This window comes from Zingiber officinale, chromosome 11B (genome assembly GCF_018446385.1).
Source record: "Zingiber officinale cultivar Zhangliang chromosome 11B, Zo_v1.1, whole genome shotgun sequence".
Lineage (NCBI taxonomy): Eukaryota > Viridiplantae > Streptophyta > Magnoliopsida > Zingiberales > Zingiberaceae > Zingiber > Zingiber officinale.
The window spans coordinates 10,952,576-11,019,906 of NC_056007.1; the positions used below are offsets into that span (position 1 = coordinate 10,952,576).

The 67,331-nt window shown below is 39.2% G+C and overlaps 3 protein-coding genes and 1 long non-coding RNA gene across 6 annotated transcripts; 1 reads left to right on the forward strand and 3 right to left on the reverse strand.

Annotated features, from left to right (window-relative positions):
• Nucleotides 1–7,542: 7,542 nt before the first annotated feature.
• Nucleotides 7,543–17,698, reverse strand: LOC122034579 (ASC1-like protein 1). Of its 2 annotated transcripts, none has more exons than XM_042593886.1 (6): nt 17,404–17,698; nt 13,267–13,481; nt 13,020–13,175; nt 8,711–8,896; nt 8,060–8,244; nt 7,543–7,949 (listed from the first exon to the last, which is right to left on the reverse strand). In XM_042593886.1, the coding sequence occupies exons 1-6, from the start codon at nt 17,539–17,541 to the stop codon at nt 7,918–7,920; spliced, it is 912 nt and encodes a 303-aa protein (XP_042449820.1). In that variant the 5' UTR covers nt 17,542–17,698; the 3' UTR covers nt 7,543–7,917. The 2 variants fall into 2 exon arrangements, with proteins under 2 accessions (XP_042449820.1, XP_042449821.1); XM_042593887.1 differs by having other exon boundaries at nt 17,417–17,552.
• Nucleotides 17,699–28,902: 11,204 nt separating this feature from the next.
• Nucleotides 28,903–42,436, reverse strand: LOC122035040. Its single transcript, XR_006126871.1, has 3 exons — nt 42,144–42,436; nt 29,526–29,651; nt 28,903–29,204 (listed from the first exon to the last, which is right to left on the reverse strand). It is a non-coding gene; the product is annotated as an uncharacterized LOC122035040 (long non-coding RNA).
• A 2,693-nt stretch (nt 42,437–45,129) lies between these two features.
• On the forward strand, nt 45,130–46,095 carry LOC122033612. 2 transcript variants are annotated; one of them, XM_042592671.1, is made up of 3 exons: nt 45,130–45,472; nt 45,548–45,707; nt 45,787–46,095. In XM_042592671.1, the coding sequence occupies exons 1-3, from the start codon at nt 45,217–45,219 to the stop codon at nt 45,887–45,889; spliced, it is 519 nt and encodes a 172-aa protein (XP_042448605.1). In that variant the 5' UTR covers nt 45,130–45,216; the 3' UTR covers nt 45,890–46,095. The 2 variants fall into 2 exon arrangements, with proteins under 2 accessions (XP_042448605.1, XP_042448606.1); XM_042592672.1 differs by having other exon boundaries at nt 45,559–45,707.
• Nucleotides 46,096–46,255: 160 nt separating this feature from the next.
• LOC122033611 (pyrroline-5-carboxylate reductase-like) lies at nt 46,256–55,025 on the reverse strand. Its single transcript, XM_042592670.1, has 7 exons — nt 54,633–55,025; nt 51,280–51,328; nt 49,900–49,991; nt 48,575–48,647; nt 48,229–48,349; nt 47,983–48,088; nt 46,256–46,646 (listed from the first exon to the last, which is right to left on the reverse strand). The coding sequence occupies exons 1-7, from the start codon at nt 54,960–54,962 to the stop codon at nt 46,458–46,460; spliced, it is 960 nt and encodes a 319-aa protein (XP_042448604.1). The 5' UTR covers nt 54,963–55,025; the 3' UTR covers nt 46,256–46,457.
• Between the last annotated feature and the right edge of the window lie 12,306 nt (nt 55,026–67,331).

Here is a 67,331-nt window from a genome sequence, read left to right on the forward strand (position 1 = left end):
ACGGCTCATAATTTCAGTTACTGAAAATTATATCAGACACTGATCGGTCCAAGGACCGATCAGGATGATGCCTGATCGGTCTCCACGACCGATCAGGAGATTTGATGATACCTGATCGGTCTCCACGACCGATCAGGACATTCCTGACCACAGAAGGTTCACTGATCGATCCAGGGATCGATCAGGAGACACCGGCACACATCGACCCTACTGATCCACATCTGATCGGTCCCCACGATCGATCAGGACGATCCCTGACCGATCAGGACGTTCCCTGATCGGTCAGGATTGCTCCTGTTCGGACAGCCGTCCGATCATTTCATCACTGTTTACCCATCAGTAAACCATTAAAAACATCCCGATCTCTTCTTTTCCTTTTTCACGCGGAACCCTAGCCGACTTCTTCCCTCACCTCACTCCTTCTCTTCTCGTTGCACGCGGACCACTAGCCGAACCCTAGCCGAAGCTCTAGCTCGGAAGTCCTAGCCTAAAATTCAATGGCACCAAGGTAACTTCTAACTTCTCTAGAACCTGCATTTTATTTTCATTTCTCACTGAATCTGAATCTTCCTTTGTCACGGTTCTTGATTGTTGGTGGCTCCGGTGCTCACTCATTGCCCCATTTTACCACATTGTTAACTCTTATAAAGAAAGTAGTGGGTGAAGGGACCTCTAAATCTAAGTCACCTGAGAAATCGAACCCTAGGGCTACTTCCCGACCTCAACCATCTGTCTCGGCTAGATTTCCAAACCAACATTATGAGGATGCCTTCAACCAAAGAACATTCAAATTACTCCCTTGTAGGTCCGTGGATTGAAAATTCATGGACGAATTTTGCCCACAAGTGTCAGAAGTCATAGTCTACTACAAACTCGATTCACTAGTCTACTTGGAACGGGATATCAACTATGACTTGGTCTCTGAGTTCTATAATAACCTTCATCAGACTAATGATCTAGGTTATAAAACAAGAGTTGCTAAGCGGACTCTTGATTTCAGTGTCTCATCCTTCTTTGAGTATCTCGATTGTCGGAGGAGTACCGGTAATGTCTCTTCGATATTTCCTGACTTACCAGATCCTTTACTTCCACCTTTTGATATCTCACCTGACGATATTTATGAGTACTTCTTCAGACAGCCTAGACAAGGGCTAGATGAGCTAGATGTTGACTTCCCTACTTTTGCAGCCTTGAGATTATCTCCTCAAGACTACATTCTTTTTAAGATTATCACAAACTGCCTTCTACCTATCACATCTAAACCATTATCTGAGATCCGATCATATCATTGTCTTATGCTTTATGGTTTGCGTCGGTGTCTCGATTTTGAAATCATGCCGAGCATCTACTCCTCGATCATATCATATTCTAAGCCTAGCAGCTCCACTATTTATATGCCTTATGGGCATATAATTACTGATTGGCTCGAGACCCTTCAGGTTGATGTCTCTAAGGGTAGAATAGTCAAAATGGTCAGGCAGGATTGCCGACTTGGGAAACGGACATTTTCCAAGTCTGGCATCATAGGGCAAAATGGGGATGTTCGGTGGAAGGATGGGAGAGCACTAGGTGAGTTACCACGGGGACCTCCACGACAGGTTGCTCCTGTTGCTGCTCCTCCTGCTGCTGACGATGGAGAGGACGATCCTGATCTGCGCTGGCAGATCGCCGAGCTGGAGAGTCGCTTTGATCGACACGATGAACTACTGGCTGCTGAGCTCCATGGACTGCGTGTTCGGATCGACCAGCGCTACGATGACTTGCGCAGTCAGCAGCTGGTGACGCAGCAGCTACTTCTGGGCTGGATGGCCAACTACCCACCTCCGCAGCGATTCTCGGGCCATCCATCTTCGAGCTCCAGCATGCCGCCTCAGGATTACGTGCCTCCCATAGATGATGATGATGTTCCTCATGTTGAGGACATTGATTGATACATTCATTTTGACTGTCTATGTTTTTGGATGCTGCTTGTTGGAGATTTTATGTCTGACCTGGATGCTTGTTCATTTCATCTATGTATGATATTTATTTTCTTTCTTTATATCTTGCTCCTTATTGGTTTTTTTTTTAATATGCTACTTATATGCCTTGTTTTGTATGTCTCTTATTCATTTATCACTGTCTCATAATACACTTAGAGGGAATTCTAGGTGCATTAAGAAAACGACAGTATGGGTTAAGGGGGAGTCTTTTGAGTCTTATCACCCCATTCGCACCTTTTCGGTGTTTGACAAAGGGGGAGAGGATATCGAAGTTTAGAGATGTATGAAGGTTTGATTTTAGGGGAGAAGATAACGGGGAGGATCTTGATTCCCCTAAAATTATGAAAATAAGAACATTTCTGATCTAAACTTAAATCGTGTTGTCAAACAACAAAAAGGGGGAGATTGTTGATACAGTCTGACCTGGCTGTTGTTTTGATGTTGACACTGATTTAAGTTTGTATCAGATGTTAATTTAACTCAGATTAATTACTAATCTAGGTTAACTTGGTTGACCTGATTGAGAAAGTCCTAACTGGGATGTTAGGCAGTTGGAAAGTCCTGGTGAGTGAAGCCAGGCAGATTGGAAATCCTGGTGAGTGAAGCTAGGTGAAACCCTAGTGAGTGAAGCTAGGTGCAAGTCCTGGTGAGTGAAGCCAGGCAAGGGAAAATCCAGATGGATCAAGGGTGATCGGACATCTGGTGTTGAAAAGTCCAAGAAGGGAGCTTGGCACGGGAAAAGTCCAAGTATGGTGACTTGGCACGGAATGGTCAGAGAGGGCTCGGTAGCTCGTTCTCTGGACCGGACAAAGTCAGAGAGAGCTCGGTAGCTCATTCTCAGGACCAATCCTAGTATCACATAGGCGTTGGATCGGTCAACAGACCGATCCAGTGAGATTTTGATTGCTTGATCGGTGCATAGACCGATCTGATGAAACTAGGCTTGCTTATCGGTCTGGTGACCGATCAGGAAACACTCAGTAGCACACTGAGTGTAATCTGATCGGTCTGTAGACCGATCAGGAAACACTCAGTAGCCTACTGAGTGTAATCTGATCGGTCTGTAGATCGATCAGGAGATGATGTCGCGAGAAGGAAAAAGGCAGGGGATCGGTCTGTGGACCGATCCATATGCACTCTGATCGGTCTGTAGGACCGATCAGGCCATATCCTGATCGGTCTTGGGACCGATCAGGTGACGATCTTAGGAGTGCGAGGAACCGCACTCATTAAGCCTCGATCGGTCCGGCATCGATCAAAGATACTCTGATCGGCCGTGCGACCGATCGACATCAATTCAAAGGTGTGATCGGTCCGCCGACCGATCCACCACACCGCCTCGCACACACCGCCGTGTTACCGGTTTCGATTCGCTTTGAACTAATCAACCTGTGAGCTTTATGTGGTGCGGGTTGCAGTTTCATTCCGTGCTTAATTTCAAATTAAGCCTCATCAAAGGAATAAGACAGAGCTTACTTTCTTCATGTATCACTGCGATGAGGGAAGATTGAGCATCAACGGATACTGATGCTAACAGAATCTCTGTTCACGATCGGCTTGACTCCTGTGGGTTGGTTGGAGCTCAGAAGACACCAGCAAGACCAAGGATGGTATTGGTGTGAGTTCAGAGAACTAGCTGAGGAGGAAGAGTGATTGGCGATGCTTGTGTTTACAGCAGAGATTCGACGCAGAGTTTCTGCAGCGAAAGAGCAGAGGCATAAGAAGAGAGACGAGGAAGCAAGGAATAGAGCTCTCGGTTGATTGTGTGAAACAAGCTGTGCTGTGCTTTGTGCTTGAAGAGAGGCTGTATTCTTGTATTCCTGCTTGTGCTTATTCTTCGCTGATTGTGGTTGTGAGCTTCCTTTGATCATTTCACTTGAGCCACTACTGTAAGTCTTGTGCTTAATTTCTTACTGCTGTTAAAGACTTTGTGGAGTGGTTACTCCACCGAGAAGGAGAATCTTTTAGCCGGATAGCTTCCGGGGTGTGATCTACCTGAAGATCAAGGGATCGTTCACCTTACGGACACGCCGAGGAGTAGGGGCAAGTTATCCCCGAACCTCGTAAATTTCTGAGTTAGTGTGCTGTGTTCTCTCTTTGTTTTAGTTTTCTAATTCCGCTGTGCTAACAAAGTTCTTGAAGAAATTTGTGTTTAGTATTTTTCAAAGAGGCTATTCACCCCCCCCCCCCTCTAGCCATCTAAGATCCCAACACATCGCTGATTTCCTCTGAAGTAACTCTCCCTTCATCGACTCTCTCCTTTTGGTGACTCACCATTAGTGCTAGTCTAGCATACTCCTCTAGTTCAGACTCTTCTGATGATGACTCATCTTATGTTGCTTTGAGGTTCTTTTGTTTGTGCTTTCTTGACCCTTTGTCTTTGACTTTTAATTTTGGACCGTTCTCTTTTTTTTTTGTCCTTTCTCATCGCACTTATAGCATCGTACTTTTCTTTTTATTCCATGGAAGCTTGTTATGATGAAATTTATTGAATTTGTTAGTTTTAAAGAACTTTAAAAATGTTCTTACGATATAAGCTTTTTCACCTTCGTTGAGAGATGTGTCGGAATCTGATTTGACCTTTCTCATGTTCAGTTCGACATTGTTGTTTGGCTCCTTCTCCTTTCTTATGTCTGCACATCTAGATTCATGTAATTCAAAGGTAGAAAATAAATTTTCTAAACTACTTACCTCGAGATCCTTGGAAATGTAGTAGGTGTCTACTATTGCGGTCCTTTTGGGTGTTCTAAGAAAAGTGTTGAGAGCATATCAGATTGTATCTCGGTTTGTTACTAGTTTTTCGAGGTTCGTCAGTCTGATGATAATCTCCTTGATCTTTTCGTATAATTGAGCTATCATTTCTCCTTTTTGCATCTAGAGGTTTGTCGGTTGATTTCTGAACAAGTCATGTCTTGCTAGCTTGACTTTCGATGTCCTTTGTACAGCTCTAGGAATTTCTCCTATAGTTCTTTGGTGGAGTCGTAAGCGTCAATCCGGTTGACTTCTTAAGGTGGTAGAACGTTTAGTAGATGGAACTCTACTTTGCCGTTTGCCACAGAATTGACTTGCTCTTTCTTGCTCCATAATTGTTATTCTTTTTCGGCTCCTTGCTGATCTCTAGGAGCTGCAAAATCATATTTAATTGTAAGTAATATGTCAAAATTCATTTTAAAAAATATCTCCATCTTCTTCTTCCATGTAACGAAGTCTCCCTTGAACTTTGGTGGATGAATGCTCGCTCCGGCCATTTGTTCTTTAGACGGTGATTAGTCCTTCTGAAGCAACCTTTCTCTGATACTAATTGTAAGTCCACGTTAGGTCGGCTATAGGGGAGTGAATTGCCTGAAAAGAAAGTTAACAAAATCTCTTTTTTTGCTTAGCAAGGATAATGAAATTAATTAAGCAATTAATATAAAAAAAATAAATAGAAATAAAGGTAAGAGGCACAGCAGTTACTTGGTTACAACCTTGGTAGTTGTTAATCTAAGGCAATGAAAAAGCTTAGTAAAAATCTTCTTCGTTGAAGGCGGAAAAACCGCTTATAGTTATTGAATGCTCAGAAACAGTTACAAATTGAAAACAAGAAGTATTGCTTTATTCCTAGCACCTAAGGGCATTTTATAGCCTCCTGGGATAAAGTAGTCATTGGTATTCATCTCTTAAAGGTGACATTCAAAGAGGTCTAGGGCGTCTCCAAGATAATATAATTTATCCTCATCATAATAGAGTTTTATCCTCTTCAAACGGTAGCTTAACTGCTACTGGAGGTGTCTCCAATTATATTGAGGGCGCCTTCCATCACCTTGAGAGTGTCTTCCATGAAAATGCCCGAGGGTGCCTTCCATCACCTTGAGCGTGCCTTCCACCAGGCGTGAGGGTGCCTTCCATCAGCCAGCTCAACCAGTTAACCTTCAAAACTGGTTAACTCTTCTTCGTTCTTCTTTGGGTGTTACTCTAGCCGTCCGGAGTTAAGCTCACCCAAATCCAACTCCGATATTCTTCTCGAGCAAGCTTCCTGCCCAACTTATCATCTCTCGAACGTCGCACATGTTCTTCTCATCCACCACTGTATTCTTCCGCAACATCTCATCCCTCGGATGCACCGAGCCCGTCGACTCGCTTCCCGTGTCATCATTCTCGTCCGCTACGTCTTCCGCTTGACTTCTTATGTTCTTAAGTTCTTACACACTTAGACACAAGGTATCAAAGTCACAGAATTTAACTTAACCCGATTGCCCATATCAAAACTAACCTAGGGTACTTACACCCGATTGACCTATCAAAAAATATATATATATCTTTATGATTTAGGGATTAGATTATAGTATTAAACTTAAAAATTTTCAAAACGAATAAAATTTTAAGTGTGCATGGGATCTGCGACGTAAGATATCATCTCTCTTTCTCTCTCTCTCTCTCTCTCTCTCTATATATATATATAAAATTATTATCCTACTATTTTATGGTACTCACCTTGTGAGTATCATGTGTAATTTTTTTTAACTTAAATACTATAATCTAAATCTTAAATCCTAAATATATGACCCCTATAACATATGGAGAAAATATCAATTCAACTAGAATGGATTCAAAATTATATTACTAAATGGATCGGGATTATAAATCTTCCTATTTTCATCTATTAAACAATATTTAAGTACTTGAAACACTTGGAATGTCTCTTGAAAATTATCAAGTAGCAAATATTTCTTTAACAAAATCTAATTATAAGTTATTAAATGTAAAATGAATATAAATTTATCATTTTAGGGGCAATAGTCCCCAAAGGTCACAACAAATTCTTTATTAGGATTATAAGATCCGATTCTTTTATCATATTATATATAAGCGTGCTATCTTGCACACCTCCCGTCCGTGCCTCCGTACATGACTGAAAGAGTTTGTCCATATAGCAAATGCGATTAAAGCTATCATGCAAATAACTCCTCTCAGTCACATACGGAGACACTGATAAAGATGTATATATATATATATATATATATATATATAATTTTTATTTTATAATTTAAGTATTCGAATTTCATCCCATTAATGTTAGAGATAGACTATCTTCCTCCTACTTCACCTATTAGATAAATTCGAAGCACAACTTATACATAAAAAAAAAAAATCAATCTCTAAAATATTTCTCATTTAGAATTCAAATTTTGATTTGCTTATTGCTCTTCTAAATATTTTATCAACTACGACAACTCGTGAAAAGACATCTTGCACCTTTGTAGATACACATTATTGGACTCCATCTCTATAATACAAAGATTTCCTTTCAACTCTTCAATTCACTTAAAAAAATAATAAGCATCCCTTTGAGTTTTTCTCTTCTATAAGTTAGCCAAAGCGTTAAAAATTCACTAAGTTTTAAAATTTAAAGTGCTTCTATTTTAAAATAAAAATTTATGATATAGTAGTCAATTTTGATCAAATTGCTTCAACTTAGATCAAAATTACTACTCAAAGAACTTTTATATCAAAATACTCTTTACAAATTTGCTAAACTTGCTCAAACTAAATTAAAATTACTCCGACTTAATCGAAATCATTTAAACAATATTGTGACAATTATGAGTTGTATTTAATTATGATTAATAACCGCTACAATACTACTTAGGTAATTTGAATTAACCTGAAGCAATTTTAATTCGATTTTGCATACAATCAACATCGAATTCCTTCTAATGGAGATAATTGAATCTCCAATGGCAACCACTCACCATGAGATGAAGATGTTCTTTTCCGTCTAGAGAAGCTTAATGCCAGGTCAACCTAAAAATAAAAATGGCTGATCTTTCTTGAGAATTTGCGAATCGCAAGCCGCCTTTATGAATAATCACTAGCACAATAGCACAAAGTAGTCATCGATGCGCAAAAAGAATGCTGCCGAATCACATCAACACGAACCCGAAGATATTCCCAATCAATCTTCATGTTCCTCTTCACTTTCTGAATCTAAAAGCCAAAAAGGGCCAACAAAAATCATACATTATGATAGATGCTATTAGAAAGACACTATCAAAACCATGAAGTTTGAAGAGTAGTTACTGCAGAAGAGGACTTGCCTGATCGGACATCATCACCAACTCGGCCTCTGGCCTGGATTTGTTTCACAAGCATTCGATACATCAAAACCCACCAGTATATGTTAAGAACAAGCAGCAAGAAGAGAAGAGTGTTGAATACATAATAATATATGGGTCCTTCAAATTTGTGCTTCTCCTTGTCCAAGGTCAGGACGACTTCGTAACTGTTGAGACATGAAGTCAGTAGTTCACTCGGCTACATCTTAAAATAAAGAGATGCATGAGAATTGGCCACTAATGTGGTTTTAAACTAAAGCTTTGAATATTAAGTGCAAATGACTTTAGGCTAGGTTGAGTGGGATGGGAAGATAGCAGGAGAGAGGAAGGAGGGGAATTCGAAGACACATAGATCATGGATCACTCTCATATTTAAATTTTATGTTGCTTTCTATTCCCTAATCTTCCCCCTTATTACCGCCCAAGTAAACCAAATGTCGATAAGTACATTGTTGCAGGAATGTGATTCCCATATTATAAATGTTCAGATGCTCAAAACAGGCAAGAGATTAGTAAATACAATGCCATTGCAAAACACTATCCATAACTAATTATGCATCTTAGCACTGAAAACAGTCCCGAGTTACAAAAGCTACTTCAATAGCAACTTGTAAGAGAAATCGAATATTTTACCTTGTGCTTCGGAGGATCCAGAATGGAAAGTACGTAAGACGAAGTATGACCCATGATGCAACAAACATAAGAAATGAAATGGTAGCAAGCCATTCTGTTCCACTATACTTGGACATCTTCCCCACCTCCAAAAACACATCACTTGCATCATGTATGGCCAAAACAATTGAACCAACCCGAGCAAATCTGCCCAAATACAAAGAGATAAATTACTAAAGAATCATAATCTTAAAGTAGCTAAAAGACCAGCTTATTATTACTTCTAGAAACATTATCATTTTAAACCAAATATTTAACAGAGTTCGGTTACAAAACATAAATAAAACTACAATGTTTCTTCCAAATCTTTAACTTTGCGAGGCATTAGGCTGTATAATCTGGCTATGTACGAACTTCTGCTCATGCTATGCTCCCAGACATTCTTGTACTATCCATTTGATTTTTACAAGGAAATCCTTTATTAGTAGAACAAAGACTGATCAAACCTCTAGAGTTGGTGACGCATACCAGCTAAAGTCACTTTGTTTGTTCTAGAAAAGTATTTCATGTCCCCCATGATTTACTATTTTTTTCTGATATAGTTCTGTCCCCAGAATGCATGTTTAGTTTTGGGCACAACAATAATTGGGAAGTGGGTTCAATCGTTGCCTTCTTGTATTGTGCATGAGACCAGTGCGAGCTTTAGTCACTAGTTTTATCTCTTCGAATCGAAACGGGTGGGACAATATAAAAAAACTCTTCCAAGGGGAAAAGTTTGGGGTGCAAACTACCGTCGAAGGAGACCAAAAAGTATATACTATCAGTGTAACATAAACATATAATATAAATTAGGCTTTTTTTAAGAAAAGGCACTTTTCACTTTCTTACTTCCTGCTTTTGTTCTGGTTTCTTTGCTTCTGGTTTTGCTTTGCTTTCCTCCGATAAATTGAATCTTTGTTATCCCACTCGTGTTGTAGGGCATTTTCTATCTTGCCATCGGGCCGGCAATACTGGGCCGCTTGAGGTGAGCGATATCACCTTTTTCCAATAGAAAAGTATTTCATGTCACCACGTTCATGCTTAAATATGCATATCCAGTGCATCCCACACCTCACGTCTGCATATATAGTTGCATGTTGTTACTAATTTTCAGTTAATTTACCCACACAAGCAAGTTTAGTTAATTTAATTTTTAGAAAAATATAGATAAGGAGGTACCTAATTCAGTTTGTATTTAATTTAATTTTGAATGTAAAGAATCAAAAGATGAGAAAGGAAGAAATGCCTTGAAAAGAGAATGTAATAGGAACGAGAATGTTGATTGGACTATTTGGAATAAAAGATAACTTTTAGAATAAGGACTACATGTTTTTGTAATGTTAGACTGGGACACCCTTTGCTTTTTGTCAATCACTAGGAGTGGGCATATATAGCCTGAAACTGGTACACCAAATTGAAAATTTCAATTTTTTAGTTTATCAATTTGGTTTCAGTTGGAAAGTAGTCAATCCTTTTGGGTTCGGTTTGCTTTCAAGTTACTTCCTGGTGAGACCAATAAAACAAATCAAATCGACTAATACTTATATAAATACAAATACATATTTTAAACCACATTAACCTATAATTTACTATGTATTTGTTTATTGTCTGAATTCTTTTTATTGTAAACATTATAATAATTATTAGCTATAAATTAAATAATATATTGTTTAGTAGCTTAGTAGTTAGTATGTACTTGGTTTATGATTTTTTTTTAATTAAAATTTTGATTTAAACTGAAACAAACCAAAACCAAACCAAAATTCTCGGTTCAATTCCAACCCAAACCATTTTCATTTTGGTCTGAATTTTTCAAACTCAAAGTTTGAATTTGATTTACCTATGAAGTCAGTAAATCGAACTGTGCCCACCCCTAATAACTATGTATGGTAATTTCAAACTAGCTTGAAGGATTTTTATTTTGATTAGGCTCTTAAAAACAATTAAATTATATGCTTATTGTAGAATTTAGGGAATAGGAAAAGATTGTATTGTGTTCATTATCCTTCATGAGAAAAATAATCATGATAAATCACAAATCTAAAATTCCGTGTGAGACTAAATCTTAGTAGATAAGAAACCCTACTAATAAATACTTCAAACAGTCCTCGTAAACATGGAGCAATGGCACTATCTATACCAACTTGTTACGTACATTAGAAAAACTCTTATAAACATAACCATATACTAGACATAAAAATGATGAAATAAAATATAATGCTCGCAATGTGAAACCAAACTTAAAAATTAACAAAGCTTGCAACCAAGATCCAACTGACCTATGATCAACCAATTTTGAAAATAGTTGAAAAAGCGTGAGGGTGGTCCATACACAAGCAAAGGCTGATAGTGATGGTGTTTGTGTCCACATGAAGTGCAATCATCGATAGGTTATAAGGTCAAGACCAAACGTTGATAGCGGCAATGCTCATGTTTGCGTGGGATTTCAAATTGTGAGTGCCCATGTGAGATACAGTTGTCAATAGGTTGTTGCTTTATATGCAGAGGTTGTGTGGTAGTATTGTTGTTCCTAGAAAGACCTTGTAGTGCATAGAGGTAGGTGATCAAGCTATGAGCAAAAGGCTAGTAGTTTGGTGCTCCCGCCTCCCAGCTAGTTCCAACATTGCTTTCACATCTTAAAATGTTCTCTAATCTATAGGGTTGCTTGGACTTGCTTAATGAACATGAATACCTGATCCTCTTGAAAGGAGAGGAGGAACCTCTATCGATAAGTTTGGTAGTGGTTTACAAGCTCTAATGTTAGAAGGAGAAGGGGGATTATGTTGGCTCTGAGAGCAAGAGATAACGCGAGCTTTGTGAACAAGATAGCAAAAGAGGACATTGGAATCCATGTGAAGTTGTGGCTTGCATGTAAAGGAGTGTCACATGGATGTTCACGATGCTATAGTTGTGCTCCTAGAAGCATAGTTCTAGTAGTTGCTATAGGAAGTTCACTGGGAGACAAGTAGATATAGACACGTCTTAGAGGACAACCTCATAACTGAAGCAGGGATTTACCCAACATAATTAGGCATGATAGGTGGCAACAGATGTTGGCACCATGATGCACATGGTCGGTTGACAGTCATGGGCTTGCACCTCATTGGTGCATTTGGTCAATTGTGACAAGCTTTGAGGCACCCACTATGTCCTTAGGGGTCGTTGGATGGAGACAAAGAGACTAGGATCACTATATCTAGATTGAGATCAAGGACAACAAGGTGGAGAAGAGATTGGCAATGGAATAGAGAGAGCCTAAGAATTCCAACAATATCTGGGAAGAGAAAGTCAAGAGCCAAGGCATGTGGGGGAAAGTTGGATAAGGAGAGGTGGTCAGCAACATCCACCTAAGGAGAATACTACTTTGGAAAGACCCAATTCTAAAAGGGCAGCTCCAATATCATGTAGAACTTAAAATACAATTCATGAATTTAATAACAGCAAGTATTCAACGATTTTAAGTCCTATAGAAATCCTTGATGCAACTTTCTTCAAGTATAATAGGAGTCTTGAGAGTACAAGAGATGCAACGCCAATGATATCTTTATCATTTGGAAATCAAGCTATTTGTATGTGGAAGATGTTTTTGTCTTGTGAGACAACTTTTGGAACTATATAAGTGCTTATTGTAGACTTATGATAGTCCAATCTCACAAGAAACAAAGATTTCAAAAAGGCTCCAGCTGCTACCAGCCTAGTTAGCTGAATGAGTCAGGATAAATCAGTTGTGCACCTTAAACATCTTAAGCACGAATCAAATTACTATCAGATAAATGAAAAAAAGTTCAACTGAAAGTGTTTCCACAATTGTGTTATATGATACAAAAAAAATTCCAACATTAAATTGTTAAGTGAAGTTGGACTTAAAAGTTTTTAACTGTGATGTCAGTACTGTATTAGGGACGAAAAGAAATTTGTCACCATAATTTACTCAATTTAAATTGGTACATATCTTTTTGAAAAAGGAAATCAGCTATCGCTTAAAAGATTTTCCTTGAGTATCTAGAAGATGTGATGTTCAAATAAAGGCAGTTTAGATAGAAATTGCTATCAGAGTAATCAATCAATAAAACAGTTAATATTGTGAATAAGGATTTTCTTCATATTTCAAATAGTTTATATGAAGAATATAGACAATAATTCTGAACACACTTTTTCTCCTATATCCAAACCATTCTTGATAAAGTTTTTAAAAAATAAAATTTTCAGCTAAATAACAAACTATCTGCATGCATCCGTTATGGCAGAATGATGGGGGGAAAACAATAGAAAATTGGGGGTGACAACCAACCTGAATATATAAGAGAGCACAATCAGAACTACACTTGCTACATGATGAGACATTGAAACACCAAAGTCAGATCTCCTTGTTTCCCAAAATATGAGAGCAAAAATAGAATATGTGTAGAAACCAGCAGCATACATGTACACGACCTTAAGTTTTAACCTGGATGAAAAACAAACAAGACTTAGGCTTAATCCAATTAGCACACTAACAAGTAGCAAAAGATCATTGGCTGGAAAATAGCATGTCTTACTTTAGTTTTTGATCGGGCCAGACCTGATCTCCTGGTCCTACCCAAAAATATTTGGTATTTGTGAACCATGGTTCATTGTATGTGACGTAGACGGACAAAAGCTCTCCTGAACAGAAGTAAAGAAACTTCCATGCTGACTCCTTACACTTCTTGACTTTTCTTCTTCTTTCTTTTTCATCATTCATTGTTTTAGGTATAAGCCGCACAGCTAATGTCTATATAACAAGAAAAATCAATAAATTTCTCAATCCTTAATTGTGAACTAAACTGAAAAGGGAAGCATGGAGAGCCTACTAATCAAACATCAAACTTGATTCCATGTCCCATGTCACATACATAGAAGACAGATTAAACTACCATATATATGATTGCCTTACCCACACAATTACCTGGACAAATATACAGAACTCCTTAAAAGATGTTTTCCTACAGGTTCTCTTCAAGTTTAATTTTGTGCAAACAGACATCAGAGTAGTGGATTAACATTTGATCTCATTTATAAACCATTTTTGGGGCATGATAAATTGAAAAGTGTTGCCGTTATTACCAACAAAATAATAAGTTTTGTGATCACCCATTAAGGCCTTCTATCCAAGACTGCAAATTAAGATCTTTTTCCAAGCACAGAAGTCTGAACAATAATCTTTCTTTTAAAATATTGAAGGGATCCAAGATTATAAAACTAGTTATCTGTTGGAATTTTTTCAGCATAAAAGATTTTCCAAAAATGTCTTTCAAAACACGGAGAAGGAGAAGGAGAAAACTATGTTATCTGTTGGAAGTTTTTTACCACAAAAGATTTTCCAACAGTGTTTTTCAAAACACTAAAAAGGAGCCTCATAGGAGACTTTAATTTCACATTTCAAATTTGAAAGGAATCTAAGACATTTAAAATGTGTTCATGCATAAAGTATGTTTTACAAAAAGGTGTAATTAACGGAGGCTTGAACATGATGGAATCATTTGCTAAATCATGTGCATTGCACATGAGTATGTGACGCACTGTGCTGCATCCCACAAACGCACTGTCCTATACCACATGATGCCACTATGTCTAACAAGGCTTACTGGATGTACATGATGTACAATGTGACCTTTATTGGGGCATTGTACACTTTCTTAGTTGCAATGACATGTGTAATTAATTTATTGTCACATAGAAAATCACCATCCACCTAAGCCACCACATGTATATGACCAGACCACTGACTAGACCATTGAGTCTTGTAGACGAAGCTTTGACTAGCAGATTTGTGCACCTGGACAAAATCCAACAACTTTGTTTTAAAGTTAGGTGATCACAACTTGCACAAGATCAAATGATCTCATCGTATCTTAGATGAAATTTGCAAGACCTCAGTTGCACACTTAGGAAAGCGACTACAAACTTCAGGATCATCACTTGCTACAACTTGACAAATTATCATTCCAACCCATTAGTGACTATGTATTTCCTACAATCGTAAGACTTATATTTTAGCTGAAGATAGTGACGATCAAGGAGATAGCAGTTCTAATCCAATTGAAGAGGTTCACCAATTCCAATTTCAAACAGCGATTGAAAAAGATGCACCTCCTTCTTGCACCATTGGTGATGATCTATGTCCTCAACACTCCCAAGCACAATGAGGAAAAACTTTAGAGTCGATTCAAGAATGGAGTTAGAGGGAGAATAATGACTTGATCTGCTACAACCCTGATGCGGCAATAACTATCAATTTCGTTGATTCACGCACAAATACCAGAAACGATTTTCTAAACCCTATTGATTCAGCGGAATGTTATGGCAATCAAACTTGACGTTTGGGAAGAAACGACACGGCTACAAATTCTTATTAATCAAAACTTCTTTACATCAACCTTAAATAATTGTTTATATAGACTTCAAGCCCTAAGACACGAAGAAAGGAAAGAAATTCTGATAGAAAAGAAAAATTCTAAACATACAAAAAATCTAAAATATCCTAAACATACTCAAAATCCAAAAAGACAAAAGACAAAAATTATCAAAAATATTCTAAATACGAAACTCAATAAAAATAATAAAAAGATTAAAATTGCTTTCTCGAATTGCTCTTCTGTCCATATCATTCTCTTCAAGGTGGAGAAAATTCGCCCTCGAATTTAGAGGAATCTGGAATCAACTTAGAAAAATTCTCTCCGAAGTCTTTGGTCTAGCACTCGCCTTATGAGATCAGCCTCTTGAACAAAGGAAGCATCAACAAGAAAGAATCTTCATACCACCAATCAGCACTACAATTTCTAGGCCTAACTCCTGTACTAATGTTTTCCACAAGACGCTCCCACCAGGGCTTTGCATCATGCCATACTCCATCATAGGCTAGCTAAAATGCTTTGGATCTGCATAAGCTTTGATAGCTAAAGAATCAATGCATCTATCGATGATCTGAAGGTTTTCTGCATGAGGAAGAAGATCATCACATGTTTGGAGTGCTTTTATCAAATCATTTCAATTATGAAGAACCACTTGGTTGAAAAAGATCTCTAGCTGAGCAATCAAGTTGCTTTCTATGATTTTCTCAGTCATTTGAAGATGTTCAGCAGCACATCGAAGGTAAATGGCATTTGAGGCAGTGAGTTCTAACTTCACATCATAACAAACTTTGCTACTAGTTCAAATGCCTTAGCCCCACCACACAAATCTCTTCTTTATGAGAGATCTCTTTGATAAGCTTTTCCATAAGTCCGCTCTTTGACATAAGAGGAAACTTATGAAGATGGAAGGACATCTCCTCAACTTCAACAGCAACATCACTTCGAAGTCCCGTTGTGCAGTCCAATGCTTCATCTGCAATTTTATACATCTCTTCATCGTCAGAAACTAGCTCGCTAGTTGACTCGATCTCATCTTTGTCGTAAATTGGCTCACCGAATATTTCAATCTTTTTGTCCACATATTTCTTAAATAAACAAAAACTTTCCTCCTCATCAAGAACATCCTCTTCATAAATGTCCATCTCTCAAAATTGCTGCTCCATATCAAGATCAAAAGCATAGTCGACTTGTTATTTTCTTCTCGGCGACATGTTTCCACAAGATCAATTCGGCTCTAATACCAAACTGATGCAGCAATAACTATTGATTCCGTTGATTCACGCACAAATACCAAAAACGATCTTCTAAACTCTATTGATTCGGCAGAATGTCAAGAGATAGGCAACCAAACTCGACATTTGGGAAGAAACGGTGCAGCCACAAATTCTTATTAATCAAAACTTTCTTACATCAACCCTAAATAGTTGTTTATAATAGACTTCAAGTCCTAAGACACAAAGAAAGAAAAGAAATCATGATAGAAAGGAAAAATTCTAAACATACTAAAAATCTAAAATATCCTAAACGGACTCAAAATTCAAAAATACAAAAGACGAAAATTATCAAAAATATCCTAAATACCAAACTCGATAAAAATAATAAAAAGATTAAAATTGCTTTCTCGAATTGCTCTTCTGTCCGCATCAAACCCCAACCTTAAACCAATGTCTGACAATGTGTTGAAGACCTACCAACATCATGTGATGGAAAAAGAAGTTTCTTGTAAGTAAACTTCCCATAAGTCAATAATTCTAGTGTACTGAAACAATTATATGAGTTGCAAAGAATTTTCTAATGACTAAAAGAGATTAAATTGAGTTTGGACAAATTCTTTGCAATGACACTCGCCATCGACAAACTCCCACCTTTTTGTAAGGATTTTAAACCACAGAATTTGTGCACTCCAGTAGGCAGATTCCGACAACCTTGTTCCTGAATCGGACGGATGGTGGATTCTTGCAGGGGAGTGCAAGCGTAGAGGAGAGAACAATCTTATCAACATTGTAGAGGAAATTTCCAAATCCAGAATATACACTAACGATTTATTGAGGGTAAATTAAGCCCTACTACGCACTAGACGAGTGATAAGCCATCATTTCAACCCACTATCGACCACATTTTTCCAACCCTATTCACATAAATCTTAATTAAGCTAGTCAAAGCAAGACCGGATCTTCTCGAACACCCTGCATCCAAATTGACAAAAAAAAAAATCCAAACTTTCACCAATACATGAAACTTCGACAAAGGAAAATCCGAACAGTGATCAATACATCAACACAAGGTGCCCTAATCACGCACCTCGAAGACAAACCTATCGAGGAAGAATCTGATGGTGAAAAAGAATAGCGCAAATAAGGGCAGCGCCAGGAAGTCCTCGTACACGGGGTACGACTCCTGCTGCCAGCTCAATGATCTGAAACCTCCGATCAAATCCATCTCTCCGGCCCAACAGAGAGCTGCGAGATCCAGAAAGACGGGATCTCGCAAGCCGCCGAGGACGATCGTAGCTGGATGGCGTCGAGGGCGAGGAGAGATTCCCAATTTAGGTGCAATCTGCGAACGCAAGTGGTCGCAGAAGATTGAGAAGACACGTGGACGTTTTCAATTCGGTTTCAAGAAGAAGATATTAGCGACAAATGATGTCAAACCTTGCCTTGACAGCTACTTTATATTCTGTTTTGATACTTCAATGACCCGGTTGCTTTTCAGAATCATGAAATGAAATTAGATTCCATCCACCAACACAATATATATATTGCACTCTTAAAAAAACTAAAAATCCGGTATGTAGCCCCTACAATTCGATTAATCTCCCAGTGGATGGTCTGATCCTTACTCCACAAATCGGCTACCAATTAAATCCGAGATATACGAGAGGGTACTGACATGACGAGCCAATATCAGTAATAGTTTGAGCACCACCAGCGTTTAATATGCCTAGCACGAGAATCAAACTCTAGTTATTCGTGACTTACCATGCGCGCATACTCATGAGAGGGGAGGGGCCTACGTGACCACTTACCTGTGCACCTCCCCTCCCATGCGTGCACGACAGGTGCGTGCATATGGTATCGTGCAACATAATATTTCTATATAAAGTATGTGTTCTTAGGATAATATTATTTCAAAAATTAATATTTATTCATGATTAATTAAAATACTGAGAACAAACATATTCATTTTTACCATCATGTATTCTTAGGATAATCAAATGAATATATATTAAGCATGTAACTCACATGTTGATTAGTGATGTAAAAAATGATTATGTAAAATAATGTCTTTAAGATATACAAGAATTTTTTTCTTAACACTGGTTATTTAAGAGGGGCAAACATAAATTGATAGACATTTTATATATATTTATATAGAGAGAGAGGGGCATCCAGATTTTATAATCTAACTAATTTTATAGTAGACAGTTCGATCCAATATTCCATGTACGAAGTAAATTTAGGAAGTGCATTGGCTCTTAACATAATATCTCAGCTTCATCAATTGTTTAATCATCGTAGATGTGTCTTGCGTGAGAATTAAATTATAATTACTTAGAAAATACTATATATATATATATATATATATATATATATATATATATGCGCGCAATTATGAAATATTGTAGAGTTCCAATAATACTTTAATATATGTGAGGATAAATATAGAAGATGAAGATATAGCAAAGTCACCAATAATAATTGGTGTAAGATGATGTGGTGCAAACCGTAAATATATGGTTGTCATCGAGTAATAAAATATTAAATCCACATGAATTAGTAACTAGACTAGTCAAGAGGTTTGGGTTGTGCAAGTGCCAGAGATCTAAGGAGAAAATTCAGAGAATATGGTGCGAAAGGAGTATTAAGTGAGATGATGAGAGAAGATAAAAGAGAATGATTTGAGAGAATTCTAGGATTTTCGGTTTCACCATAATTGATGCGGTGGTAAAAAGTACCTATCAAGTATAAGTCAAGGGTGGAACCAGCAGCCGACGTGAAGGTCAAAGTCAAAGCTGTCAATGCCAGAGAACCAATGGACCCACCAAAGGTGGCCGAGCGGAAGTCGACGCCAATTGTCGATCAAACCTAAAGGTCCGATCGGCCATGTAGCTTATATGAGTGGGTCGCATGTCCAGCCACGGTAACCACGGAAAGAACATCAGATGTTCACAACTGACCAAGTGAATGTTGTGCCGACCGAGGTCATCTGTCCAGTTGAGCAAGATGCAACCTGCCGAACCGAGGTACTATGGAGCAGAGCAACTAAGATTGATCAGGCGGGGAATCCCGACCTAGCGGCTCACCCGCTCAGCTAAGCAGTGGGACTCCTCCCATATCTCATAATATCCCTCTGGGAAGTAATGTTGCTGATAATATGGCATGGTTAATAGGCAAATCGTAAGATAGAAGCTTCTACTATCATGTCAAATATTTGCATGTCCTTTAATGTATGGTATCAGAGATACTTTTCTGACATGTCCTTTCATAGGGTGATCGGGAAAGCATGCCCAAACCTTGAGGAGCGTGCACATCGCCTGCTAGAACACTATATAAATGAGGGTCCATGCACCGGCGGAGGTATGTGGCATCTGTTATTTGTGTTTGTGCTCTCACTATTGCTGCATTGCTCCGCCATCTTTCTACTATTCAGTGACTGACTTGAGAGTCGAAGGGTCAACGCCGGGGACCCCTTCCTTGGCCCAGCACTGACGTTTCTTGTGTTGCAGATCGGAGCAGAGTCTTCACATGATCAACCGAGGAGCCACATTCCCAGCTAGCCTTTTTCACCATTTTTAGACAGAATCATATTAGCGCCGTCTGTGGGAACGTAACCTATATCCGAGACATGGAGATGGAAGATGTCGAACCACTCACGACGATGACAAAGGAGGAATTAGACATGCTGATACAAGCCTAAGCAGTCGAGATTGTGGAGCAACAACAGCAGACAATGGTCGAGCGATGGGTACATGAGCCCTCGGCATTAGCAGCATGGAAGAAAACAGGAGGGTTATTCCAAGATCCTTCCAGGTCGACGACTTAGTATGGAAGAGAATCAAACTGGTCAACAACGTCAGTAAGTTGAAGCCCCCATGATGCGGACCGTATAAAGTGATATAGAAGCTCAGCTCGAGATCTTATTATCTGCAGGACGAGCATAGAAGAAACCTAAAACGACCATGAAGCGCAAATCATCTATAGCCCTATCAGACCGGGTAGTAAGTTTGCGTTAAATTTATGTAAATTGTAAAAATTATTGTTCCATGAATGCAAGAAGGTTTAAATAAAAAATAATTGAGTATCCAAACTCTAGCGTTGTTCGACCGAGTTATAAGCGAGCTTGCTCTCGTGCCAAGTGTCCCAGACTCTCGTGTCGTTCGGCCGAGTTATATGTGAGGTTGCTCTCGTGCCAAGTGTCCTAGACTCTCATGCTATTCAGCCGAGTTATAAGAGCGAGCTTGCTCTCGCGCCAAGTGTCCTAGACTCTCATACCGTTCAGCCAAGTCATAAGCAAGCTTGGCCTTGCGCCAAGTGTCCTAGACTCTCAAGTCGTCTGGCCAAGTCATAAGCGAGCTTGCTCTCGCACCAAGTGTCCTAGACTCTCATGTTGTTCAACCAAGTTATAAGCGAGTTTGCTCTCACGCCAAGTGTCCCAGACTCTCGTGTCGTTCGATCGAATTATAAGCGAGTTTATTCTCGCGCCAAGTGTCTCAAACTCTTGTGTCGTTCGACTGAGTTATAAGTGAGCTCACTCTCGCGCCAAGTGTCCCAGACTCGTGTCGTTCGGTCAAGTTATAAGAGAGCTTGCTCTCACGCCAAGTATCCCAGACTCTCATGTCGTTCGGTCGAGTTATAAGCGAGCTTGCTCTCAAGCCAAGTATCCCAGACTCTCGTCTTGTTCGATCGAATTATAAGCAAGCTTGCTCTCGCATCAAGTGTCCCAGACTCTCATATCGTTTAGCTGAGTTATAAGCATGCTTGCTATCATGCCAAGTGTCCCAGACTCTCGTGTCGATCGGTCAAGTTATAAGTAAGCATGCTCTCATACCTAAGTGTCTCAGACTCTCACGTCGTTTGACCGAGTTATAAGTGAGCATGCTCTCAAGCTTAAGTGAGTCGATTGCCTTTCTCATAAAAAGGCTTGTTATGTGACCTAGTCTTAGAGAGTCAGCCCGAACGATTGAGTTACGAGTAAACTTGCTCTACCATTAAGTGTAGAAACTCTCCTAGAGATCCAGAAGACCACTACGGTGGAAGTTCTTTATAGTATTACTCGAGTAGACTGTGGAAGCTAAGTCTAAAAGATGAAAAGAAGTATAATTATAAATTAGTGCACCCATAGAATGAAAACTCTAAGGCATAGAACAAGCATATATTGCATCATACTTAGAAGGTTCTAACAAAGTCGCTTAACTATTACAGGAAATTACTGGTAGACTTAAAAGAAAACATTACGCAAGATCAACAACAACGTCGTCCGGGAGTACTTTCAAAATCTTCTGCCTTTTGATGATGGTTAGACGAGCCTAGGCGGAAAGATAGTCTCCCTCCTTTAGCTGCTTGATAGTCCCATCAATACCATAGTTGATAGCTTGATGGTCCGGTCAATCAACAGCTGGTTGAAATCTCTTTAGCGGAGATACTCCACCTTGTCAGAATCTTCCTTGAGTTTAGCAAATTCGGCCCTTAGTGCTTGTATCTTGGTGCCTTTCTCGCCAATTAGTCTTTTGCGGTCACCGAGCTAGAGTTCATGGCTCACCTGCTCTGCAGTGCGGCCAACTTGCTCCATGACCAGAACCGCCTCTATTTCCTCCAACTTCTTTTCCAGGACTCGAGCCTCCTTATTCTTGATGTTCAGGTCTTCAATGACCTTGAGCTTCCGTGCCTTCGTCGAACTGATCTTTGTTTTAAAATTATGGGCTTTCTTCCTTAGCTTCTCCAGCTTGACGAATTGATCGTGGTTTTTGCCCTTCTCCACGGTCAATGCCCGTTAGACCTAAGGAGCTGCTCAGACTTCTTCTCCAAGTCCTCCTTTAATTGGATTGCCTCTGCAGTTAAATGTTCGATCAAGACTTGGGAAGTGCTCGCATCTCTGACCGGGATTTGTACCTATTTGAGCTCATGGTTTAACTAGGTCAGCCTTTGACAAATAGTCAGGTCATCCACCCGAAATTGTTACACAAAGAAATTGGTTAGGTCAAGCCGAGTGAAAAATATAATTATTTAAAATATTACACGAACTTACCCCTGTGGAATTTTGGCTGAATCGATCGGCCAACTCATCAGGGGGAATGGTCGCCGCCCTAGCTCTGGCATCCGCCAAGGTCTGGGCCAAGAGATCCTGGATTCTGATTTTATGCTCGAGATGCGTGGCTCATCCGAATCGGGGTAACGCCACTCATTACTGGCCAGTATAAGGATGGTCGTAATGGTTGTGTGGGCTGGAGCCGATTGGCTCTAAGCTGGCCTTGCCCATGGATTTTGACACCGGAGTCTAGCGGATGGTGGAGAGAGGAGTTGCAGGGCCGACCGACTCAGCCAGCAGATAAGGTTGTACGATGATAACACCGTATGGCAGCTCGGATAAGGAAGGCGTCCGGTCGGAGAATGAGGGAGTTGGTCCGCCAGTTGCTCTCTCAGGAGCGGTAGAAGTGGAGCTCTCTCCCCATTCGGATGGAGGTCGATGTGTAGATGTGACGGTAGAAGTTTGGGGGACAGAAGTTGCCAAGTAGGTAGCAACTTCTATTAAGAGTCTTTTGCGGCGTTAGCGCTGAACTAATGGCTCGATAAAGGTCATGGACTATGAGGGCACCACTACGGGCACCAAAGAAGGCCGCTCGGGAGGTAGCTCCCTAGTATTGGTAGCAGCATCACTCCCCACTACTCTGCTCACTTCTTCTTTGTCAGTCGACACTTCTGAGGTTCCGATCGACAAGAGCCCATGACTCTCCAGCTTGGTAGCTCCACGAGCTTCCAACTCTCCATCAGTTAACTTGGTGGAGTCGTTAAGTAAAACCTTAAACATCACTTTAGCCGCAAAAGAGAAGAAAAAATCAGTTAAATCCAAAAACAAGGGAAGGAAAAACTGCTCACCAAAAGTGCAGGGCAGCCGGGCACAGACGGGACTCAACCCAAACATATACAAAATGACCTACAGTAGCAGTTTATGAATGTGATATTTCATGCCAGCTAGCTGCGCTGCAACTTGGAGGTAGGTCGGCTCCCACCGATATCCTCCCAGCTCAGGGAAATTGGGCAGCTACATTTGCCAGCTTGTCGGGAAGGTAGCCCAGTCGGGAAGTTGGACGTAGAAGTAATACGACTTCCAGCCCTTGTTGGACGAGGACATCTTATTAAATAGACAGCGCCCACTCGGGCTTGGAAGAGGAAAACACCTGACTCAGACTGCTTGGGGTAATAAAAATAATAAAAAATATGGGGATAAAGAGGGATCCTATACAAATGGAATAGTATTACCAGTCCGCATAATAACCTAAAAGAGTTAGATACTAGTTGTCGTAACGAAATGTGGAAGTATCTACAGACTTCGGAGAAAAAAGGGTGGATTGGGAAATGGAAGTCAGCATAAAGTTGGCCCTTAAAGAAAGTTAGAAAGCCATCAGGAGGGGTGTAGGGGCAGTCGTAGGCGGAAGGAATGGCGAGTTTATGGTCGGAGGGAATATGGTATGTAAGTTTCATCTGATCAACCTCGTCCCCATTGAAGTTTGACAAAGTGGAGGTGTACCATAGGCCAAGTATGGCTATAGGAGGAGGAGAGCACGCCATTCAGAGGAGAAGATAGAAGATGAAGATCTACAGTAAAGAAAAAGAAAGGTGGAACTTACTGGACACAAATCGCCGGCGACGATAAACAGAGAGCAAAGAAGCAGATAAAAGCGAAGACGAAGACAATACAGTGCAAAGAGAAATGAAGGCCTTAAAAACCCTGTTGTCTATTATTCAGAGTCGTCTGATCAAGGATTTCGAAAAATTAGACTTGATCTGGGCCGTCAAAATTTGAAAAATAGCTGTCACATCGAACATTCGACGACACGAAAGCATAACACGTGGCAATCAATCACAGGGTGCAGTAATGAGGAATGTGAATGATCAACAAGCGCGTGATGAGAAAGCATGCTCGACATGCTTTGCATTAATGGCAAAGGATTTGATCGACTTCCAAGAAATCGTTTGAGCCAAGCGGCAGCCCAGACAGCAAAGTGCCCGATCGGAAATGAGAGCTACAAAAAATACTAAATGTCTAGACAATCGGTCTTGCAGCTTCCTTCGACTAGACTTGGGGGGAGGTTTGTGATATGGTGATAAAGATAGGCCCCCAAAAAAGTGGGTCAAAGCAAGGAGAACCAGGTGACATGGAGGTCAAAGCTAAATGGTCAAAGTCACATGGTCAAACTGACCTAGAACTGCTGATTAGGCAGGTTGGCTGAGCAGACCTCGCAATGGGCCTCATAGTGCCAGTCGGACGTAAAGGGTTGACCGGACCACCCGAACGGCCATCCTTCGCAACTCGCATATGAAGTTTGGAGCTAAGAACTAATCTACCTGGCTCACCGCCCTATCCGATCAGACCTAGGGGCCGATCAGACCTAGGGGTCGATCGGATATACTTCACCTCCTCGGCATAATAAGGGTCTAAGTAAAGAACGAGTTGTTGACTGCATTCTATAAGGCCGAGTAGGTGATATCCTGGCCGAGTGGCGGTCGATCGACCTACAGCGGGACCTACATACCTGTCATATCGTACTCTTTTAGAAGTTTATGCCGAAAAAGATAGAAATATATCGTCGGCAAATCATCTTTTAGAAGCTTCCAGCCTGTCAAATCATAGAGATTTGATCGCCCGTTTAAAGAAAAATGTAAGAGCACTTTATGGCCTATCCTTTCTTAGGAAAACTTTGGAAAACGTGTTGATGCTTTGAGATGCGTGTATAACACAGCAGTGACACTATAAAATAGATATATATCTAAGGTGAAGGTATGCGATGCTTCTTATTTGCACACGCTCTTTGTTACACTTTTCTGTTACTACATTTTTTCTCTTAAACTAATCACTGACTGGAGCGTTGAAGGACCAACGTGGGGATCCCTTCCTGGACCTGGCACTAGCACTCCCTATGTTGCAGGACAACGTGAAATCTTCATCGAATTGAGTTAGCAACGGAGTCACATCTCTAGCTCACCGCCTTCACCGATTTTGGATAGGATCAATCATCTTCTGAGTCAGAGTCAGGCCTTTGACTTTTTCTTTCATGTTGTTTGTTGCTCAAGTCCTCTTTCTTATGTTTTCAATCGCAGAAGCATGATTGTTAGCTCATTCCTTACCTATTTTTTGCTTCTTTGGGTTCAAATGAGGTTCTTCATCTGAATCCTCTGAATCATGTCTGTCGACTCCTGTCTATCCTCAAATATATTTCATTTTGTGAGATCCATCTTCTGAATCTAAATGTGTCACAACTCTTGAGTTTCTTCCTGTGCTTGGCTATCTGTTTCTAACCAAAGTTACTAGAGAAATCACTATCTGTGTCAGAATAATTTGTTTCGTCATTGTGATTTTGTTTTTCCTTCTCCCATCTCTTGATGGCATCCATTGACCTTTGTTGCTTACTTCTTCAGTGCTTCATTTTCTGTCATTAGTACCTACTTTCACTATCAGAATCACCAATATTAGTTTTGTAAGGGATCGGTGGCCGGCTTGAAGGGCGGTTAGATAGACGGCTTCCCCAAATCGATTACTTCCTACACTATGTTAGCTTGCGCAGCGGAATAATACAAATAAAATAAATAAGCTAAAGACTAAAGGAAAGAACAAGAAAGGAAACCGTTAACACGTTCATTTACGTGGTTCGGATATAACTTGCTCATACTCCACGGCGTGTCCGTAAGGTGGACGATCCCTCAATCCGTCGGTAGATTAGTCCCGGATAAACTCCGGCTAGCTCAACCTCCTTGTGGGTGGAGAAACCTCACCACAACTCTAACCAAGACCTCTTGGCACACAAAGATCTCTTGAGCACAAAAGACTACTAATTAGACTTTAACTAAGTCCAATTTCGTCAACTATAATCAAGCTCCCAAGCTTTGGTTATATAGGTCGCGGGTTGAAAACCCCCCTACCAGTCGACTGTCAAAACATGCAGTCGACTACCTCTGTGGAAATTCAACCGTTACATCCCAACGGCTCGGTACCAATCGACTGCTAAAACATGCAGTCGACTGATCCACACTGACCAAACAAATAGAATCATTCTGTTCACACTCAGTCGACTGCGTGGTCGACTGCATCAGTCGACTGATAAAACATGCAGTCGACTGCTACAGTAGCGCTACAATACTACTACAGTAACGCTACAGTCAAATCCTAAAACTAGAATTTTACTCCGAGTACAATCTCTCATGCACTCGTACCCTCACCCTTATGACTCGCTTGACGCTTCTTTGCAGCCTTGACCTCTTGCCTTCAAGCCTACTTCCTTTGGCTCTCGTCCCTCAGATGCATTCAAGCTCGCGGCTTGTCCCCAATGTCATTCTTCGTATATGCCTCGAAGTCGCTTCCCTCGACCCTGTCCTCGCTGCCTTGTCCACGGTCCCTCGGATGCTCCATCCTTCACTGGACCCGAAGTCGTCAACCTGAGTCACATGTGTATCCTGCAGTCCTGCACAACTCAAGTACGCATATCAAATAACAAGGGTGAACCTAACTTAAACCCTTTGCCCAAATACCAAAGCACATGGTCACACGGACCATTGGGATTGCTTCAACAAGTTTTTCACTCATCGTCCTTGAAAGTTAGCATACTCTTGCGAATAATTAAAGTCTCATGATCACGTCATCAACTTCAGCAACAATTTTATTCATCTCATCATCATCATCATAAATTGGAACTGATTATTTCATTCTTGTCGTCCACATCTTCCTCATAATAAAAAATTCTTCGATCTGCAACGTATTGGAAAACTCAGGAAGTTAAACTGGAAATCCGATATCTGCATACAGTTCATCTCAACCATAGTTCTCACGAATTTAATAGGGTTCGCAAAAGTGGAATTTAAATTAAGATAAGGGAACTTATGGCCTTTAAGATCTTGTACCGCTAGACGCTGGGATAACTCCGTGACTTATCTCTGTAGATCTTCAAGTATCTCGTCTCAGGTACTACGACTATGGTGCGAGACTTCCTCAACCAGAACATGTCTGTCACAACCTCAATCATGACCACGACAACCATCCATGGGATCTAAAGGCTTTGATGTCTCCAATTTCCGTAAAGGCTTTGATGTCTCCCCAGAGATAATCAGTGAAGCTAACTGGGATTATCATTTTTAAAGACTTTGATGTCCAACTTCTCTCAAGTATTTCTTCTTGTTCTTTCTTGCTTGTGGTTTAGCCCCCATCATGGCCGGAGGTGATTTTCTTCCACCTCACGAGTGGGGAAGGGGCTTGCTACTACTGTGGGTGCTCTTCACGGACTGCGAAGGGCTTTCTTGAGGCTGTTTAAGGTTTAACCATCAAGGTGAGTGTTCAAATAACCAGTTTTTCCTTCACTTTGGTGTTTCTGCGGTAGTTTGGTTTCTCCGGCGATTTTCCTGCGAAATCCACCGATTCCGACCGTCTTCTCCAATGAAGGTCCTCCACCACCTCCCACTGAACCAGCTGCAACGAGATTGGAGGAGAGTGGTCGGCTTTCCACTTACTAGGAAGCTGTGGTAACTCAATTAATACAAGGAGTTTCAATTGATGGACTTGGGCGGCAATCTCATGGGCAGGGATCCTCTGGTCCCAGATCCCTGGACCAGTCTTGGTCCCTTACTCATTCATTGGTTGGATGGGTTGGATCCCACCTGTTTAATAGGTGGGGTCCAATCCACCCATCCAATGAATGAATAGGGCCTCTTCTGGTCCAGAAATTTCTGGACCAGAGGATCTGGCCTCCAATCTCATTCCCAAGACCAGCTGGCTCTCTCACACAAGCATGCCAAAGAAAAGAAGGAAGGAGAAGGTTTCTCTGGTCAAAGGGCTCTTGGGGAGGTAGCAAATGAGGATGAGGTGACTGACCAAGAGTCCTACATGGCTGCCGCAATGGAACACACGGACCAAGTAGTGCAGGATGATGTGGAACAAGTTGATGATGTGGCCAACGGTGCTGACTTGCCCAACTTGTCACGTGGGACACATGAAGCTCCTCCCCAAGGTCAGGCTAAGGAGAAGAAACTCCACCAACGCCGGAGGAGGAAATCTTGCCGGAAAATCAGTCACCTCCGACAGAAAGAAACCAACCGGATGGACCTAATGTTACTACAGAGAATGAAAGGGACAGGCAGCCACAACAAAAGAAATCTTGGGTCAATCTCTTCAAGGACAATAGGAAGACAAAGAAGACAAAGAACGTCATGAGCTTGGATCAAAATGAGGCCAAGGGGGAAAAGTTAGCCTTCGATTTTGATGATATTGACACAATGGAGGATGCAATGGATTTCTGCCTCGTTGGTTGTTTCATGGGCCAACACCTGGGCAGAAATGGAGTGGTTGCAATAGCATCTCGATGGAAAATCCACTACAAGTCCTTCATGCATAAAAGTGGATGGGTTGTGTTCCAATTTGATACAAAACATGGACAACATCTTACAAGGAGGGTCATACTTTGCGTTTGGAATTCCCATCTTCTTGAAGGTCATGCAATGTTGTTTCCTTTTCAATGAGGATGAACGGCTCCTCCCGACTTGGATCCAAATCCATGGTTTGCCACCGGATTGTTGGTCGCAAAAGATATTGAGCATGATAGGATCGGAGGTTGGAATACCATGTACACGGACAAAATAACAAGGACAAGGGAATATTGGAGTATGCTCGTCTTATGATTGAAGTTCCGGTTGTCGGTGAAAGGGTCCATGAGGTCCCAATTACGCTGCCCACGGAAGTACAAATAGAGTTCAAAATATACTATGAAATGGTCCCTGATTATTGTGAAGTCTGTAGGAGAATTGGACACCGTAAAGAGGGATGTCGTAGAGCTGCTGCCCCTGTTGCCCGCCAGCAGAATCAGCCAGACCGAAGGCCATCTGCAGCTCCAAATCATTAGCAACCTGGAAGGCAAAGATCACAATCAATGAGGGGGAGGGGTAGGACAAGAACTAGATTTAGAACTCGCTCGAGGCAACAATGGAGACCGGCACAGCAGCAAACAAATGTGTAAGGTCCAGTGGAAAGAAATGGGCTGGAAATTGTAGCAGTAAGCAGCCCCATTCCAGTAGCAGTGGTACCTCCATCTGATTGTGGTGGTGAGACTCATAGAGGTGATGAAGCAACAGGGCAACATGTACATCAAATGGAAGTGTCGGATCTAGACACAAGTGGAAACATACACAACAATGAAGAAAGACAGCCGGCCATTGAAGCGAACCAACCTGCACCGGCTGAATCAGTGAGCTCATCCTCCTCTTCGGATACAGCAGCAAGTGTTACCTTATGCTCCACATCAAAGGCTTCATCATCCTCCCTTGCAACAGCCACCTCCTCCGGTGCAAAAGCGCCTGCAGAACCGGCATTTCCTATACTTAGAAGTCAAAGACAAATACGGGTGCGAGCAACCCGCAATGGTCGTAAATGAAGGTCGCTTCTTGGAATATTAGGGGCTTTCACAAGTCCCTAAAGCATGGAGGAGTGCAACACCTTCTCCAACAAAAAGATATTCAAGTTATAGCATTAATGGAAACAAAGCTCAATGAAAATTCCTTAAGTTCAATATTACAAAGGAGGTTCTCATGTATGGGTCATGCATATAATTTTGATTTTTCTAATCATAGTCGTATATTACTTCTTTGGGACTTGCAAAAGATAGATGTGTATATTATTATGGTCACCGATCAGTATATTATTGTCATGCTCGATGGCGTATTTCTAGCAAGGATTTCTTGGTGACTTTTGTATATATTGCCATGTTCAATGTCATATTTCTAGCAAGGATTACTTGTTGTGAACTCAATCACAACAAGAAGACCATTATGGGAGGTGCTCACAGATTTGGGAGATACTATCACAGATGCATGGATGATCATGGGGGGCTTTAATTATTTCTTATCCATTGATGAAAAGCAAGGGGTACTTACAGATTTTGCACAAGCTTGTGAATTGGTAGATCTCCAGTCCATTGGGTGTCACTTTACATAGTCTAATGGTACTATTTCTTGAAGGCTATATAGAGCTTTGGTTAATTATTTTTTGTTAATGGCAGAATTTGATGTGTATGTGGAGTTTATGGCACCGGGATGTCTCTCGGATCATTCATGTGCCATTATGCACACTTTGGCTAATGACCTGCCACCAAATAAGTCTTTCAAATTTATCAACATGTGGTCATTACATGAAGACTTTGAGAAGATTGTGAAGGGCTCATGGGCAACCCCAGCAATGGGAAATGCCCAATATGTTCTCAAGACAAAGATGTTCCGCTTGAAAGGGTGCTTGAGAGAGCTAAACAAAAAAAACTTTGGGCACATTTCAGATAAGGCAAGAAGAGCAAAGGAAGAGTTGGAGGAGGTGCAAAAAGATATTCTAGATGGTGGTCCAACTCCTATGGAGTACAATCATATTAGAAAGAAAGTCAATCTACTAGCTGAAGCAAAAAGATAATTTTATCAACAACGGACCAAGAATGTATACTTGAGGACTGCACACAAATGTACAAAGTTCTTCCATAATGTGGTGAAAAGAAATAACAAGAGAAATACAATCATTACACTCAAAAAATGGAATGGGGAACAAACCACAAGTATAGGTGAAGTTGCGGAGGACTTTGTAGACTACTTCCATGGTTTACTTGGCCAAAAGGAGATGTGCAGAATTTTAGGCAGTAATGAACTCACCGGAAGAAAGCCAACAAGGGGGCAATATGAGAATTTATCCAAGTCGGTTGTCCTTGAAGAAGTAAAGGTTGCACTATATGATATTGGGTGTGGAAAAATTCCGAGTCCGGATGGCTATGGTTCGAAAATTTTCACTTCTTCTTGGGATATCGTTAGTAGTGATTTTGTTGCAGTTGTGCAGGAATTTTTTTCAAAGTGGCAAGCTACTCAAGCAATGGAATCACTCATTGATCTCTCTTGTGCCAAAAGGAGGTCATGTTGTGGGGGTATCGGACTATAGGCCAATTTCTTACTGCAATGTTGTCTACAAAGTTATTTTGAAGATACTTGTTAGCTAGTTATCGGAGGTCTTAGATTTCTTATTGGATTCGGCTAAAGTAGCATTCATCAAGGGGTGTTCTATAGGTGATAACATATATTTGGCCGAAGAATTGCTTCGGAGGTATGCAAGGAAAAGGATCTCTCCTAGATGCATAATCAAAGTGGACTTGAAAAAAGTTTTTGATATGATGTATTAGGACTTCCTTATGTCGGCGCTCGTTCATTTTGATTTTTCCCAACGATATTACAATTGGATCAAGGAATGTGTCACAATGATATCCTGCTCAATCTCTCTAAATGGTGGTGTATATGGTCTCTTTAGTGGCCAAAGAGGACTTAGGCAAGGGGATCCCCTTTCCCCCCCTATTGTTTGGCCTATGCATTGAAGTGCTATCAATAAAGCTCAAGACCACCATCACTTTGCCATCTTTCCACTTCCATCTAATGTGCAAGTACGTGAGCATCACACATCTTGTTTATGCAGATGACCTTATGTTGTTTTACCAGACGAATACATCATCTACACAACACTTAGAGGATTGCTTGAATTTCTTTGGAGAGACCTCGAGACTAAGAGCAAATCCACAAAAAACTTAGATTTATATGACCGGTGTAGAGGCAAGGGAAAAGGCTCGGATCCTTGGTATTATGGGATGCCAAGAAGGTTCTTTTCCTTTCCGATATTTGGGAATTCCATTAGCGGCGGAGAATTAAGGATTACCAATTATGGGTCACTCCTAGAGGCTATTACAAGAAAGATTAATGATTGACCCAAGCACAATTTATCATATGCCAAAAGGTTGGAATTGCTAGGTACGGTTCTCCAAGGTATGGTATATTTTTTATTTTCAATGCTTCTAATTCCTAATGGAGTCATAGATAAGATAAAAGCTATTTGTTGTATGTTTGTTTGGTCCTCAAAACACCCTCCTATATCTTGGTCAAAGATTTGTTCATCAAAGCAAAATGGGGGGATGGCCTTAGGGATCTTCTTGCATGGAATGAAGCATTATTGAGCAAAGTTTTATGGGATATCAAGTCCAAAACAAATTCATTATGGGTCAAATGGGTGCATCATCATTATATGAAAAGTGCAGATTTTTTGACATGGAAAACCCAAGCTTCGGACTCTCCCTTGATCAAAAAACTCATAGAAATCCGCAACAAGGTCCTAGGAGTCTCGAATGGAGTAGGAAGAGCAAACATGAAAATGATGGATTGGTTCGTTGGTGATAATGTTGTGAATGCTTATCAATTCTTCATGCTAAGGGATTCAGAGGTGGCTTGGAAATTGGTGGTGTGGAGGCCAGAAATCGTACCAAAACATTGGTTTATTTTATGGATGTCAGCAAATGGATGTCTAAGAGCCAAGGATAGAATGAAGTATGAGCCGAACAAATAATGTGAGTTGTGCTGACATCACGATGAATCTAACCGGCACCTATTTTTTGAATATTCTTTGGCTTGTGATTTATGGTGTAAGGTGAGGCAATGGTTGGATATTGGGTAGATTTTTCACTCTTTTGATGAGTTGCAGCAAGTTCTAAGGCAGAATTATAAAGGTAGCAGCCGAAAGACGAAAGCTCGATATCTAGGCATCTCAAGCACGATCTATTTTATATGGGAGGCACGAAATAGAAGTCGATATCAAGGGATTTCACCATATATTGATTGGATGTTTCACAAAATTCATATTCATGTGCACCGCTTTATGGACCTCAAGTCAGCATGATGTTCCGTATAGCATGTGTTCGCCGGTTTCTGCCTAGAATTCTAAACCCCTATCCATGTTTTTGTAATTGATGGTAGCATGTGTAATTGCTGGAAATGTTGTCCGAGTTTTGTGATTGGTTTGTAAACACCACTGAGATTGCTATGTCCGTGAGATGCTATGTAATGGATGTAACTATGAATGCAGGTCCAAGCTTGGACTTGTGAGTGTGTGAAAAAGCAAGTCCGAATGTGGACTTGTTAGTGTATAATACCTCGGTTCTGAGATTCTGGTTAAGTGTATAGCTTAAAAGGTTAGATGGTACTATCCATATCATCAAGGTGCACCTTTCTTTTTGGAAGCTCAAACTTAAGAATTTCAAAATTAAGCGTGCTTGGCTTGGAGAAATCTGAGGATGGGTGACCTCCTGGGAAGTTTTCCGGGGTGCATGCGAGTGAGGACAAAGCACCCTGAAAGAACCTTTGGTGATCTGTGGAGCTAGTCGTCAACCCGATGAACAATTTTGATGGTGTTCCCGGTTCGGTCCGAGTGGAGCCCGCCCGAGCCGGAGCGTTACATAGTGTGTGATAAATGGATTGCATGATTGTAGAATGTATGCAACGTGGTTAGTGTAACATCATAGTGGGCTAGTGTGCTCATGTGATGAGAGTTTTGAAGGTATGGATAGAGTGGTAATTGTGGAGGTATAAGCTCTTAAGTTGCTTTGAGAATTTTTACCTCTCAAAACATATTTACACAATATGTACCTATTTCAAAAAAAAATAAAGATTTTGATATCTAATGACGTCAGATAGAATAGTGATTATCTTATGTACTGTATTAATAATTTCGTTAATTCTAATATGAACACTGAAAATAATCTTTTAAAACATGTTGATTCGGAAGAATACCATAAAATAAGAAAAATGAAAATAAATGACACAACCGAAAATATTATTCATCCAAAAACAAATTCTAATATTAACTAAATAATTATTTAAATAGACCTAAAATCCTAAAATAAAAAGTTGAAAATAATCCTAACAAAAAAAAAATTTAGAAAAAAATCTTCGGACTTTTCTGCATTAATATTTGTGGTGTTGAATCTTGATTCTAAGACCCTACGAGAACTTATGGGTTTGTGTCAATTCTGTTGATTCGAAGTCATGACCTCCAGCATTTTGTTGATATCACAAAGACGTGGTGTTGATTTCCAAGGATTAGCACAACTTATAGTGTTGTACTTGAAGAACAACACCACAATGTATTGTTGATATCACAAAATGATGGTGTTTTAAAATGATCAATATTGAAGTGTTGTTATTCCAAAAACAGAACCTTCGTATTACAACATGATGATGTTGATTTCCAAAAATCAACACCACTATAGTGTTGTTATTCAAAGACCAACACCAAGTTGTTTTGTTGATATCATAAAATAATGGTGCTGATTAGGGGGTGCAAATGAATCGAGCATGTTCATGAGATTTTCGAGCTGACTCGATAAATAATCGAATTCCAGTCAAAATCAAACATGTTTAAACTTTTTTTCCGAGCCTAAATTATTTAGTTCGATAATTTGCAAGCCGCTGGCAAGCTTTAATATTTTATTAATATAATATAATTATATATTAAATAAATAAATTTTGAGTCTTTCGAATACTTATTTTTCATCAATAGTTCGAATAGCTCACGAACTTGTTCAAATCTTTCGAGCCAAACTCGAACCCAAGCTCTGACTCGAGCCGAATCCATGTCTAAAATTTTAAACTTTTCGGGCTTTGAATCGAGCTCGAACTCGAATATAACTAATTTAAGACGAATTCAAGCCTTAGATTTTTCTTCATATTTAGCTCGATTCCATTCGTTTATATCCCTAGTACTGATTTTCAAATATCAATAGCACTATGATGTTGTTATGTGAAGAATAGAATCGCAGTGTACTATTGACATCACAAACGATGCTACTGATTTTCAAGGATCAACACAACTTTGATGATGTTATTCGAAAAAAATAACCATGGTGGTGCTGGTTTCAAAAATCAAAACATGTGTGGTGCTATTATTCAAAGATTAGATTCATAGTGGTGTTGGTTGTAAAAATCATAGTGCCCCAGGCGTAACCGGATCCTCTGGACCGCTTTTTGCGATCTAAGGGATGGTCCCTTTGCATGTATTGGTGGGGATGAATGGTCTCCACCTATTTTATAAGTGGGGGTCATCTATCCCACCAATATATGTAAAAGGACCATCCCCTGGACCGCAAAAAACGATCTAGAGGATCTACTCTCCCCCAAGGCACGGTGCAATGATAAGACACTTGGTGGATACTCAAGAGCACCACGGTTTGATTGTCAACCGAACCATGCACAATTCTATTTTGGAGAAAAAACTATGAAAAGTGACATGAAGTACGATTATCCAGGTGGGGTCAGATGACCCCACCTGACGATTCTAGTATCCAAGTAGAGCATGGCAACCTGCAACGATCAATAGTGGAAGTTGGCTGTCAAGGGTCTTCAACACGAGTACTTCCTAGATTTACTTTGATGACTTATGAAAAATTATTGTAGAACCGGATTGATCACCTCCAAAATTAATCGATTTGAAAAACTTAAAATCTGGATTATAAAAAAAATGAATCATAGAATTATTCACGAATCTTAAGGCAATGAAAACTAATGAATCTCCATTAGGTCTCTATCTAAGATCTCTCCAAGTTTAGTGTAGCATCACCAAATAGGATCGAAAAGGATCGGTGTATCTTCTTATTCATCTAATATTCTATCCCTTTTTTTATAACCAGTACGAAGTATCCTACCTTTCAGACTGACTAATCCTAGATATAACTGGTCCGACTCCATAAAAATTTTCTATCACCTATCAGAGTAAATTCAAAAATACTTACAACTAGGAATATAGCGAGGATTCAAAACTAATTGGAGTCAATGCCAACTACCTAAGACCGGCTACTCAGGAACGATGGTTTGTGATGAAATTGGAAAAACAAAACATAAAATTTAAAGCCATTAATTTTAAAAAAAAAAATGGAGCCAAGCCCACCCTAGTTCAATGGTGGCTCCGCCCCGGCTTGTAATGAGCGGTACAATAATCCAACATCCTAGATTTGTCATCCCACTGAAGGAAAATATACTACAGTGCGCCATAGTTAAGATCAAACTATGAATGCTTAAGAAATTATATAAGCACCCTACCACTGCACCATTAAAAAAAAACTCTAATGTTCTATCTTGTGCTACTAGAAGGTGATCTCAATGATCCAGAAGAAGATTAATCATCATTGCCCATATGTAGCTCGATATGAAGTGAAGATTTAGAAGAAGATATTAACCATTGAACTTTGCAACATGCCGCCTTCATTTTGAAAGTGTAGATTTCTGATATGTTCCTTGATCGTGTGCGAATCAAATCACTAAGTTATTGAATCACATGCCATACATAGTATCAGAGCAAGCAAAAAGTTGATTTCTCACCTAGAATGCCCCTCATTACCGGCCCCACAACGAAATGAAGGGAGATAAATCATGTACTAAGGGACTTCTTAGGTGGTAAATCACGTATCAGAGCAACCTCAAGCTCTGTTGCTCAGCCAATTGCTTGAAATGCAAAACCCCAAGTTATCAGCATAAATTCTCCGATCCCCTTCAGTTCATTCAATGGTTTCGCTGGCCTCGACACTTGAAATTAAGACTGCAATCATCGACCTTCAAGTGTAACACTATAATGCAATATCATTCATGACCCTTGTTTCAGTCGAAGAAAATCAGGAAGGAGGTGAAAGAAAGAGACAAATGCAGACATTCATTAATTGCCTCTAAGAAGCTGAAGGGCTCATGGGGCCATCAGAAAATATCACCACCAATCTGGAACCTGGAAATCTGGAACTTGTGTTCCATTTAAGAACAAGAAGCTACTCGTGCAATAAAGAATGAGAATGAGACCCCAAGTATAGTGTAATCAGAAAGGTTTGCCTACTGACAAACTCTAAGTTCGTTAAACTTTCATTTGTTTTTTTTTAATAATCCAAGTGTCCAAACTTCACCCGATTAATTTTGGAGATAGACAACCTTCCCCTAATTCACCTATCGAGTAAATTCAGAGTGTGCATTTTTCTCTCAGAAACTAATTTGATATTCTTATTGTTCCTTTGAGTACTAGTGCTGTATTGTTCCATGGCCAGACCAACTCCAACACAACTCTGCTGACAAGCAAGCTCATAGACACTAGAGTTCATACATAATCTGTCCTCTAATGGGACAAGGTTCCAAGCATAACCTAAAGGTTCAGATTTGCCTGTTGTCCTCATTAGGCTTATGATACAATAACTTGAACTACTTCAATCATAAAATGAATCAAGTCCTGGTCCTATAATTAATTGGCACAGTGTTCAGATTCAGATCTGAAATGTATACATATTCTGAACTGTTTCTACTCCCCTACAATTGGATACAATTCTCAATTGAAACATGATCCAAAATCGAAATGTAAATATATACTTCCAAGTTCTTGGTGACATTCTCAGCTGACTGTAAATATTATCTTGATCCTACTTGAAGAGTGAAGTATGGAAGCTTCATGGAAGAGAAGGGACTTATGTTTGAATGAAATGAGATTGGAGTACTCTTAGAGTGCTGCAACACTTCACATGGCTATTAATGGCGTTTATTGGGTGTGAAAGTCTAACCGAAAAAAGGTTGATGATTGCATTAGACCCACACAAATCAGCTGTGAAATTTGTCTAAATTTATGAACAAGCCGACTCTAAATAATTAGGACAAACATGACTTAACGATGATGATGATAATACTATATGAATAGCATTCGAGGTTTTTTTTTTCTTAAGAAAATAAGTGTCTTACTGAAGTTGAGGGACCCTTTCATATGTATCATTCAACACATGACCACCATCAGATGAAAACTGGAGGTTGTGGAAGTGGCTGATGACAACATACCATTATGTTTGTCAATAATCTTGGCAGGTGGATGTGCTGAAAAAAAGTTAGCTGGACCAGCAGAGAAATATATTATTTTTGATAGGCATAATCTAAACTTCACAAAAAAAAAGTATGAAAACAAGATAGTGACATTTACATTTGGACCTTGATTAACTAGGGTTGTAAACGAGTTAAATTTTGTGATATTCAAGCTTATTTGATGAGTTAAATTTTGTGATATTCAAGCTTATTTGATAAGATATCTGTGTCAAGCTTGAAAATGATAAAAATAAAAATAAACAGCAAAATCGATGTGACCCGAGCGAGGCCACCTAAGAGTCGCGCGAGGTGGACTGCCACATAGGGTGTTGGATTGCATGCAAAATTAAACAATAAAATGCAACGGAACAAGGAACTCGCCGAAGATTCAAGCGAATTCTAATTTCATCGTTGATGCAAAATTTTACCTCTTGATGCATAAAATCGTTGCGTATCAAGAGAGTCTAACCAATATCAACACAATCATTACATTCACACCTCTAATGATATCCACACGAGCACAGTCGTTGTCCGTCTCACGAACACAATTGGAGTCTCCCGATATTGTGCACATAGTGCTAGCTATCATGCATATATACAAGTTGAAATTAAACTATAACTATTAGGGTTATCTTATCAGATAAAGCGTAGCCAAGTCTTATCTAATAAGATTTTATCTAGTAACGTGATCAAGTCTTATCTACCAAGACATTATCTAATAACGTGGGTTTCATTTGGTTTGAGCATTCGAAAAACCCAAACAAATATTAGATTAACCATTAATTCAATAAGTTTAAGATCCAAATAGATCCAATAAGTTTAAGATCCAAATAAAAGTAATCCAATAAGATCCCATTAGATTAACTCATGATCTTTTCAATGTGGGACTTTGATTGTATTCCTAATAATCATCCCCTCAAACGAAATACCATCATTAATCTAACAAGTTTAAAATCCAAAACTAATTTCAAATTTAAAACTTAGGCCCACTTTATTTCAATCATACAAAAATAAAACAAACTCCAAAATTAATACGCTCTTTGTGTGACCCAATAAATTCTCGTAACGTTGGCAGTGACTCTAAAATCACATTTTAAAAACATAAACAATGAATGACAACTAGCAATGCATCATGGCTATCCAAGTGACGATAATGTCATAGATTCGACCTAAATTGTCAATGGCTATTTTATTGTATAACTTAGTCCTTTTGTCCATGATACCTAGATTAATTTACGAGACATAGATCGTGTCGTCCTCTCATTAATGTATGTGTTTCTTAATATCTAAGTAGACTCACTTGACCAAATAAGCTTAATATCTCATGCAGACTTATTTAAGCATAGTCATGCATTTTGGTAGTCCTACTTAATGAAGGGGAGTCTTGGCGCAACGGTAAAGTTATTGTCACGTGACCAAAAGGTCACGGGTTCGAATCCTGGAAACAGCCTCTTGCAAAAAGCAGGGTAAGGCTACGTACAATGGATCCTTCCCCAGGACCCCGCATGACGAGAGCTTCGTGCATCGGGCTGCTCTTTTTACTTAATCAAGGGGCCTGCGAACATCACTTCTGTTATATAGAATTGACAAATTTTTCACTCATATCCCTCCACATAACTCATTACATACGTAATGAATGACTTTACAATCAACCTTGTTACAGGTGACATTTGTCGATACTAAAATACATAACTCCTTATATAAGAAACCATAGTTATTTCTGGTCAAATGATTGTTTATACTAATAGTCATTATGAGAATATTTATGACACTCATATAACAATTCATGAAACATTCTCATGGTAGGTCAATTCAGTACATATTCTCTAATATATACTCATGTGTTAACTTGATTTTTTATATTCATGACTTATGAGATTAAGTCATTAGTTAACTTATATACTATTCTCAATGTATTAATATTGTCCTTGTATATTAATACTTGACTAGGAATTATTTAGAGTAGCATTATATACATCTATAGTCTCTCATGATCAATTCAACTAATTAATATATTATAGAATAGAACCTACCACTCTAGGATATTATTATATTTATTCAAACTTGCACATATTTAAAGCAAATATAATAAACATAAAATGTTGTCTTTTGTTAAAATATAATACAATAGTCTCATATTAATCATCTCATGATTGACTCTTAGAGCTGACACTAACACAGGGCTCCCTCATAGTGTTGCCCTATCTAAGGCAGTCGTGTGGTGTCACCATATGCAAGGCATGATCGTCTCGCATGGCCACGTCGAGGTGACCATGAAGTGTCACCCATTTCTAGCGAGCAGGTCGCACGATGTCACCCTATGCAGTGCATCCAATGCGGGTGCACACGGTGTCGTATTGCACGAGGCGATCGACTATGCAATACCGTCGTGCAATACTGCCCTACACGAGGTGATCAATCATGCAGTGTCACCTGCACAGGGGCCACCCATGGCTCACGTAGTTGAGGGCGGAGATGTGGCAAAGGAAGAAACGTGGTTTTCCGTCCAATTCGAACGAATAAAAAAAATTAATCTGTTGATAAATTCATAAATACATCCTTTCAATATTTTATAATAAATAATAACGAAAAGGATTAATAGTCCATCTTTTTTCATGAAATAAATAAACAAAAAACTTTCTGTACAAAATTTTTCTCAAATATTTTTAAATTTATCCTCCTAAGTAAACAAGGCATCAAGATCAAGCTTAACACCCATCAGCTGCGTTGCATGTTTGTGAGGTCAGGCAATTAATTCAAATTTTCAATTGATTTTTTTATTAAAAAATAAAATTAAAAGAATGTCTTTTTTTAGATCAAAACAATTTCAAAATAAAGCTGTTTTAAAGATGTTTTAAAGAAGTTTTGATTAAAATTGAGTCAAAATAATTCTAAAGTAAAACTGAAGTTAGAGTTGCTTTGATAGGTATTGTTTTCTAAAATGAAGCCATAATAAAAGGCATATTTTTTTATTATTGTTTTGATCTCTTCTTTGCCACTTCTTTTAGTCATCAGTCAAGTCTGTGTTAGAAGGACGTTGACCGAATGAAATTGGTCCAAAGGAACAAACAAAAAAGTAGTCAAAATAAAATTATTACCTGACTTGAAAAGAAAAGTAAATATATGTATACAATTAAGAAAAACTTCATTTCAGAGTATTTCATACTTCACACAGCATAGTACCAAGCTGCTTCCATGATGGTAAAAAAAATAATAATAATAATAATAACACTTTCCTCAACAAATACAAATAAATAAAACAAGAGACAGTTCTTGGAAGAGATAAGCCTTGAATTGAATAAATAATTCTTTTCAAAGTTAACGATTATTTGTTCAAGCTTGGCTTGATTCCATTTTTATGAGCTAAGCTTGATTCAAGCTTGACTTGAGTATCGTTCGTTTAGATGTTATCGAACTCTCAATTTGAATTGATTTGGTTGTTTAAAATGTTTACATTTTAAAGTTTCTTTAGTTGGTTACTGAATTTGATGTTACAAGCTTATTTATTTGTTATGAGAGCTTGTTTGTTTATTTACAAATTTAATAAGAAATTTGTTAATGAACAGTTCACAATCTTTGTTCACATATATGTGTCTATTCAAATTTGTTCATTTAATTGACCTCCTCTATATTGAACAACATAAACAAACTTTTCAGGAATGGAGATACTAGTTTAATTAGTCCAATTGCAACAAGTGCACCCATAAAATGAATACTAGTTTAGGAAAAGGACTCGATCAATGATTTCAAGCCACTAAGTAGGGCAACCAAAGAACTGAAAAAAAAAAAAAAAAGGCAGGCCAGTTAAAAATACCTCCACCCAAAATCTAAAGCAGATGCCTCAGCCTCACACACAAATAAAGCTAACCACTCTGCATAATTTTCAGCCACATCAGTTGTGAGGCAATTTCACAAACAGATGAGACGCGTCATAATTTACCATTGACCCTCCAGGATTTGATTGCCAATTCAATTGGCATTTTGCTTGTTGATTTTAGTGGCTAGAATCAAAAAGCTATCGATGACTGATTTGAAGGCTTTCACTTTGGGGGAAGAGAAATCAAGATGTGGAAGCTAAAATGAGAATGATGCAGAACAAGAAGACAAGAACTGGTACAGAGACTCACTGCTTACCTGATTCCCCATAACGAGACACGAGAAGTAACCCTCAGTGGACCAGGCAAGCTCAAGAAGGGAATGCCTTTTTTCCGTGCCAAGCTACTGCTCCTGGATGATTCAGCGTGTCCCTTATCTCGTTCTTGGTGACGCCTGTGGCCCCTTCCACTCGCAAACTTCCATGACAAAGAGAATCTCACACCTTTTTGGTTGCTTGCTGCCGCTGGCTCCTGTTGCGGCACTGTGCGGTGCAGGAGATGATAGCTCGTGAGCTCTTTTCTTCCCCATCCTCACGCTCTGCAGTGCCTACATCCACTGACAGCGTTCCGCGTGGAAGGTTAGCCATCATTGTCATCAAGAAGGACCAAAAATCAAAATATCATCCTTTCATTCGAACTATTTAACACCGTTATAATAATTATAAAAGTTATTGGGGTAAAAAGATGAATATGTTCGTCTCAGCGTTTCATCAATTCGTCCTAAGGTCAATACGAAGGAGGTAAATCATGAACGACTACTAACTTTTGAAATAGTGACTAGCACATGAAGGAGGTATTTACCTCGGCTATACCGGCTATACCGAAATTCGAACCCCAAATTTTATTATGACAATATCTTATGTGCTAACCACTAAATCCATCTAAGAGACAATAATTATAAAAGTTATGATCCACGAAACAGTGATTTTGACACGACGATACAGAAGTCCAATTAATTACCTCATCCTTGTGGTATTATTATCGGACAAATTCCTTTGTAATTTATTTTTCAATATCTAACTGAGGAATGGTGTTAAACCGTATGAAATGAACGGTATTATTTTTTACCATAAGTAAAATTTTAACTATGTAAATATAATAGTAGCTATTATATTTGTATAATAAATATAAGATGATAACGGTTTTGCTATTTTATTAAGACCGTTAAGCATTAATTTTGGTAAATTTTAAAATTAATTATGTTAATATTTTTCCTTTGCACACTAAAAATAATTTTAAAATTTATTAATAATTTTTTTATTATTTTATATAAAAATATATATAGTGTTATGATTCTTTTTAATTTCATAGAATTAGTAATATCACCAGCAAAGAAATTTTTATTAATAACTATCAAATATGATGTTAAATTATTTTTTTATAAAGGAGAATTTATTACAATAATTTGTTATTAGAATTCTTGAGTATTGTCCTTATATTATGCTGCTATATAGATTTGATGTACTTTTAACCCGTCTAATTTATAAATAAAGTACTAATTTATGTATATTCATGTATGCCAGAGGCTCATTTACTTTATGTTTTCTCTGATCTCCCATTATCAGGATCCTATTTTTAACCAACTCAAGACATAATTTCATAAGTATTATAATTTAATATTGATAAAAATAAAGTATTTATATTATATATAATATTGATAATTCAGTGTCTAAATTTTGTCCGATTAATTTTAAAAATAAACGGTATTTGTCTACCAAATAAATTTGGAGTGTAACTTATATATGCTTTACTGGTTGACCTCCAGAATATAATCCTTATTGGAATACAAACTGTGATTTTTTTTTATTTTCCTAAGTATTTTATGGTTAAAACACATCAAAGTATATATTATAGTTGATCCTGTCCGAACGCTTAGTCGATAGACGCTGGGGACGTAATGCTCTCTGTTATCTCCGACTAGTGATGTGGATCTCCGGCGGACCTGCAAAGAAGTCAAGCCGGGAGGGGTTTCCCGACGACGACCCTCCGACGCTCAAATCAGGCAGCGAAGATGAAGAGAAACGAAGTAACGTTACTGTGGCTATAGTAATGAGAAATTGCATACCTTCGTCGAAGTCTGGGGGTCCTTATATAGGACCCCGAGGAGGCGCGGGCACGCTTCTCAATGCGTGCACGCTTCCCCAAACATACCTCAATAGGGTTGTGTCAGAAAAGCATGTCTGACGTCATTCCGCAATCGCCCGAGCATATCCCGGATGTGACGGTAGAAACTTCCACCGTACGATATTCTGTCTGATCCGGCCGCCGACCATGCTGTTGGTCGGCGGCAGGTGTCTCGAGGACGAAGTTACCAGTTGTCCTTTTTGTCTCCTAGCGCTCTTGCCTGTTCCCGGGCCGAGCGGACCAGCCGCTCGGCACTCATGGCCTCCGGGAATGTGCATACCTCGGCCCGGGGCGGTGAAGCCCTGCTCATGTGCTCGGATGGAATTGCGTCTTATTGTCATGCGGTTCGGACGAGCGTTCCGCTCGGCCCATAGACTCTACTTGAGCATCGGAAACCCGACACCTGGTCGGGCTGTCTTTCGTCCGGTTCGGGAGACCCCTGACCTGATGTCCGGTCGGCCGGATGCTTGGTCAGCCTGTCAATCCGCTAGGCACAACCTTGGGGTTGACCCTCTTGACCATTGACCTCCACGTGTCGTTGACCTCCCGCCAACGAAGGTCCCCCGTCCTTACCACCGGATCAATAGTAATTATTAAAGAAAAAATAATTATATTGTAATAATTAAGAATGTATTGTAATAAATATAAATCATAACTATAATAATGTTAAATAAAATCCTAATGAATATAAAATGTCGAGTTAGCAAAAGATAATTATGCTTGTCTAGTACTCGTATCAAGTTGTCTCAGGTTCAATACAGAAAAAGTAAATTGCAGATGACTATTAACCCTTGGAGCGAGGTATTTACCTCGCCTATACTAATATTTAAATCTCAGATCTCAAATTAAAATGTGTTTAATCTTCCTTATGCAAATGATTATTGTGTTAATATAAAAGTATGAAATATTTTTATAATTTATTTGTATGTATTTTATCATGAAATTGATGATATTTGATTGTTTAGAATGAGCAATATCTATTTTTATTTTAATAATATTAAATTAAAAAATACTTTCAAACTTTAAAAAAAAAACAAACTGCTTTTGATAAGATTTAAAAAAAAACGCCACTTATAATGTATTCATAAAAAAACACACCCTTTTAATTTTTACCTTTAAAAGGAGGCTACACAGAACGGCAGCTGGTTAAGGGCTTTTTCTCTTCCTCGCCTTAACGCTCATGCTTCCTTGTTCAGCTGAAGGAAAGAATGGGGAATTGCCAAGCGTCTGAGGCGGCGACGGCGGTGATTCAGCACCCCGGAGGGAAGGCGGAGAGGCTTTACTGGCCGACGAGCGCCGCCGACGTGATGAAGAGCAACCCGGGGCACTACGTGGCCCTGGTGACGCTCACTGTCTCGGAGACGAAGCAGGACGGCGGCACCGTGAAGTTCACCCGGGTGCGACTGCTGAAGCCCAAGGACGTGTTGTTGCTCGGCCGGGTTTACCGGCTGATCACCTCCCAAGGTCCCACCTCGTAGGATTTTGAATTTGCAATCTTGGATTTCTTGCTTTATGGGCTAATGGTGTGAGGCATTTTAGCGATCGGCCAGAAGCTACGCAGGCGATCATGCAGAGAAAGCAGGACAAGCTCAAGAAATACCAGGCTGAATCATGCAGAGGACAGCTGCAAGAAGATGAACACAGGAAACCTGAAGCTGCTGGAGAGGCACAGCAGGAGGATTCAGAGAACAAACCTCAAGTTTGTGTTCTTTTTTTTTGTATCGTTAGTAGCTGATTTCATACAGCAGCCAATGCCTTCTCTCTTTGATGCGATTCAGGTGGCGAGGGAGGACGGAGACCAGCAAAAGAACAGCACACAAGCAGCGGCAGCAAGAGGCCGCCACTGGAGACCTTCATTGCAGAGCATCTCAGAAGCAGTGAGCTGATTGAGCCACAACTCTGTGTCTAAGTCTGCAGATGATTATGAAAAGTGTTTCGATGTAGAATTGAGGTTTGGAGTGTTGTTTCCAGAGATATCTTCTCAGAGTCCCTGTAAAGATCACAGTCCATGATGGATACTAAACATGGATTGCAATTTAACCTGTAAAGTTCCACCTTTTTATATCTGTAACAAAAATTTCACACAACTGTAGTTGCTTTGGAACAACATTTACTGGCAGACATTGGCAAACTCCTTTTACCGTAAAGCTTGGCTTGAACCCCTTGACATCATTATCACAAAGGTTTCCAGAAGGAAAAAAAAACATAAAAAATGCATTGTAAATTAAAAGATGATACTCACTACTCTTGATGAGAAATAGTGCCCTTGGCAACTAATATGTGAAGATGATACAATATTGGCATGAACTATCACAATGATTCTGGCTCAGGAAGTCTTAGCTAGTTTCTTATCTTATTTTGACAAGGATGGACTGGCAGACACTCGACTATTAATCACTATGCCAAATTTCAAAATCTTAGCAATGGAGCTCGTTAAGCAAATTCTTATTTATGACTGTGATAGCTCTCGGCAACGTTTGGTGGCAGCAACAACAGCATTCATCAGGGTAGCACGGTATGCACCCTTCTCCAGTTCATGAATCCCAGCTATTGTCGTCCCAGCAGGGGATGTCACTGCATCTTTCAGCTGACCAGGATGTTTTCCAGTCTGATTAACCATGGTTGCAGCACCTAACACCTGCAAAAAAGAACCTAAATTTCACAAGGATAACCAAAAGAAAGGAAGTTCTTGCTTGCTATTTATTATTAGTCCAGAGTTTAGGATGGGATGTTGGTTGGAGCAAATCAGAGGAATAGTCAGCATTTACCAATTGTAGAAAGAACAGATGATTATCTGAGATAACATTCGTCGTCCTAGGTAATAAACGAGGATTCATTTTTATGCCCGATTCAACATTACTTGACTAAGCAAGGGAATGAGTACACTATCGATTCCATGGATAGCAAGCGGTAATACACATGCTGCCGCCGTTAAACAAACAAGGAAATGGACGACTTGGCACAACAAATACCCAAATTAACTTGTTTATTGGCAGCTCAAATACAAATAAGGTGATCCACCAAAGAGGCCCAAAACTCGTTGATTGCATCCTCCTTAGGTGGCCACCATGCAGAAATGCAGGAATGGTCTCTTTATTCCATACTGGGTTTGCAAAGTGCATTTTTGAAAAAAAAAAAAAAAACACACTTTGTGCTGAAATGCATTGTATGAAAGAACTTGAATGTTTGGTTTGGAAATTATAGTTTTTGGTTATTATACTTTTTGCTTAACTCATCAATGATAATAGATAAACAATTATAAGAAAAAAACACTTATTAACTAAAATTTATAATAAATTATATATCTAATCTCCACATGTTAATCTTTTTATTAATGTGTAATATAATATGATATATTATTCTATAAGTATTATTTGACAATATAAATATCTTATGATTGAATCACTATTTTTACTATAAAGCTAGTACAATATACTTTTACATACATAGTAAAATATTAAAAACACTATTTGTTGGTCCAAACTAGTATTTGCTTATACTATATACTATTTTTTGTACAATTATTTTAAAATATATTGAATTATTGACATAATATTTTAACACATTCGTACTATAAAAACAATATTATTTATTTTATAGAATAATAATTTTAACATATTTTCATTTCTATATTATTTTAATATACGATGATAATTAATGAACATTATAGTCTATCAAAGAATGAAATAATCTTTCTATTTTTTTGAAATATAATTTACTCATTATTTACATATTATTTTTTTGTGCTGATTCATATTATTTAAATATTGAATATTCTGTTATGTTTATGCTTTGGCCCCCAAATATGCTTTGTTAAAGCACTCCCAAACCCAACCTAGTCAAAAGTGCTTTGTGAGGCAGCAGTAGTTTAACCTCTATTTGCATTTTGAAAATACCATAAATAATTCTTCGAAGTAGTTTCAGTCATGATTGATAGTTTGTGAGTAATCATTTATGCATTATTAACAAGATACCGTTTGTGATGCCAGACTAAGAGCAAGATCACGAGGAAGACCAGCTGCCACTCCACCATCAGCCAAGGCCTCTATTGCCAAATATACGTATGCAGGGCCACTACCACTGGAATTAGATAGCATGTCAATAAAAACCATGTTGAAGAATTACGATCAATTGAATGTAAAAAACTGCAACGTGCATCAGTAAATAACAAATTGCTTCCATCCAAAATATCAAAATGCAAAATCATGCAGAAGATGTACCTCAAACCAGTTACAGCATCAAAATACTTCTCATCTGCTGTCCATACCTTTCCAATTGCACGGAATAAACTGGCCACACGTTCTTCATCTTTTTCTGTTGCCATCTCCCCGGCACACATGACTGAGAATACTCAAGCATTTAAAGGCATAGAAATTGTTTCAGGGAGAAATCAAAATGGCACCCTTTTTCCCCCAAATTATCAAAGAAACATTCATTTTGAAAAAAAAAAAAAAAAACAACCGAAGGGTGCCCCTCCTTCCATACAATAACGCAATATGATTATAATATGCACTAGGATGCATTTAATGCATTGGTTAAGTTTAAAAAGAAACACAGATTTTTCACCTGATGCTGCTTGTCCAACAGCTGAAGGTGTATTTGGCATTACCCTAATTATCCGACGCTGACCAGACCAATCCTGTGTTTATTATTGAATGTACAGCAGAATCAAATCAATTTTTGAAGATTTTTCGATACCACAACCCCAACTCCAAAATAAAAAATACAAGAGAAATTACATGGTGAGAATGGAAACAAGTTGGAAAGCTTAATTGATGGAAACTGACAAAGAAATTATGTTGCATTAGTTGACTTGTGCTTGCAATTATTCCAGTTCATCAATAACAGTTCAGAAACAAGGAATATGTTGTTGGCTGTTAGCCATCATAAGCCAATATTCTTAGAATACAATTTCTCTAACTTCATAGAGTGCCGATCCACTAGGATCAGCTTAATATGATCATATTTCACAAGATTATTTGCAATGTGGGTGGTTGTTTCTTTGTCAGAATAAAAAATGCAAATCCTCATACTAGAGAACCTACATAATTAATGAACTATAGATCTGTATCACTGGACTTGCATTTTTTTTTGTGCAAATCCACTAGCCACCAATGGAAGTGCAATAGTCAAAAGTAAACTTTCTACATGTATTCACTTCCATCCCAAGGAATTTGTTGCAGGCAAAGAACAGTCTTTTTTTCTAGGCATCCTTTTCAATACATCAATATCATGCATCTTGCCATTTATGCATATATAGCTATGAATTCTAACAGCATAAGCAGTGATTGAGTATGTGTGATAATTTAAGGGACCTATAAATCATTGTAAATACCCTATCCACCCTACTCATTCACCTATTATGTGTCAGCTAGTTGACACAAAGAACAAGCTTGGGTAAGTAATCTTTAAATCCTCGGATATAATAGTACTTCACAAACCTAAGCTTGGGTCAAAAGTCTGCCATAAAACAGATTTGCAAGAGGTTATATGTTGAGTTGGATGTGTGATGTTATTAGGAAATAAAAAAAATATATAACATTATTATTTTGGAATAAGATGCAGAACGCCAACAAACAATGAAAAAATAGGAAATATATTAAGGTGAATATGACATAATTAATTACTATCAACCATATGGTTTTAAATAAAGCCCAATATAAGAACCATGTAACAAAATCCCAAACAGTTAGGAACATGGCTCATTATTATTGAGGACCATAGTTCCTCATAAGTCATAGGTACTCTACCAGAAAGGTTAGAATAGAAAGAAAGAGAAAATTAGCATTTATTAGTCCATATAAATGATCTTCATGAATCAACACATTCAATATCTAGTGAGGTTACGAAATAAGTTGAGAAAGATAATTAAAAATAATAAAGCAACCAACCTGCAAATCTCTTAGCTTAATTCCAGCAGCTATGGATACTAAAAGTTTCTCATCTGATAAAAAGGGCTTCAAATCTGACAAGACTTGTTTAGCTGCAATTAGCATCAATTATCACCATAAGAAACAATATGTTTGATATCTAAAGGTTGTGGAATGACCAATCATATTTATGGATCAAAGTGCTACGAAGTTGGAACAACACTATGAAAAATGCTAAATGCATAAGTAATATTGTTAGGATAGATAAGACAAAAAAAAAAATCCTATCTGGGAGAAATTGGGCATAGTTCAAAGAGATGATAAAGTGAGAGAAAACAAGTTGCAACAGTGTGGACACGCTCAAAGATGATCATGGAATTTATAATTAGACGATTAGGGTAGAATGTAGAGAGATCATAGAATCTCTAGTTGATGTAATAAAAATAGTTTAATTAATTTGAATATTACTAATGACATTGTGTTGCACAAAAGTTAATGGAGGAATAAGACTCATGTATCTGACTCTAAATAGTTAGCACCTACACCATCATTCAGCTTGATGATAATGATAATACTTAAATAAGAAATTACAAATATGCTGCAAAAACTTTAGATAAAGATCTTCTCTTCTCTTTGTCCATTTGTTTTAAAAATTCTCATACAATACATCTGAAAAGTTTCTCTATCTTAAGTTAAAAAAACAGAACATTTAACTGATATGATAAATCAATATAAGATAGAGTCAAAAGAATTTTTTACCTGTGATCTTTATATTTGTTCTATATCCCAGAGTATCAATGCAATAGTAGAAAATAAATCAAATAAGGATTTGCTTTGGATTGGCACAGAATACATTAAAAGTTTTGACCAAAAACATAAGTGACAAAGAAGTTCTATTTTTTCAATATGGCATTGAGAATATGTAAAATTAAGAAATTGTTATCTGTGATTAATTATGTTTGTTCTATATCCCGTTGAGAATATGAATATAATAGTGAGAAGTCAAATTAAAAAATGAAGTAAATAAAGGTAAAATAAACATCTGAATTCCCTGCCCAAGATACAGGTTGTTTTCTTAGACATGCAAGGCCGCAACTAGAGACGCTTGATTACAACACAAGTAGTAATGTACCCAAGAAGCTTCACTGAAACTAAAGATCCTTCAAGACAGCCATATAAGAAAGCATGCAGAAAGACTATGGCATTTGCAACAAAAATATATCCAAATTACACTATATAAATAATATAGAGCAGTTAATGGCCAAAATTTCCTTATCAAGTATGAATTATCTTATCATCATAGAAATAGTCATGGTAGAATGGATATAAATGGCAAATCTAGGTCTTTGTGTTCTGAATTAAAAAGCTGTTCCTCTATCAAGAGTTCGTAGAGAATTGTACCTGCTTGAGGTTTCACAGAAAGAACAATAATGTCACTCTCATCAACAACCTGTCATAAAAAATGGTCAAAGATGCCAAACAAGTAAAATAACTTTCAGAAACTAACTACCCAAAGTTTAGATGGAAGAAAACTACTTGGTAAATGAAAGACATTTGTAGGAATGTTCTTGCCAAAATTTGTAAAGAAAAAATGCTGAGAAATCTTTAAAAAAAAAAAAGCAGATTAACAAGAAAGAAATTATATAAAAGATTTCAGAATTAAAAGAGTATCATAGTCTAAAGAATGCGTTGACATCTTCACTAGTGGACTTTTTAATGGGGTGGGCCTAGTGGTCTCCAGAATCTGGAAGGTCCAGCATTTATCTGTTGGTATTCGTCTCTGATTAGCTGAAAGAGTTCAATTCATAATCCTATTAGTAACAGTAACATTTAAACAAATGATGTTTATTCATTCAGCCTTTTACACCATATATTGGCTTTTCATTGTATGTGGGAAGCCTCACTTCTTTACCTCTTAGTTATATAAGCAAAAGAGATCTAACCCAACAATCCAAAAGGAGAATAAATCTGGGTCTTTCCTTGGACTTGGTAGGGTTTCAGGTTTCCATATAAAATTTAATGTGTCAAGCCTTTGCATAAATGCCAAAAATAATTATCTAACTCAAATTCAATTAAATATTAATAAAAAATAGAATATAAGAAATCTAATAAAAAAAAGCATATGAATGGTTTGGAGAAATGTTAATCTTACCCAACTTGACCCTAATCTAAGTTTAAAAATAAAAAGGATAGCCCGGTGCACGAAGCTCCCGCCATGCGGGGTCCCGGGGAAGGATCCATTGTACGCAGTCTTATCCTGCTTTTTTGCAAGAGGTTGTTTCCAGGATTCGAACTCGTGACCTTTTGGTCACATGGCAACAACTTTTGGTCACATGACCCTAATCTAAGTTTAAAAATGACAAAACAAAAAATTGTATGAGTTAGGGATTGTGGTTTGTTTCCTGTTGTTATTTTTGTTGTACAAAGGTTGTTTGTGGGGTGTGTGTGTAATTAAAGTTAATTGAAAAACTTGATCTGAGGAAAACCCTGAAACCAGCTAGTGTCGAACATGGTTGTGAAAGATTTCACCAAAGAGAAGGGTTGGGTTGGAGTTAGGTTGGGGCAACTTCCCCTGACCCAAAACTAGGTCAGTCAGGGTTGGGAAAACCTGACAGACCATGCAATTAACAAATTTCTAAATCTGCAACAAAAGATTATCCATCTATTCTATAATTATAAGTTAAGAAACATAATAATAACAGCACGGTACAAATGTAGAAGCCAATAAATAAGACCCCCAATGAATTCTTGGCTGTGTGAAGTGGTTCTGAACAGATCCAGATCACATTCTTGGAGAATTATCCGGCTTCCTACTTTTGATTGTTGGAATTACTTTCATTGCCAGTATGAATGCCTGAGGTGTCTCTTAGGCACAGCAGCTGGGTTGAGGACATCACACTGAAACAGTGCTTTCCTCGTCTGTTTGACATTTGTAATGATCAGATATCCAGCTTTGGGAACTTAACTTGGAGTCTCCAACACTCCTCATCTATTTCAGACAAGCAATTTCCAGTCAGTGCCTATTTGAGCTTCATCAAATCTTTGGTGGTCTGGTTGATGCCTTTAAGTGCACTGTCACACATTGGCATTGGGATCCAACCGGAGTCTTTTCTAGCAGCTCAGCCTATTTTATGTTAGTCCATGGGGGTTTGTTGGAGAACCTTGGAAGGAGGTTATTTGGATCTCTTATGCAACTGTTAAACCGCAGATTTTTACTTGATATGTTTTGCATGTCAAACTCAACATCAAAGATGTTTAGAAGGAAGCATGTTACTATTGATGATATCTCGTATATCAACTATGGAGAAGCAGCTGAGAAAACTTCACTGAACTTATTCTTTGCCTTCCTCTATGCTTTTTCTGGATGGTGGCTAATTCATCTGTGTTTCTTTTTTTTTTTAGACTAGGCACCTAACTCCAGATCTCTGGAGTTCTGAAGCTAGTAGTCTCAGAATAGGCAAGCAACAGATGATATCTCTATGCTTGGCTGCATGTTGTTTTGGCAGCACGAGGTCCAGTATGGCATTTCTAAATTAAATTCCTATCTCAAAGCTCTACATATTTGGTAGGCAGATTCACTATGGCTTTGGAAGGTTAGAGTGCCTGCTGTAGCTTCATTTGGATACAAGAGGATCCTGTGTAAGCTTCATGATCTATTCATGGCTGATTTTGTAACTGCGTTTGGCTTTTCCTTTTTTTTCTCTGTAACCTGGTTGTATCACTATGTGTACTGACTTCAAGTTTATGTTAAATGAAATAGGAGCAAACTAACTTGGCTCTCTGAACTCATTTTTTCAAAAAAAAGTCCATAATTTATGAACAAACTACCCCAACAGTGGAATCTTCACCAGAGTTGTGATGAGCAATATGAACTTAAAATTAATTATTCATGTTCATAGAAGGTTAAAAGGATGATAATTTAGCATATTATTAAAAATGGTGGATTCAAGAAATCCTGTTTAGGCTCATGCTATATTGCTATGTAACTATGTAAGAACAGTATCATTTCTAGTTCAATCCAATACCTTCTGTAGGGATCACCCAATGACTTCAGCTGTTGACACAAGCTCTTTTCCACTTGTTATTCAATCGGATTGACCATTTTCAACTTCTCATATTTTTGGTATCCTTCACCCACCTACCAACCAAAGCAGGGAAGGAGCATCCTCTTCATGCACCAGATTTTCTATAGGGCTATTATGGCTATACTTTTGCATATACCCATAAATTAGCATATTCGTATAAAATTGTGGGTGTTCCTTGCAAAAATGAGTTTGCTGGATGAATGAAACTTGCAAACAACTAATAAGGACCATATAAAGTTCTGCCCAGACAATAACTAAAACATTGCATATTTTTGTTCTATTGTTTGTTGAATTTTCATAGCTAATCATTTGCTGGTCGAATTTTCATGTTTTTTTTTAGTTATAAAGAATGTTCATGATTCATGTAGCACGAATTGTGCGACAGATGATAGTCATCTATCATAGCCGCCTCCAAACTAAAGGAAGTTGGGAGAAATAGGATCTCATGGTGGTTATAATGATGATCATCTATCACTTGGTTTTCCTTTTTCAGCAGATTAAAAGTAATTTGAATTCACTTTATTCAATTATTGCACCTCCAAGTTGATATTGAGGGACTAATTTAGACAACGATTCCAAGAAAAATAGCTTTTTTAGTAAGCAGACTAAACAAAATCACCTATGTGACCGACGCAACGAAAAGAGAAGGGATAAGAAAGGAAATAATACCTGGGAGTTAGTCTCAAGGATTCGCACGCCAAATGATTCAAAAACGAGGCGACGCTCAGGACGCCGATGTGCGGTGCGGATGCTAGGTGGCGGGAGGACGCCAGACTTAGCGACACCCCGGGCGATGCTCTCTGCCATGTTCCCGGCGCCGATGAACCCTAGCTTGAATATGTCCGTGGATGGTACAGCCATCTCCGACAAGCAAGAACTCTCGACAGATCCACTTGCCCTTTCCTCTGCTAGGGGACAATGCTGACCTAGTGGCGGCGGCCGGAAGTGGATATTTAAGGGGTGGGCAGGCGGAAGAATTAGGGCTGCAAACGGTTCCATCTTCCAGATGTCGTCCCGTCCGTGACACGGAAGCTCTTAACACGGGAAAAGAGTTGATACAGTCAGTCGTACGAATATTAAAGTCGGCAACTATCGGCCAGTGGAAAACTTCTATCGGCCGTATTGGTCATGCTCAAATTCGGTGGGTCACGTCCTACCCATTGTAGTAATGTTACATACAATATAGTATAAGTCTACAAATAAAGAATAAATTAATAATAGAAGATAAAAATAATCAACTATGTAATATAGAAATATATCAAACTCATTCCAATAAAAACTCAAATAACTACGTATCAATATAATTTAAACATAATAAGTATCATAAATGAATAAAAGTATACTACAAAATTAAAATCGTACTCAAATTAATTATTACATGAACAAATTTGAAAAAAAAAATGCAAGAAAAATAATAATGGAAAAACTCTCGATGCGACGTGGAACTACGGATAGGATTTCCAAACGACTTCATATAATATATATCTACTATTTGAAGAAAGGAGAAAATATAACAGAATAGTGAATCCAAATGACTCCACGAGTAATAGAAAAGATATAGTGCATGATCAAAGTGGATAAAGATCAAAGTATTAAGTCTCACTAGTGTATCAACAATATAATAAAATGCACATACCAAAACCATACCAAAACTGATCTAACAAGTATGGTATAATGTGTTGGTGTAGGTTGCACTGATAATCAGGTTTTGATCTATGACAAATAGGTTAAAATTAGATATGTTGTTTATCTAACCACTACAAAAAAAAAACAGCTTTACCGACGAGGCTACTGACGGAAATTTCTATCCGTCGGTAGAGGCTGCATATTACCGACGAAATATTATATTCCGTCGGTAATATATACGTTACCAACGGAATAAAAGATTCCGTCGGTAATGTACTAACATTACCGACGGAATAAAATATTTCGTCGGTAATGTACCGACATTACCGACGGAATTAAAAAATTCTGTCGATGATGTTTGTTTTTTAAAAAATAATAGCTTTACCGACGGAATCTAGATTCCGTCGGTAAAGCCAAAAGAAACCCTAACCCGACCCCTTTTCCTTTCTTTCCACGCACGCGGCAGCATCTCCTTCCTCTTCCTCCTCCCCGATCTCGCCGGTAAGCTCCTTCCTCTTCCTCTTCCTCTTTTCTAGCTTCCTTTCTTTGTGGCCGCCAGCGCCCTGCTGGCCTTTGTGCCGGCCGGTGCTGGCAGTTGCCTGCCGCCAGCGGTCGCCTGGCCGCTGTGGCGGTCGCCTAGCCGCTGTGGCCGCCGCCAGCGGCCACCAGGCCATTGTGGCGGCCGCCAACGGCCACCAAGCCGCTGTGGCGGCCTCCTAGCCGCTGTGCCGGCCGCAAGCGGCTTGGTGCCCGTTGTGCGACCACCGCTAGCCTCCTGGTCGTTGTGCCGGATGCCGGCGGCCTCCTAGCCGCTGTGCCGGACGCCGGCGGCCTCCTGGTTTGTGTGCCGGACGTCGGCGGCCTCCTGGCCGCTGTGCCGAACACTACTGTGCCGGCTGCAGGTATGTCGGAACTGCTATGCTGACGAGTGTGTCGGATATATGCTGTTGTGCTGGCCTGTGCCAGTCATTTTTCTACTTGTTAATTTTTTGATAAATTTTGTGCTAAATTATTTTTATTTTGTAAACAGATAGCATTTGCTGCTCTTCTCCGGTACACATTCACATCTTCAAGTATATTTTAGTTTATTGTATTTTATATTATTTTGCAAATTGTTTAATTTACATATATGTTATGTTCGTATCTTAATCTGTAACATAATATCATTCTTTTGTTTGTTTTGTGTTTGTACGTTAATTTAAGATAATTTATAATTATCAATTTATTAGTTTTAGGTGAAAATGTCTATGAATAAAGCTTGGATGTACAATCGATTAGAAAATGGATTTATTAGAAATGATTTTATTGCTGAAGTTGAAGAATTTGTCAACTATGCTAAAAGTCATCCAGACTGTATGAATGATGCAGAATTAAAGTGTCTGTGCAATCATAAAAAATGTCAAAATAGAGCTTTCCGTGATGAAGATACTGTAAAAATGTATTTATGTAGGAATGGTTTTGTGCCAAATTACTAGAATTGGTACTGTCATGGAGAACCTTATTTGTATGAACCAATTGGGCCTTCCGGTGGTTCATCATCTGGCACAACTTTTACTGCACATGACTCATCAACTTATGATATTGGAATGCAATCAATGGTTCACGATGCAATGAATGCCGCAGTTGATTATTCCAATATAAACAAAACACCTGCACCTGAATATCAGCAACTATATAAAATGTTAAAGGCTAGTGAAAGAAAAGTGTGGGAAGGCATTCCCTCAGGTCACTCGCAATTATCAGCTACTGCAAGGTTGTTGAATATGAAAGCAGAACATCATTTTTCTGAAAGATGTTATGATGACATATGTCAATTAATGTCAGAGTTACTTCCTGCTGACAACATAATGACAGATAGTTTTTACAGTACCAAGAAATTGGTTAGAGGTTTAGGTTTGCCAGTAGAGAAGATTGATTGTTGTGTAAATAACTGCATGATATTTTGGCATGAAGATAATGAACTGAGTGAATGAAAAATCTGTACTCACCCTCGTTATAAGAATGTTACCCGCATACCAGGGAAGAAGAAGAAAAATATTGCTTGGAAAGTGATGTATTATTTTCCTTTAACTGCTAAGTTATATGCATCTGACGCTACAGCTTGTCACATGACGTGGCATCATGAACATGAGCATGAAGGAGGTATTATGTGTCATCCTTGTGATTCTTCTGCATGGAAACATCTTGATACTGTATTTCCCTCGTTTGCAATGGAACCACGTAATGTGAGATTGGGACTTTCCGCTGATGGATTTCAACCATTTGGTCAATCGGGACAGCAATATTCATCCTGGCCAGTTATATTAACACCATACAATTTACCACCCTAGATGTGCATGAAAGATGAATTTATGTTTCTTATTGTGCTTATTCCTGGTCCAACCAATCCCAAAGAGAAGATAGATGTTTTCTTGCAACCTTTAATTGCAGAATTAAATGATTTATGGAATGTAGGGTCAGTGACTTATGATGTTGCAAGTAAAAGTAATTTTAGATTGCATGCTGCATTATTATGGACGATCAGTGATTTTCCAGCATATTCAATGTTGTCAGGATGGAGCACAGCGGGTAAATTAGCTTGTTCACACTGCATGACAGATTCTTATGCCTTTTCATTACCTTGTAGTCGGAAAGTATCCTGGTTTGATAATCACTGGAAGTTTTTACCTATTGATCACCCTTTCAGGCGGAATAAGAAATATTTCCTAAAAAATGTTGTAGTCAGAAAACCTCCTCCAGCATTCCATATATCAGGTAAAGAAATCATTGAACAAATAGACAGTTATGAATTTCTACCAGTATCTCAATCTGGTTCTGATGAGATAAATAGATACATTGTTAGGATGTGTCAGTGTGGTTGGAAAAAAAGGAGTATTTTTTGGGAGCTCCCCTATTGGAAGTATCTACTTATTCGACATAATTTAGATGTCATGCATGTGGAGAAAAATTTCTTCGATAATATCTTTAACACTGTGATGAATGTGCCTGGAAAAACTAAGAACACTACAAAATCTCGTGAAGAATTAAAACAATTAGTAAACATACCAGAGTTGCATCAAAATGAAACAACTAATAGATTTCCAAAGGCTTGTTATACATTAGACAAAGATGGGAAGCAGGCTTTATGTAGTTGGTTGAAGGAAGTAAAATTCCCAGATGGGTATGCCTCAAATATGGCTCGTTGTGTGGATATGAATAGGTTAAAGATGTTTGGGATGAAGAGTCATGATTGTCATGTATTCATGCAAAGACTTATTCCAGTAGCTTTCCATGATTTACTTCCGTATAATGTTTGGCAAGCTCTCACAGAATTAAGTCTATTTTTTAGAGATTTGACAGCGAGGTGTATTACGATGGACGATATGCTTCGGTTAGACATAGACATTCCTCTCATATTATGTAAGTTAGAGCGCATATTTCCACCCAGTTTTTTTGATTCAATGGAACATCTGCCGGTACATTTGCCATATGAGACACAAATAGCTGGTCCTGTGCAATATAGATGGATGTATCCATTCGAACAGTTTTTGAGAAAATTAAAGAATAATGTTCGTAACAAAGCAAGAGTTGAGGGCTCAATATGTAATGCTTATCTGGTTGAAGAAGCATCTTCTTTCTGCTCCTATTATTTTGCTGATAATGTCAAAACCAGACATCGCAAGGTTCCTAGAAATTATGATGATGCTCAAGAAATAGACAATTCGATGCTTTCTATTTTTAAGTTTCCTGGCAAACCAATGGGTGCATCTATTTCTAGATTCTTAACTCCAGAAGAATATCATGCTGCAAGAACATACATACTCTTGAATTATGAAGAGGTCAAACCATACATAGAGTAAATTGACTTCTCTAATTAAAAAAGCATTCCCCGTTCAATTTGTTGCTTGATATCTCATTTACCTTAAAATTACCTTCTTTTCCAGATTATATGAAAAACAACTATATTTACAAAATCCATCAATAGATGCAGATGGTGTAGCTGAAAAGTTAGAGGTTGAATTTGCATTATGTTTTGAAATATAAAGTTGGAGATTTTATTAAGTATTTAAGTTCGTGTGTGTTAAGTAGTACATGTCAACTAATTGTGTAGGTTAAAGACCATAGAATATCAAATGTGACAGATGATAAGATCATGAATCTTGCATCAGGACCTCTTCGTAAAATAAAGGTCTACTCTGGTTTCTATGTTAATGGCCTCAAATTTCACGTGGCACTACGAGATTCACGGAGATTAACCTATAATTCTGGTGTTTGTGTCAAAGGATCTATGGACAACAATAACACTCAGTATGATTATTATGGTAGACTTGAGGAAATCAAAGAAGTTGAATATCCTGCATTACCTATTAAGAGGTGTGTGCTATTTAAATGTTCATGGTATGATCCTACCCCAAGAATAGGTACCAGAATACATCCAAAGTATAATTTAGTTGAGGTTAATGCAAACAAAAGGTTCAACAAGTTTGTGTTGGTGCAACCTTAGGTCAAGGTTGACCTGGTTGACCCGACTCGAGGTGACTTGACTCGAGTTGTATTTTGATGTTTGACTTGGGAAGATTGTCGGTGCAACCTTAGGTCAAGGTTGACCTAGTTGAGTTGCATGTTGATGTTTGACACTCGTGAGAGAGTTGTATTCTTGATGTTTGACAAGAATAGGTGTTTGGGAGATTGTAGGTACAACCTTAGGTCAAGGTTGACCTGGTTGACCTGATTCGGGAAAAGTCCAAGCAGGGAGCTTGGCACGCGAAAAGTCCAAGTATGGAGACTTGGCAACGGAAAAGTCTAAGCAGGGAGCTTGGCACTGGAAAAGTCCAAGTCTTGATATGGGACAAGAAAAGAAGTTTGGGAGATTATTGGTGCAACCGTAAGTCAAAGTTGACCTGGTTGACCTGATTCGGGAAAAAGTCCAAGTATGGAGACTTGGCACGGAGAAGTCCAAGCAGGGAGCTTGGCACGAGGGAAAGTCCTAACTGGGATGTTAGGCAGTTGGAAAGTCCTGGTGAGTGAAGCCAGGCAGTGGGAAAGTCCTAACTGGGATGTTAGGCAGTTGGAAAGTCCTGGTGAGTGAAGCCAGGCAGTGAGAAAGTCCTAACTGGGATGCTAGGCGGTGTGGAAATCCTGGTGAGTGAAGCGGTGGAAAGTCCTGGTGAGTGAAGCCGGCAAGGGAAAATCCGGATGGATCAAGGGTGATCGGACATCCGGTGTTGAGAAGGTCAAGTGAGTAAAGCTTGGCATATGGAGTCGGAGAGGGCTCGGTGGCTCGTTCTCCGAACTAGGTTAGAGAGGGCAATCTAAACCTAGGAGTTGGATCGGTCTGCAGACCGATCCGGTGATACTCAGTTGGTATGGAACTAGACTGTCGGCACCATCCTGGGCCTCCAGCTCGATCGGAGTTGGCATAGCAACCGTGGACCGGCAAGCTCTCTCATCGGTAAATAACAATTTCCCTGATCCGCGGTCAGAATCGTTCGGACCTCAAGGTCAATCGAGCTCAATTGTCCTCCACTCTGATCAGGAATGTGTCGAGTGAGCACCGAATTAGGTGTTGGACCCCATGAGACCGAACAGGCTTCTTCCCGATCGGTCCACGACCGATCGAGCTCTAGCGAGACCCATACATGTCTTTTTGTCCTCTTTTGAAAGTTTATGTCACTAACTACTCTTCTCTTCTGCTACTGAGCTGCTGGTGTGCTCTTGAGCTTTGCTGAGCTCTCATCGCTGCTGAAGCTCTGCGTGAGTTTCCTGCTGGTGTTCTAGCTGCTGGATCTGAGAAGCTGCTGCTTCATCAAGGTTCCAGTCGACAACAAGAGGCAAGCAAGTGTTTTACAATTTCTGTTGTTCTTGTTTGTTGTCTCTATTGTTGTACTCCTTTGTTTGCTGTTGCAAAAGACTGTGGCGAGGTTTCTCCACCCATAAGGAGTATTTATTAGCCGGGTTTCCGGGGATTCATCCACCGACGGATTGACAGGGCTCGTCCACCTTACGGACACGCCGAGGAGTAGGAGCCCTAATCTCCGAACCTCGTTACATCCTTGTGTTAAGGTTTGGTTTTCTTCTCTTTCGTTTCTTTGTTGTATTTTCCGCTGCGCTAACCCTAGTTTGTAGAAAGAAACGCGAGCGTTTTGGGGTCGGCTATTCACACCCCCCCTCTCTAGCCGTACGAAGAGATCCCAACAAGTGGTATCAGAGCGAGGCCGCTCTTCGACGGATCAACACCCGGGGGAGCACGGGCTAGAGATGGATCTCTATGGAGAAGATATCACGATTCAACCCTTCTACGAGTCTCACGACAACTTCACGTATTGGAGGGTAAGGATGATGTATTTTCTTAGGACTAATATGTTAAATTGGTTTTGTGTACAAGAAGGGTTTTCCCCTCCGATGGATGAGGAAGGAAAACCTATCAAGAAGAAGGAGTGGACGAAAGAGCAAATCCGACGATCCGAAATCAATAACGAGGTAACAAAAATTATTGAATTTGCGTTACCTAATAATGTTTTGTGCAAGATAGATAGGTACAACAACGCCAAGGAATTGTGGAACAACTTGGCCAAGTTTCATGAGGAGAGCTCCACTTCAAGCCATGAAGAGGAGCCTAGTGAGCCAAGTAGCTCACACCATGGAGGGAGCGAATTGAGAGTTGAGGGCTACTCAACATCCAAGGAAGAAGAGGAGGAGAGTTTCTCTTGTTCAAGTTCGGAGCAAGAAGAAGAAGTTTCCACCTCCGGAAGGGTTGAAGAAGAAAGCTCATCTCCACCCTCAACCCTAGGTAACTCAAGCAATTTAAGTTCAATTAAATTACACATTATGTGCTTTGAGTGTAGGGAACATGGACATTACAAGAGTAAGTGTCCAAAGAGGGTAAGAAAGACTCCACCGGCGCCAAAGGTCAAGGAAGCCGGAGTCCCGAAACGCAAGGGCAAGGAGCACATCGTGTGCTTCCAATGCAAGCAAAGGGGACACTATAGGAGCCATTGTCCGAGGGGGAGGCAACCTCACAAGGGCAAGAGACCGGGCACAACGATAGGGGGAGCTAAGGCAAACCCTAAGGTAACCTCTAAGGTTCATTATTGCAATTCTAATAAAACTCATGCTAGTAGTTTTGTTGCAATTGTTAATAATGATAAGCATGTTAACTTTAGGAACCAATACATGTGCTTAGGAGCTAAACATGTTAGCCTAGGTAAGGATAACACTAGAAATACCAACCCTAGGATTAACGCTTCTAAAGTTAAGGAAAACCTAGGTAGAAATCCCAAGAAGACTAGACACATGCCTAGGAATATCTCAAGAGAAAATGACAAATTAAAACTTGAGGTATTAGAGAGAGAAAATCAAGTCTTGAGGTCAAGACTTGATAATTTAGAAAAGACTCTTAAAAACATGGAGAAGTCATCTCTAGGGTTTAAGAGTCAAAAACTCAAGTCCAAGGACAAGAAAGGTTTGGGTCACAAACCTAAGTCCCAAATGGTCAAGCCCACTTACCACAATGTTCCATTCGATTATGGAACAAAACCTAGGGCTAGGAAGACCATTACCAAGGTTACAAGGAGTCACCCCTATAGTTGACCTTGACGAGACCCAAATGACCAAGGCTTCAAAGCCTAAGAGGGTCATTAGGAGGGTTGCTAGGGAAGTCATCCCTAGTGAATATTTAGTGAACCCAATGAGCTCAAATAGGTATTGGGTTCCTAGGAGCATCTTCTCTACCCCATAAATGGGTTAGAGAGTGTCAACTCCAATAAGAAGGGTAGTTAACCCAACTTTGAGGAAATTGACACTCAAGGAGCATTTTCAAGGCTTTGTGAACCTTTGAAAATGAAAAGGAATTATCGTTTACTCCTTGAAGAGTAAATTGTGCCATATTTGAAAAATATCGATTTTAATCTTATTTGGCACAATTTAAGAAAACCTAGAGAAATACCATAATTGGGATTTTGGTTTTCTCTTAGGGATATATGGGCAATCTAGGGTTAGATTTTAAGTTAGCAAAGGCTAAGGATACTTAGATAGGGAATTTAGGTATTTTATTTGTGCTAACTTGCCATGATTGGTTGCCATATGTCATGTCATGACATCATATTTATTTTATTATCATTTGAAATGTCATGATAATGCTTAGGTTATCTATATGTCATGTTTATTTAAGTTTTTAAACTTTATGCCATGACATCATGACATTGGCACATGTTTTTACTTATGATATCATTTTATGCCATGTCATCATCTCTTGCATTAATAATCAATGAAATTGATTTAAGGATGAAAAACACATTTTGATATTGAGATCAAATTTGTGTTTAGAAAATGCATGAGACCTTAGTCTAAGATACTTAAACCCATATCTCACATCAACATTGACTTGGATGTGTTTGATACACTTTAGATGTATGTGAGATATTAGGATCATGAGTTAGGATCAAGGTGCATAGTTTTTGTACCTAGATGAGCCTAATTCAAGAAATGGAGGATCATAGGGAAAGCTTGTGTACAAGTCATGTACATTTAGCCCTAAGATTATGGTCCTAAATTAAAAGGTTTAAAATCATTTTGAAATTGATTTGGAAAACCTTGATGAAGCTTTCCTAGTGATAGCATTCATCATTGACCAAAGTGATACAAAGTTGAGCTAAACTTGAACTATTTCAAAGTTTTTGAACTTTGTATCAAGATTGAAAAATGGAAGTTATTTTCATAGAAAACTATTGTTTCTTGATAGTATATGTTATGAGGAGTGTATCCTCAAAGTTTCATAATTTTTGAAATTTTCTGGAATTGTTTATGGGTTTCTGAATTTCGGGTAAAAGAAATTCAGGAATTCTGATAAGGGAGCTTGGATCGGTCACTGGACCGATCCAGGGAGGTGTGGATCAGTCCGGAGACCGATCCAGTAAGAGGCAGTGAGGCAGTCCGATCCCAGTGAATGTGGATCGGTTTGGGGACCGATCCAATGGGATCCTGATCGGTTTGCTGACCGATCAGGTCGTGCCAAATGCTGATTTTCCGACTGTTTGTCTGAAATTTCAGCTGGGAATTGGTGTTTTGGATTTCTAAAGGTTTGGAACTCTCCAAGACATTGTTGGTGCAATGGTCAAGGGGGAGTTGACCTTTAGGGGGAGTTTTACCTATTAGTCAAGGGGGAGTTGATTTTTAGGGGGAGTTTTTACTCTTAAAAGACTTGAGTGATATGGGATTATCACTAAGTTGATTGTTGAGTTTAGTATCAAGGGGAAAATTAAGAGTTTCAATGAAAGGTATGGGACTTTCATTAGGAAGAAACTCTTGACCTTGATACCCTCTTTTTCCTTTTTTGATGTGTGTCAAAAAGGGGAGAGTGTTCATTGGAGAAATTATTGGAGAACCCAAGTTAGGTTATCGGGTTAACCTAAGCTAGGGAAAGAATGTCAAGGAATGTTCAAGAAAAGAACATTGAAATTCTTTTTGATGTGTGTCAAAAAGGGGGAGAATTATTGGAGAACCCAAGTTAGGTTATCGGGTTAACCTAAGGGGAGAATGCCCAGAGAATGTTCAAGGAAAGAACATTGGACATTGGAAGATGGTTGGAAAACCTAAGTTAGGTTATCGGGTTAACCTAACTTGATTATGGGTTTTGTCAAACATCAAAAAGGGGAGATTGTTGGTGCAACCTTAGGTCAAGGTTGACCTGGTTGACCCGACTCGAGGTGACTTGACTCGAGTTGTATTTTGATGTTTGACTTGGGAAGATTGTCGGTGCAACCTTAGGTCAAGGTTGACCTAGTTGAGTTGCATGTTGATGTTTGACACTCGTGAGAGAGTTGTATTCTTGATGTTTGACAAGAATAGGTGTTTGGGAGATTGTAGGTACAACCTTAGGTCAAGGTTGACCTGGTTGACCTGATTCGGGAAAAGTCCAAGCAGGGAGCTTGGCACGCGAAAAGTCCAAGTATGGAGACTTGGCAACGGAAAAGTCTAAGCAGGGAGCTTGGCACTGGAAAAGTCCAAGTATGGAGACTTGGCACTGGAAAAGTCCAAGCAGGGAGCTTGGCACGCGAAAAGTCCAAGTATGGAGACTTGGCACTGGAAAAGTCCAAGTATGGAGACTTGGCACTGGAAAAGTCCAAGTATGGAGACTTGGCACGGAGAAGTCCAAGCAGGGAGCTTGGCACGAGGAAAGTCCTAACTGGGATGTTAGGCGGTTGGAAAGTCGTGAGTGAAGCGGTGGGAAAGTCCTAAGCGGGATGTTAGGCGGTTGGAAAGTCTGGTGAGTGAAGCGGGCGGTGGGAAAGTCCTAAGGGATGTTAGGCGGTTGAAAAGTCCAGTAAGTGAAGCGGAGAAAGTCCTAAGCGGGATGCTAGGCGGTGTGGAAATCACGGTGAGTGAAGCCGGTGGAAAGTCCCGTGAGTGAAGCGGGCGAGGAAAATCCAGATGGATCAAGGGTGATCGGACATCCGGTGTTGAGAAGTCCAAGTGAGTAAAGCTTGGCATATGGAGTCGGAGAGGGCTCGGTGGCTCGTTCTCGAACTAGGTTAGAGAGGGCAATCTAAACCTAGGAGTTGGATCGGTCTCCGATCGATGATACTCGATGTTTCTGATCGGTGCGGTGACCGATCGATTCCACTCAGTAGCATATGTGGAGTTCCTGATCGGTCCACGGACCGATCGGGCAACGATAAGTGAAGAAAGAGCTCTGATCGGTCCGGGGACCGATCAGTGTATCTGATCGGTCTCCACGACCGATCGGGACGATCACTGACCGATCAGGATGTTTCCTGATCGGTCCATGGACCCCACGATATCGGAGTTCTGATCGGTCCATGGACCGATCGGGTGACAAAGACTTCTTCCCGATCGGTCCACGGCATCGATCAGGTTCTAGCTGACGCAACGGCTAGTTTCTTCTTCGCAGGTATAAAGGGGTCGAGGGCCTGCATTTTAACTTCTTCCTCTTCTCTTCGCTCATGAGCTGCTGGTGTGCTCTTGAGCTTTGCTCACTGCTGAAGCTCTGCGTGAGTTTCCTGCTGGTGTTCTAGCTGCTGGATCCGAGAAGCTGCTGTTTAGGTTCCAGTCGACAACAAGAGGCAAGCAAGTGTTTTACAATTTCTGTTGTTCTTGTTTGTTGTCTCTATTGTTGTACTCCTTTGTTTGCTGTTGCAAAAGACTGTGGCGAGGTTTCTCCACCCATAAGGAGTATTTATTAGCCGGGTTTCCGGGGATTCATCCACCGACGGATTGACAGGGCTCGTCCACCTTACGGACACGCCGAGGAGTAGGAGCCCTAATCTCCGAACCTCGTTACATCCTTGTGTTAAGGTTTGGTTTTTTTCTCTTTCATTTCTTTGTTGTATTTTCCGCTGCGCTAACCCTAGTTTGTAGAAAGAAACGCGAGCGTTTTGGGGTCGGCTATTCACACCCCCCTCTCTAGCCGTACGAAGGATCCTAACAGTTTGAACCTTTTATTTTCGGGGTACAAGCAGCACAGGTTTTCTATCTTGAATACCATATAAAGAGAAGAAGGCCCAGTGAATGGTTGTCTATTTGTCGAATGAAGCCTCGCTCGATTATAGAAATGTCAAATGCCACTCAGGCTACTGATGCATTTCAAAATGACGAAGTTGAGAGATATTCAATTGATACACAACTTGAATCTACATCTCAATTACTTGTTGATATTGATAATGTCACTTATGAGGAGATAAATGATGGAGAGATGTCCAACAGTGAAGATGAATTGGTACTAACAGAGTCTAGCGATGAAGACTT

Excerpts from the sequence above, each read along its gene's own strand:
- LOC122034579 (XM_042593886.1), bottom strand. The coding sequence starts at position 17,541 with ATGGATTTGATCGGAGGTTTCAGATCATTGAGCTGGCAGCAGGAGTCG. Across the intron at positions 13,176-13,266 it reads TGGCCCGATCAAAAACTAAA|GTTAAAACTTAAGGTCGTGT; the intron begins GTAAGACATGCT and ends TTTTTCATCCAG. Across the intron at positions 8,245-8,710 it reads TGGATCCTCCGAAGCACAAG|TTACGAAGTCGTCCTGACCT; the intron begins GTAAAATATTCG and ends ATGTCTCAACAG.
- LOC122033612 (XM_042592671.1), top strand. The coding sequence starts at position 45,217 with ATGGGGAATTGCCAAGCGTCTGAGGCGGCGACGGCGGTGATTCAGCAC. Across the intron at positions 45,473-45,547 it reads CCGGCTGATCACCTCCCAAG|CGATCGGCCAGAAGCTACGC; the intron begins GTCCCACCTCGT and ends GAGGCATTTTAG. Across the intron at positions 45,708-45,786 it reads ATTCAGAGAACAAACCTCAA|GTGGCGAGGGAGGACGGAGA; the intron begins GTTTGTGTTCTT and ends GATGCGATTCAG.
- LOC122033611 (XM_042592670.1), bottom strand. The coding sequence starts at position 54,962 with ATGGAACCGTTTGCAGCCCTAATTCTTCCGCCTGCCCACCCCTTAAAT. Across the intron at positions 51,329-54,632 it reads TCCTTGAGACTAACTCCCAG|GTTGTTGATGAGAGTGACAT; the intron begins GTATTATTTCCT and ends TTTTTATGACAG. Across the intron at positions 49,992-51,279 it reads TTCTGTGAAACCTCAAGCAG|CTAAACAAGTCTTGTCAGAT; the intron begins GTACAATTCTCT and ends TGCTAATTGCAG.